Source organism: Lepus europaeus, chromosome X (genome assembly GCF_033115175.1).
Source record: "Lepus europaeus isolate LE1 chromosome X, mLepTim1.pri, whole genome shotgun sequence".
Taxonomy (NCBI): Eukaryota; Metazoa; Chordata; class Mammalia; order Lagomorpha; family Leporidae; genus Lepus; species Lepus europaeus.
This window is the reverse complement of record NC_084850.1, coordinates 20,389,356-20,461,444: the sequence shown is the minus strand read 5'-3', so window position 1 is coordinate 20,461,444 and position 72,089 is coordinate 20,389,356. Positions and strand designations below refer to the sequence as shown.

Sequence of the window (72,089 nt, the reverse complement as noted above, 5' to 3'; positions counted from 1 at the left end):
TCATTGTTCTGGTTCTTGATTGACATGGTTTACCTGCCTGTGTGCCTAGTGCATGTGCATTTCTCCTCTCTGTCTTACAGCTCCTGCCCCTGCTGCTATTAAACAAGGACATTCTTTTTCTTATTTTCAACCCAGCATAAAACTCACTTTCTCTATTCAATGCTTCTGTTTTCTCCCAATCTAAAATTTTCTGCCTCGGGATAAATTGCAAAATTCATTTTACCATGTTTATAATTTTGTCACAACATGGTAGAACTAGATGTATTCCCAATTTCCTTCTAATGTAATATTGAATTTTTAGAGCACAAGAACAGCACATTTCATCAGTGAACCTAATGCAATTAGTGCCTTAAACTTGGGTGTACAGTTAACATTGTCATATGTGTTTCGATAATACATGAAGCACAAGCATTATTTTAAATTCATCATCTATCAATTATGTTCTGCTTGTTGTGTGACATATATGGTCTAATGTGGAGAGTTATTTGTTGAAATATATTTCTTGAGCACCAATTATTTAATTACATACATTTCTTTTTTAAAGATTTATTTATTTATTTGAAAGTCAGAGTTACACAGAGAGAGGAGAGGCAGAGAGAGAGAGAGAGAGAGAGAGAGAGAGGTCTTCCATTTGCTGATTCACTCCCCAATTGGCTGCAATGGCCGAAGCTGTGCCGATCCGAAGCCACGAGCCAGAAGCTTCTTCTGGGTCTTCCCACACAGGTGCAGGGGCCCAAGGACTTGGGCCATCTTTTACTGCTTTCCCAGGCCATAGTAGAGAGCTATATCAGAAGAGGAGCAGCTGGGACTTGAATCGGCACCCATATGGGATACCGGCACTGCAGGTGGTGGCTTTACCTGCTACGCCACAGCACTGGCCCCTATATACATTTCTTTTGTCAGCTTGGTTCTATGTTTGAAGGAGATGTCAATTATACAGGTGGATTTACATCGCTGATAATATTCATGACATTGAACGATCAGTCCTAGTAAGCAGCATTTTAATTGATTGTGTTACCGCTGTAAGAAAAGATGTTGGCTACATTAATGCAAAAACTAAGTTCTCCCTAGACACTGTTTCTGAAGGTATGATTTCCAATTCTAAAAAATTTAAAGTCAATTTTCTGACAGTATTTTAGCACTAGAACAACTGATAGAATCTAGTTAGTGGCTCCTGAAGAGTTGAGAAGGACGCTTGAAATTGAAAATAATATACAATATGAGACCAGTTAGATAGTATTAAAAAGATATTCCACAAGCTTCTATTATCATTTGTTATGTGTGAATGCTGTGAGTAATGTCTGGATGTCTTTTGTTCACACAAATATTCAATTGCTAATCAAAAAATCCCAAATATATAGAAAGATAATATTTTCAACCAATACAAATGATTCAAAAGGTAAGTTTAGAGATAGCTTTGCAATTTCTTACATGTGTGCATCCTGTATCCACTGTTGATTTCTACTTGTAACTGGCAGATATGTTCCAATATTTTTACTGTACCCGAAGCTACATTTTGTTGATTCTTTGTAAGTCTAATGCAGTTGTCAGGTCCCTTGAGTATGAAAGGGAAGATTAGCTAAGCCCCAGAAACCACCCTGGTCCTTTATTTTTCATGAATGTCAAAGCAGGATTTTCACCTGAACTTTCTCTCAAGATATTCACTCTGTCTGCTTTGTTGAGAAGAGACTATGTGGGATAGGGCAGGGGACTGGAAATTTATATCCCTCCTAGCAGTCAACATTGCAGTAGTGCTTACCTGTAGCAGGCATCATTTGGTCTGAATATAGATAGCTGTGCTCTCACCTCTGTGACTGACTGCATTTCCTGAAGAAGTTGTGAATGTGGAAAGTTGTGAAATTAATCCCGTGCAGCTCCAGAGTGTCTGTCTGTGTTGATCAGTTCTTTGTACTTTTCCATTTGGCATTGCTAAAGTAGTTCAGGAGAATCATTGTCTAAGGCATAATGATGTCCTTTCTGAATGAAGGGTTTATGAGGTGTTTGTTCAAATGCATGTTAAACCATATTTACACAGAACACAAACTTCTTAGCAATGTTATAATACTGACCAAAGTTATGAATTTTAAATGACCTCAGAAAAGAAATAATGGAATTTTTAAATTTTTTATTTGATTTTTATTTAATTTTTAACAGATTCTAAAAACATAATGATATTCCCTTCCTTCCTCCCTACCTCTCTCCCTCACCCTCTATCCCTATCACAAATATTCTTAAAACGATAGTCCAGATGACTGGCGCCAAGGCTCGCTTGGCTAATCCTCCGCCTGCGGCGCCGGCACACCGGGTTCTAATCCTGGTCCGGGCGCCAGATTCTGTCCCCGTCGCTCCTCTTCCAGGCCAGCTCTCTGCTCTGGCCTGGGAGTGCAGTGGAGGATGGCCCAAGTGCTTGGGCCCTGCACCCGCATGGGAGACCAGGAGAAGCACCTGGCTCCTGGCTTCGGATCAGCGCTATGTGCCGGCCACAGCGCGCTGGCCGCAGGGGCCATTGGAGGGTGAACCAACGGCAAAAAGGAAGACCTTTCTCTCTGTCTCTGTCTCTCTCACTGTCCACTCTATCTGTCAAAAAAAAAGAAAGATAGTCCAGAACAAAGGCCAGTGTTTTTGCTCACAAAGCATGCAGAAATTCAAGAGAAGCATGGAGAATTGCCTACCAACAAACTTTCACAGCACAGATCTTATTTCTTCATTTTCTTACTAAATCAACATCTGTTTAGATTTTTTCAAAAGCAATATTTTAAATTGTTACACTTGTTAGGGTCAGTGCACTATAATAAAGCCAAAAATAATAATTTCTTCATTGTCACATTTGTATCTTTAGCATTTATTGGAAAATAATATTTGCCTATATATTATTATCAAATTTTTACTTTCTCCCAGAAACCTTTTATTTAAGGTTTACAAACTTTATGTATTTCATAAGTACAAATTTAGGAACATAGTGAACTGAAGCTTCTCCATGGCTCTTGTACGTTTGGTGCCTTATTAGGGATATTTTTTAGAAGTTGAATATTCAGTCCAACTAGGCACCCCGAACATGAGGGCACCCTCAGTGAAGCCGGTGAACTGTAAGCATGTCAATGAGGTAATTTGTTTGCATGTTGACTTGATCGTGCTTTCTGTCATTCTTTGGTGATAATATGCAGCTTTCCACTGCATGTTCTTGGGTCTCTATAAACTGTGTTCTTTGCCAAATAGGAGCTTATGTTCCTTTTGAAAATGAAGGATTTCCAAAACTAAAATAAAAAGAGATGCTAATGTATACCTCATATGCAATTAATAACCTACATTATATAGCTCATACGACATTGGAATGTTGCTATAATGCTCTAATAATAACAATAAGATACAATTTGTGTGCAAGAGTATTGTTGGGATAGAGTGAATGTAGTATGCTGTAGCAGCTGACCTTATAGAGCTAAGTATGATGTGTGGTGTGGAGTTGGAAAATAAGTGGGAAATCTATGAAATGGTGGATAATGCACACAGGAAATAATAATGATAGCATAGTCTCTCCTCAGAAATTCTGAATTAGCTGTTTCGCCACAGGTATGTTTACACAGAATCCCTGGTGTTGACATGGTGCCAGCCAGGTTGGGAATTCCACTGGGGATTGAGAGAATTGGGGGATGGAGCCAGAGTGAGGAGGTGCACTCAAGATTGTACTGTGTTATGTTTTAATCATTTCCATCCTGTACAGGTCTGGATTAGCAGTGTGCATGAAAGAAACGGGGTGATAGCTAATAGTGTCTTGTTCACCTTAGATTCCCTGGGTACATCCTGATGTATGCATGCAAGAAAACCAGAATGCTGTCAGTGTGAACATAGTGGAGAGTTATCAAGGGTGTTATATTTGGAGAGCAGTTTCTATCTCCCCAGTGCAAGTGTTCTTTTTCCTGTCCATGCTTATTTCTAGGGACAGTAAAACCCTGGTTCAACTGAAAACACTCAACTTGATCATCCTGAACAGTGTTCCAACTAAAACTTTTTTGATGCAACCAATTCAGATACTGGCTGGTTCACCTGGGACCATGGATCCACTATAGGGCAGGGCATCAATTTAGCATTGATCCAAAGCTGGCAAGTTACAATAGGAAAGGAGTTATTGGAAATCCCCCACAATTGAGTTTGAATTTTTTTTTTTTTTTTTTTTTTTTTTTTTTTTTTGCTTTCTGTGGCTTGGAGTGGATTGGGTAATGGCAGAGGCCTGTTTATACCCTGAAGTCACCTTCAGGGGCAAAGCAGTTTGCCTTCAGTTTGAATCCCCTGATTGTTATGTGTTCACTTTGTTTTTCTCAGTAGCGCTTTTCTTCTCATCATCAGCATAATTTGTTATATTGGTTGTTGACCTGGGTCCATCTTTCCTATGCAAATAGGCAAACTCCATAAAATGCGAGGATGTGTTTTTCTGTTTTTTTTTCTTTTATTCTCATTAGCCTATTATGAGCCACTTAGAATTTTGCCTGCCATAACTACTATCAGATGTAGTGTTATTAAATGCACTAAGTGAGCAGTCTGACTAGCAATGATGTTTAGCTGTGATTAACTGATCACTTGTTCGATAGAAATAAAATTTTTTATCAGTCCCTGAAGGCCTCCATTGCTTCTGTACCAACATAACAATCTCCAGAAGTGAGTGTTTATTCTGGCATTTAAGTTGCTGTTTAAGTTGTCTCTGTTTCACAACTGAGAAACGTGGATATATTCCTGGCTGCAGTTCCTGACACCAGCTTCCTGACAATGAAAAACCTGAGAGGCAACAATAGGTTCATGCCACCCACATGGGAGACCTGGCTTGAGTTTCAGGCTCTTAGTTTTGGCTGTAGTCATTTGGGGAGGAAATTAGGAGTCACGAACTCTATCTCTGCCTATGTTTCCCTCTCAGATGTTAAGCAGAGAAAGGTGCCAGAGATTCTTACCTCTGCTCTTGGCCTCATGGCCTTTATTCTCTCAATGAGAGGCAAGGTTTCTTAAGAAGTTCATGTAAATGCGCATGAAGAAAAAATATGCATGGATTTCAAACTTTGTGCACCTAAGAAGCCTTCAACTCCTCTTGCATTTGACTTTTGAAGCACCCCCACAAGGCAAGGTGTGCTCATCTGTGTTTTCCCAGTTTTTAGTGATAAAGAAAATATTTGAGTAATTAAAAATTGGAGAGCTATTTTCAAATGAGTTGAATTGTGCCCCCATAATATCTGCTCATGTGCCAACCCGTGGTACTTGTGTATGGAATCTTTTTTTTTTTTTTTTTGACAGACAGAGTGGACAGTGAGAGAGAGAGACAGAGAGAAAGGTCTTCCTTTACTGTTGGTTCACCCTCCAATGGCCGCTGCGGCCGGCACATCGTGCTGATCCGAAGCCAAGAGCCAGGTGCTTCTCCTGGTCTTCCATGTGGGTGCAGGGCACAAGCACTTGGGCCATCTTCCACTGCCTTCCCGGGCCACAGCAGAGCTGGCCTGGAAGAGGGGCAACTGGGATAGAATCCGGCGCCCGGACCGGGGCTAGAACCCGGTGTGCCGGCGCCGCAGGCAGAGGATTAGCACATTGAACCGCGGCGCCAGCTTCTGTGTATGGAATCTGATTAGGAAATAGGATCTTTGTAAGTACAGTGAACCTAAGATGGAGTCATACATGAAGATGGTGAGCAGTGCTTCCTTGAGTGGAATTCTTATAAGGAGAGGGAAATCTGGACACACAAATACACAGGGAAATGCACCATGAGATGAAGGAGTCAGATATAGCAATGATGTATCTACAGATTTGGAATTCTGAGGATATGGGCAGCCCCCACACACCTGGAGAGAATAGTGCAGTGAACTCTCCCTCAGAGCTTTCCAGAAAGAACCAGCCGTGCTGACACATTGATTTTGAACCTGTCTCCTCCCAGGGAATCAGTTACTGTTGTTTTAAGGCGCTCCAGTGTGGTCACTTGTTATGACATCTCTGGGAGACTAACTGGGGAGAGATAGTCTGGGACTGTGGGAAATCATAGTCCCTAGGGTAATTCTGTGGGATTCTTGGGTATCGAACTAAATGGGGCTGGAGAGAGACACACACAAGAGCCTGGAGCTCACATCCTCAGTGAAAGTGAAACTGGGAGATTGCCGTGAGGTTGGTGCTGACTGTTGTGAAATCACTGAGAAAAATGCAATAACATCTCATTGTATGGATTGAGTTACAGGCTCCTTCTTTCAGTCTTGCACACAGTGCTGGCTATTGCAGAAATCTGAGGAGCGCACTGTTGAATGGGATCTCTTTTTTTCTCTCTCTCTCTCTCCTCAAAAAATTAAATTTTAAAATAAACATAGATAATGTATAAAAGACCATATGATTGGTTTTTTTAAAGAAAGCTTTTATTTAATAAATATAAATTTCATAGGTACAGCTTTGGAATATAGCAGGTCTTCCCCCCATACCCACCCTCCCACCCCGACTCCTGTCCCACCTCCTACTCCCTCTCTGATTCCGTTCTTCATTAAGATTAATTTTTAATTATCTTTATATACAGAAGATCAACTCTATACTAAGTAATGATTTCAACAGTTGCACCCACACAGACACACAAAGTATAAAGTACTGTTTGAAGACAAGTTTTACCGTTAGTTCTCATAGTACAACTCATTGAGGACAGAGGTCTTACATGGGGAGCAAGTGCACAGTGATTCCTGTTGTTGATTTAAAAATTGACAGTCTTATGTATGATGTCAGTGATCACCAAGGCTCTTGTCATGAGCTGCTAAGGCTATGGAAGCCTTTTGAGTCCACAAACGCTGACATTATTTAGACAGGGCCATAATCAAAGTGGAAGTTCTCTCCTACCTTCAAAGAAAGGGTACCTCCTTCTTTGAGGGTTCTTTTTTTCCACTGGGATCTCACTCACAGCAATCTTTCCTGTAGGCCATTTGCTGCCACAGCGTCTTGGCTTTTCATGCCTGAAATACTCTCATGGGCTTTTTAGCCAGATCCAAATCCCGTAAGTGCTGATTCTGAGGCCAAAGTGCTATTAGGGCATTTGTCATTCTATGAGTCTGCTGCGTGGCCTGCTACCCATGTTGGATCATTCTCTCCTTTTTAATTGTATCTAATGTTATTAGCAGACATGGGTCTTATTTATGTGATCCCTTTGCCACTTATTCCTATCTTTATGATCAATTATGCATTTAAAATGATCACTTTAACTAGTATGATGGCATTAGTACCTGCCAACTTAGTGGGATTTGGAGTCCCATGGCAAGTTTTTAGCTTTACCCTTAGGAGTAAGTCTGTGGGAATGTATATGATTGTTTTTTAGAACATATTTATTCTATCTGATATTAGCATAAGTATAAAAACCATAATTACAGACTTGTTTTATATATAAGAAGTGTATAAAGATAGAATTTGTTTTGTAATAGTAACACTAGGAGTGAACAGATCAGAGTTATACAGGAGCAAAATTTCCTCATATTATTAAGCTGAATATAAGGTAGTAGAGATATTAATTAGTTTGACTTAGGCATTCTACCACATATACATCCATCAAAACATCATATTTTAAATTAACCTATTTTGAATTTAAGATATAAAATTGAAAATTTAATTGTTAGGCCTAGACATTTAAAAATGAAAATGTAAGTAAGTTGGCTAAGTTGACATAAATTCAGATGTTACAGATGTAATTTACAGAGATAACACAAAAATATAGTGAAAGAATCAACAAAGGAATTTAAATGAGAAAAAAGACTACATGGTTTTCACATTAAAGTGGAGAGTAACAGGTATATAGAGGAGCACAAAAGGCATAGTATGTAGAGAAATTAGCAAAATTATGATGCAAATTTATCCCTATTGTAATTTATTGGTCTACATATTCCAATGAAAAGGTATACATTACCATCTTTTATAGCATATTTTGTTTATTTATTTGAGAGAGACATAAAGAAGAAGGAAGGAAGGAAAGAATTTCTCATCTACTGCTTCACTTCCTACATGACTGCAACCTCCAGGGCTGGGCCAGGCTGAAGCCAGCAGACAGGAACTAAATCTAGATATTCCCTGTGGGTGTCTGGTACCCAATTAAATAATCCATTACTGTGGATTCCCAGGATGAGCATGTTGGTAGTTGGAATGGAGATTGGAACTAAAACTTGAACCTAGAAATATGAAATTCAGGTGTCGCAAGTGATGGCTTAAGTTCTGGGACAAATGGACCCCATTTTTTTGACTCTTAAAAAATATATATGTATATATATAACATATCTATATTTATTAAAATTTCTATTAATTCCATTTCTTTGTTTGAAAGGGGTTGAGGGGAGAGATCTCCCATCTGCTGGTTAATTCCCAAATGCCTACAATAGGCAAGATAGAACCTGGCCAAAGCCAGGAAACAGGGACTCCACCTGGATCTCCCACATGAGTGAGAGATCTAAGCACTTGAGCCAGCACCTGCTGCTTCCCAGGGTGCAGAGCTGTGACTTGGACCCAGGTACTAAGATGTGGTGTGAGGACTTAACTGCTACATCCAACACTTGCTCCAGGAGTATGATTTTATTTATTTATTTATTTATTTGAAAGTCAGAGTTACAGAGAGAAAGGGAGAGACAGAGAGAGACAGTGAGAGATCTTCCATCTGCTGGATCACTCCCCAGATGGCTGCAATAGTCAAGGCTGGGCCAGGCTGAAGCCAGGAGCCAGGAGCTTCTTCCAGGTCTCCTACATGGGTAGCAGGGGAGCAAGCACTTGGGCCATCTTTCACTGCTTTCCCAGGCCATTAGCATGGAGCTAGATCAGAAGTGGAGCAGCCAGAACACAAACTGGCACCCATATTGGATGCTGGCATTGCAGGCTGCAGCTTTACCCACTACACCATAATTCTGGCCCCAGAGGTAGATTTTTTAATGATTTCAGGTCACTTACACTGAATGCTCTTAACACATTTCAGTGTATATTACATAATTATTAACTATGGTCACCATGCTGTTCTATATATTTCCACAGCTTATTCACTCCACAGAATGGAACATTTGTATTTTTCACTATCATCTTCCCACCTCCTCCACACCCTTATGCCTGACAATCACTGCTCTACTCTCTGCTTTTATGTGTTTGACATCTTTGAGATTCCACTATCAGTACAATCATGCAGTGACTCTTTCTGTGTCTGCATACTTTCAGTTGTGATAATGTCTTCTGACTGATTGGTGTTGTTGCCTGTGGCAGGGTTCCTTCTTTTTAAAACTTGAACAATATTTCCTGGCATAGTGCTATGGTTTGTGTATGATTTGAATGTGTCTCCCAAGGGTTCGTGCATTGGATGCCTGGTCCTTAGAGTGGCAGTGTTAGGAGGTGGTGTGGCCCCTGACTCTCCTGAGAGAATTTGTTGTAACTGTTAGCAAGCCTGAGCCCTGATTTGCCCTCTGGCATCCTGGTTAGTAGTTTGATTATTGACTCCTGCCACGTGCTGTGACCATTATGGCAATCACTGTTAGGGCTTCATCAGTGACTAAATCAATAGGATCATCTGATCATGGAATCTCAGCTTCCAAAATAGCACTTTCCTGCATAAGTATGCTGCTCTTCAGGTATTTTGCTCAGCAGTGAAAAATAAGCTGCTACTACATTTAGGGATTTCAGTTTAGATTTGTGTTTCCTTGATGATGAGCGGTAGCAAGCACTATTTCCTATGTCTAATGGTTATCTGTATGTCTTTGTCGGAGAAACGTCTATTCATAACCTTAACTATGGTTTTCATTTTACATTTAAGTGTTTAATCCATTTTTAATTGATATTTGAAGATTATGGGAGATGCAAGTTCAATTTTATTCTTCTCTACAATATCAAATTTCTGTTACACCTTTTATTGGAGGGGCCATTCTTGGCATCCATGTCAAAGATGAGTCAACTGGGTATGCATGGGTTTATTTCTGGGCTCAATATTCTGTTCCATTGGTCTGCATATGTATCTTGATGCCATTATCAAACTGTTTTCATTATTTATTCTGAAGCTTTGTAATATACTATCAGGAAGTATGATGCATCCATTTTTCTTCTTTTTCAAGATAACTTGGTCTTGCCATTTTTCTCTATTGGTTTCTTCCACTTCATTAATTTCTGCTCTTTATTTCTTTCATCACTAGTTTCCTATGATTTAAGCTTTATTTTAAAATCTTTTTTCTAATATATGCAGTTGAAGATATACATGTCTTCTTAAACACTGCTTTGATACATCTCACAATCTGTGTAAGTTGTGTTTTCATTTAATATTTTAAGTGAAATGAAATATTTTAATTTCTCTTGAATATGCTTCTTTAACTCATGTGTTATTTAGAAGTTTGTTGTTTATTCTGCATACGTTTGAGGATTTCCAGCTATCTTTCTATTTATGAGTTCTAGTCTAATCCTACTAAGAATACAGTTTATAATTTCACTAATTTTTTAAATTTGTAAAGATGAGATTTATGGCACATAATATGTTTTTTATTTGTGAGTATCCTACATGAGCTTGGAAAGAATATACCTTCTGCTCTTGTTGTTGAAATAGCACATAAATGTTGACAGCATCCAGTTGAATAATGATGCTCTTGAACTCAACTATGTCCTCAATGATTTTCTGTCCGCTGCACTTCTTCATTATTGATAGAAGAGTTTTCAGGATTTCAACAACAATAGAGCATTTATCTAGTTCTCCTGCATTTCTGTTATTCTTTCTTCACACAATTTCTTGGCCTATTGTTTCTTGTTCTGATATCTTCTTTTCTGAAGTTAACATAGGTATCTTTACTTTCTTTTGGCTAGTGTTTGGCACAATATATATGTTTCTCATTCCCATTTATTTTTAACATAGTTACTGAGTTTTAATTCACCTAAAACACAATTTACCTTTTTAAATATAGAATTAAGTGATGTCTAGTACATTCATAGGTATGTATCTCATGTACCATAGTCAATTTTAGAACATTTCATGACCTCAAAAATAAATGGTATATCCATTACACAGTCACTGCTCTCTTCATTTGATTGGGTATCACTTGTTCAGGAAGAATCATTTGTCTCTTGTGGCTTTTAACATTCTCTCTTAGTATTTATCTTTTGAGAATTTCAGTGTGTTGTGTTGAGTTTGTTTAACATTTATAATTTTTATATGCTTTGAGTTTTTTGAATGTGTTGAATTATGACTTTAACTATTCTTGTAGAATTTTTGGTCATTAATCTTTCAAATAATCTCCTTAGCTCCCTTTCTCTTCTCTTTCTGTGGCTCCAGTTATGCATGCATTCGTACATTTGAAGGTATCATACAAGTTTCTTAGGTTCTGTTCATTTTTCTGATTGTATTATCCCTATGCTACTCCTTAATTGGCCTAATTTCAAGTTCATTAATTCTTTATTCTTTCTGTTCAAATCTGTTGTTGAGCTCCTCTAGTACAATCTTCATTTCAGTTGTTGTACTTTGCTGCTTTGGAATTTCTGCTTGATTCTTCTTTATAATTTCTATCTCTGTTGATATTTTTGATTTGATGAGACATTTTTCTCCTAATTTTCTTTGATTTTTTTTTCAATGTATAGTTAAGACAACTTATTTAAAGTCCCAGTATAGTATGTTCAATGTATGGTATTCTTGATGGATAGTTTCTACTTAATATCTTTTTATTTGCTGTGAATGAACCATACATTCTTTGCTCAATATCTTCCAGGAACATCTTCTACCTAGCCTCTTTTCTGCCCTGAGAGAACTCTGAGTTAGTCAAAACAAAGGCAAGCATCTTTCATCAGAGATATCCTTCAGAAGGATCACAAACATATCACATCAGAAGGACACGATGTCTTGAGAACAACATCCATGTGGCCCCTTCTGCAATCGGGGCCCTGCAAAAACCCTGACACTAATTACTCAGAGTTGGTACAAGCTTCTGTAGTTCAAAGCCCAGTCCCTCCCTAACACCAGCCTCACCTCAGACACCAGCTGCAAGTTTTGGACTCACCAGACCAGACTCATTTCTGACCAGCTGGCTCCAAATTTAGGAGATCTTACTACTCTCCCAGGTTTGGTAATTTTCAAGAAAATTCACAGAACTCAGCAAAGTGATATCCTTACAATGATAGTATTCTTAAAGTGAACAGGTTCACGTTAGATATAATCAAAGAGGGAGCCAGATATAGGAAGTTATGGAAGGACCCCAAATATTCAGCTTCCCTTGTTCTCAGTGACATATTACTTGCCCAGTTCAATTACGTGTGATAACATTTAGGATATTTCCAATCAGAGAAGTTTTCCTGAGCTTCATTCTCACTACGTTACCATAACTGAATATGACTCCATCTCCATCTCCAACTCCCTAGACTTTAGGCTCATATCCTGCGTCTCAAACCTTTAATAATTTGAAATATTGTTGGTGTTTCTAGTGTGTTCAGCTCACATTCAGAATCATCTCAGTGCTATGTAATCAGGTGTGTTAGAGGATGAACATTATTAATTTCAAAAACACTCCTATCATGCAGGAAATCATAAGAGCTTAGCGTTAACTTCCCAGAAAATGTGAAGAAATACCAGCCAAATTCTTTATTACACAGTCTTACATAGGAAATTTATACTGCTCCTTTAAGACCACCATTGAATGTTTAGCGAAGAAGTTAGGCCTGCCTAGCCCTGCTTTCCCCAGCTTGGACAGCCAGCAAGCCATATGGAGTACCCAATTCAAGTCCTGGCATCTCCACTCCAGCTTCCTCCTAGTTGTGCATTTTGGGAGGCAGCAAATAATGGCTCAAGTATTTGGCCCTCTGCCACCCATGTGGGAGACCCAGATGTACTTCCCAGTTGCTGACTTTGTCTTGGCCTAGTCGTTACTGTTGAGAGCTTTTGTAGAGTGAACCAGAAGATGGAAGTTCTCATTTATTCTCTCTCTCTCTCTCTCTCTCTCTCTCTCTCTCTCTCTCTCTCTCCCCCATCTCTCTCCCTTTCTCTCACCCTTCCCTTATCCCTCTACCTCTCCCTCCCTCCCTCCCTCCTCTCTGTCTCATTCATCTTTTCTCTCTTTAAAATAAGTAAGCAAGTTTTAACCACCACCACTGAGACAGAGACGGAGGCACAAGGGTATAGTATGTTGCATAGAAATAAGTTTGCCTTAACTGGCCTCCATACTTAAGAAATAAAATTTGGCCCACCAAAGCCTCCATACATAGTACACTGTAACCTAGCTTGAGATGAAAACACACTGAAACATAACTTTAGAGTTATGTTGTAACCAAGCAACTGCTTCAGCCAATCACAGCGTTTGATCTTCAGCCAATCACTTGCTTCCAACTATTCATACCATGTTCATATAAGGCATAGGCCAACATCAGCCAATCAGGTTATTTCTGTATGTCACTTCCTTTTCTTTAGCTATAAATACATCCTGTACCTTTGGTGGCAGGGCATTCTGAGCCATCTTTTGTCTTGAATTCTGCCTGGTTCTAGAATGTTCCTTATGCTCAAGGGAAATTTGTTCAACGGAAGTCTCTGCAGTTTTAACAGTTATAGCATAGTTGACAGAATCCAAAGTAGAGTTTCCAGGTGCCCCATAAGTAGCGAGGGACCACTCAGCAAACCCACTGGACCCCTTGAAGCCCATTGATCGTTCCCAGCACCTGAAGGTTATTGGGTAAGTCTCTGATTCAAAGCTCCACTCGGTTTTTGTTCTGAACGCTCTCTGCTTATTTTAACAGCCATTGTTATTCCTTTCATTTTCTTTCTTTCTTTGAAAGGCAGAGTCATAGAGAGGCGGTTCACGCTCTAAATGGCGGCAATGGTGGGAGCTGTGCCTTGCTGAAGCCAGGACCCAGGAGCTTCTTCCGGGTCTCCTACGTGTGTGTAGGGGCCCAAGGACTTGGGCCATCTTCCACTGCTTTCCCAGGCCATAGCAGAGAGCTGGATCAGAAGTGGAGCCGCCAGGACTTGAATCAGCGCCCATACGGGATGCTGGCACCACAGGCCGTGGCTTTACCCGTCACGCCACAGTGCCAGCCCCAGTATTCCTTTCATTTTCATTTCCCTACCTTACTTACATTTAGTTAAAAGAACTCAGTCTCATTGGTTCAGACAGAATTTGAACTGGATTCAGAGTTAGATTGGATTTGACAATTAACTGAATTGGATCAAGAGCTTAGGGTGGGTAATGCTGATTTTTCCCTCTTTTGGCTTTTGAAACCAGGGATTTGTGTTGTGAGTGGGTTTACAAGGCTGACAAATCACTGACTGAACTGAATCCAGGGTCAGATCCAACAATCAATGAGTCGGGGGGCCGCAGCCGTGGCTCACTTGGTTAATCCTTTGCCTGCGGCGCTGGCATCCCATATGGGCGCCGGGTTCTAGTCCAGGCTGCTCCTCTTCCAGTCCAGCTCTCTGCTGTGGCCCGAGAGGGCAGTGGAAGATGGCCCAGGTCCCGGGGCCCCTGCACCTGCATGGGAGACCATGAAGAAGCACCTGGCTCCTGGCTTCGGATCAGCGTAGCTAGCGGCCATTTTGGGGGGTGAACCAACAGAAGGAAGACCTTTCTCTCTCTCTCTCTCTCTCTCTCTCTCTCTCTCTCTCTCTCTCTCTCTCTGTCTAACATCAATGAGTGGGATTTAATTAAAGCTGGCCTCAGTCTGATTGGGTTGGGTCATCTGGGTCAGACAGAACTGGACTGGGTTCGGTAGATCGCTAAGGTTAATTGATTGGTCTGTTAGATAATCTTGCAAGTAAAAGAAGAACCAGTTTTAGACAGCTGAGCTTATTTGGAAACACTGTAGAACTTCCTGAGCTAAAAATTCAAGGAGGAGCACATCCTGCAGGAACTGACAACGTATCAATTTATAGCCTGCAACTAAGCTCAGGAGTTTAAAACTAAGCCCAGCTGGTTTAAAAGGACTAGCAGCAGCAGCCAAACTGGTGGAGGTTGTATCTGAGTTAGTTTTCAGGAGTGATCTTTTCTTGTAGGTTCCATATGCTATGGAAAGTCTTTTGATTTCCAATAAAATTCAGCGTCTTTTAGTAAGTAGACGAATATGAAATTCTTTCATCTTATTCTAATCTCCATTTAAAATGTGGCAGCTAGTTCTCAAAACCACCCCTTTACCTCCAGACTTCTGCAGTGCTAGCAGCCTCCCAACTAGTGGCCCTGGGCCCCCAGCTCAGCCAATGACCATGGGCTCCATGTCCAACCAGACGTTTTTGGTGGCTGTGCCAAGGCACCAGAGAAGGAACCAGAGGACATGGCCCCAGGTAGATTAGCTGCAGATGCTGCCTGGGGCTAGCAGTGGTTCAATGCACACATGGGAATCAGCTTCCTGCCCACAACCGAGTTGAGCTGGGGTGGATCTCTGTGCCCCAGAGTAAGCTGCACAAAGGAGGGCTTCTGGAGTTTGAAGGAGGGTGAACTGTTGTGCCTAGATCATCGGATCCCCAAACACCACCAGAGACTTGAACACACCGAAATGCAAGAGCAAGGTTTATTTCAGAAGTACAAGCTGCAGCAGGGACCCCACCTACTCAACCGCGCAGCGGAGGGCAGAGGAAGGCCCCAGCCATGCTTGGGAGCCTCTTTTAAAGCCCGGTTACATCATCGAGGGGGGCGGGGTAACGGTGGATTGGCTGGGGTCACCTCTGCTACTTCCTGATCGATCGCGGTTGTTCCTGATTGGGTCAGACCCAGGGGATTTCCTTATATGGTGAACGCTAGCGAGCTGTTCCCTTGTAACTTTCGGTTTCCCCAGAGTGACGCTGCTTTTACGGGAAGTCGGGCCTGCCTCTCTGAATGGAGGCACTTTTTCGAAACATAGTTACTCTGGCCCTTCAGAAGCATGGTTGAAGCAGTGGAGTTTGCCTTCAAGAAGTCCACCAAGGGCCTGGAATCCATCCCTGTCACCAGGCCTAATGTGGTTTTCTGTATTGGGAGTCAGAAGTGGCCAAAGGAATAAAATGCAGAAGCACAGATCTAAGAGACAGGTGCTGTGGAGGTCTAGACCATCGTGTCCAGGAATGCAAGCAAGCTTCTGCCCCAGGCCCAGAATGCCACTTCTGCCAGAGCATGAGCACATGGTCACCTCGGGCCCCCTGAAGGCCCAGCAGGTCCCCAGCTCCCAGGGAAAGCTAGCCTGCTTCCAGGAGAGTGAAGAAGAGATCCACAGCATTTCCCTGCTCCCTGAGGCCCAGAATTGAGCCACAGAGTCGGGGCTGTTCTTTTGCTAGTTTCAAGGAGCAGGCATCACCTGCAGAGTGTAGAAAATGTGAAGAGGGTAGTTTGGGGACAGCTGGCACTACCATGTATCTCAGTCTGGGGTTCACAGTATCACCTCCTTTATCCCTTTTGCTGGCAGGAAAGGGGTGAAGCAAAGGAATTCAAACCATTCTCTATCCAAATGCAAATGAGGGATTAGGGAGGGCCATCGCCCTATAATCTGCATTCTTTTCCTGAGGCACCATATTCAAAAGATCCGGCTTTGGAAAGTAGCTTGGATGGGAAAGTTATTTTCCTTCAAGGAATGGTATGGAGTAATACTTCCCTTGCCAGGGTGAAAAGACTGGTTGTAGCACCAGATTACTGGACCCAACTCACAAGCCACTGCATTCTATGGGAGGGAATCTGTCTGGAGTAAGGCAGGGTTTTCTACATTATGTTTCCTCATAACCTATCCTGGGATAGGGTTCTGGGAACTATGTAAAGCAATGGAACAGCTGTAGACCTGCTGCTCTTAAGCTCATTTCCACCCCATTCTGGACCAATGTGATTTTATTATTTGCTCCCGTGGATAATTGCACCTTGAGTCTCACTTTTTCTAGGATGCTAGCTGCATTAACTGTGTGCAAATGATGTCTCTTGTGTATTTTAACATTTTTTGTAATATAAATATTCTGGTTTTGCATTTTTGTTTCTTTTAATTTAAGGCCCTCATTCCTGCACTGTCTTCTCTGGTACATAAGCAGTCTTGTGGATGAGTCAGCAGCAGCTCCAGGGCTGCACAGCAGTTATGCTTTTTGTTTTTATCACCAGGAGAGCAATGATTTGGTATTGTGCAACCTATTGAATTACCTCATTTTGCCAGTTAGAGGTGGCTTTTTTGAAATCCCATCCACCTTGAAAAGGCTTCATGGGATACAAGGTTTTAATTGGATTGCCCCATGAATTGATCTGCTCCTGGAAGATTGAAAATTAGTCTAAACAGGAAACAGTGTTGCAGAGAAGTTAAGATAGGCTAAGCCATGTGAAAGGTCCCGAAACGAAGCCATCATTAGGGTTGCCTAATCCTAGGACACAGTCTTTTGCTTCACACAACAGATCCATCCTTCATCAGATTGCATTACACACAACAGGTTGTGTATGTGTGCACACATACATGTGTGTGAAAAATGTGGGTTGATAAGGACGAGTTTGAAGTCCAATACACCTGTACCCATCATGTGCCATCCAGGGATAAAATCATGAAGCAAGGACTAAAATTCCTAACTTTTCCAATTCTTGGCTTCCAGAGAGATCCATAAGTGAGGGCCTTGGTGGTGTCCAGAGTCAGTGTCCTGCCCTGTGACAGTAGCGATTACTATAGTTGTGCTAACCAAAGGGAAAAAAAAGGGGGTTTTGTTCACATGCTGAGAGAGCACCATAAACTTACCTCACTGTGTTGAAACAGGACGAATGCAATAGAACACATCGGGTGACGTGTATCTAATCCTGGGCTCATGTCTACCCTGAATGCTCTCCCCCTTAGTTATTGTATTTGTCTGGGCTTTGTAGGACGTCACTGCGTCTCTGAGTTGGTGATTGCTAGGTATCCTAGTTTGTGTAAATATAATGTGTTGGTCTTTCTCCACTTTAAAAAAAGAACACTGGCTCTAGAGCCAGAATGCATGGCTTTGAAACATGGCTGTCAAACCAATGATTAAGAATATTATACTCTTATAGTTTTTTTTAAAAAAAATATTTATTTTATTTATTTGAAAGACATAGTGACAAAGAGGTAGAGCCAGAGAGGGAGAGAGAGGTCTTTTATCCAATGGTTCACTCCCCAGATGACTGCAACGGCCAGAGCTTAGCTGATCTGAAGCCAGGAGTGTCTTCCAGGTCTCCCACACAGGTACAGGGGCCCAAGGACTTGGGCCATCTTCCACTGCTTTCTCAGGCCATAGCAGAGAGCTGGATTGGAAATGGAGCAGCTGGGACTTGAACCAGAGCACATGTGGGATGCTGGCACTGCAGGCTGGGGCTTTAACCCACTGTGCCACAGCTCCAGCCCCACCGTTATAGTTTTAATGACCTGTGATTACTTGAAAATTTAATGTATATAGGTGAAATACTTATTTTTCTGTTCAATTATTTCTTATAGCCATTGGCTATATTTCCACTAAATTAGGGTCTTTTTGCTTTTACTTGTTAAACTTCTTTTTAAAAAAAGATTTATTTATTTATTTGAAAATCAGATGTACACAGAGAGAAAGAGACGGAGAGAGGTCTTCCATCTGGTGGCTCACTCCCCAATGGGCCGCAATGGCCAGAGTTTTTGCAGATCCAAAGCCAGGAGCCAGGAGCTTCCTCTGGGTCTTCCCACACGGGTGCAGGGGAGCAGGCCATGGCAGAGAGCTGGAGCATCTAGGACTTGAACCAGCACCCATATTGGATGCCAGCACTGCAGGTGGCAGCTTTACTCACTATGCCACAGCGCTGGCCCCAACTTGTTAAACTTCTTATTCGGGGAAGGTATTAAGCCTTTTTACTGTAATGTAAATTTAAAATATGTGACTTCAAAAACTAAAAACAAGGAAAAGGAATCTCATGTTCTTGTACCTGGCTTGGTTGACTCACCTGAGCACATCAGGATCATTAAAAGTGGCCGTGCTTCAGGCATAGCTGACCAGATTATGAGTCTTTGGAGTTGCAGGCAGAACTCAGGATGCCCAGCAGTCCAGTGAGAACTAGAGCTAAGCTCATGCGTAGCTGCAAAGGTAGTTGGCCTGCCTCTCTGAGAATCCAGCTCATGCTGGGTTACCCCTGCTGAGGTTCGCAACAGCAGATGCAGGCAGAACTTTCAGGGACATGCATGGAATGTCCTATCTTGACTTAACACAAGCAGTTGTGTAGCCAAGCACCTGACCATCTACTGATACCATTAGGACCATGAGAGGTTGACCTTGTCCCAAGATTGGAAAGTAGTAGCATGGAAAAATCCCACTGGTGAGGTAAACTTTCAATGTAATGAACATTGGCTTATGGAGATAGTTTGAAATATGTTGGCTGAAGTGACCACGATAATAAGTGCTAAAGCCACCAGAGCCCTGCCTGCATGCCAGTCACTGCTCTGGGTGCTGTACTAGTATTCATTTTACAGAATCCTCACAAACACACAAGGAAGGACATGTGGTTTGGATGCCTGCTTTACAAAAGGGGAACCTGAGGGGACTTGTTATGAGGACTTGCCCAGAGTCACACAGATATGGCACTAGAAATCAGTCCACTTGTTTCTTGAGCCATGTTCCTAATCACTTTCTGCATAACAATGTTTTATTAATTTGAACAAATGGAATTCCCCACCTTGCCCATTATATAGCAGGGCTAGAGTTAATCAGTTCAGCTACTTTCTTGATGGCAAGTGACAATGCTGCATTTTGTTCAAGTGTGTGAGTGTTTTATTCCCAGACCACAGGGAATAACTGAGCAGATACAGTTATGTAAGGGGCAGCAATTGGTCTGGAAGAGAGGATGAAAAGAGAGGGGGAAAGTTGCCTTTCCCCTCCTCCAAGACTCTTTCCTTGAGTGCCAGAATTTGATTGGTTTAGCAGCAAGAGGATCCATGATGACTCATAATGGATCTCAGAACCTTAGCACCACACACTATGGCAGGACTTGAACATTGGCCACTGCCTCACGGTTACTCCTAGTTCAGGGGTGAATACGGTGAGCGAGGGGCAGGTATTATCAAACTTTGGGAACCATCTCCATATCTCTTCCCTGGATCCTCAGCTATCTTCTCAGAGCTCTTCCCAGGATTGTATGAAATCTCTGTACTAACTCTTTGCCTGTGAAAGAGTCACCAAAATGTACTAACAGTGTTTCTTGGCTTTGCATAGGTGTGCTGGGCAGTGGTCAGTGATTCGGGATACAAAGTCCAATCCCCAGTGACAGCTGACAGGAAACTCAGTCCCAGGTAGGATTTTCTATTCTTCCTCATTCCCTGGACTCATCCCTAACTATGGACTCTTCACTATTCCTTTGATAACGCACAGTTCAAGTAAATGAGTTGATTAGTTGCAAAAAAGTGTGATTGCTCGCAGTTATTCTTCCCAGCCCAGGTTACCTTCATAGTGTCTGATATTCAATATACACACTGTCAGCATTTGTGTGTGCCCCACGTATGTATTGTGTAGAGTCAGGACATGGAGTACCATGGGATATCAGAAGGTGGCTGGTGTGCACAGGGCTTTGTGTTTTTACAGTGCTCTTCTGAAGAACTAAAGGACTACTATAGGGAGATGTGGCCATCCCCACACTGGCTGCCTCATCCAGCCTCATGTAACACCTGAGGTTATTGAGCAGTTTCCTGTATGGGGACCTAGATTACACAGCCAGTCTGTATGGCAGGGAATGCTAAGTCCTACAGGTTTCCTCCTGTCACACAGAACCATGTACAGGTGTTGTTGCTTGATTAGGTGTCCAAGACAGCTGACAAAAAGTTAAGTTTTGTTTCCTTGCCTTCTTTGGAATCCAAATGAAGCATCCTGAAGGAGTGCAATGCTGGGCTCTGAGGCCAAAGTAATTGGGTTCATGCTCTGCTTCTGCCACAGACTAGCTATGTAACCTTGGGCCACTTTCCAAACTTTGCTGTTTAGTCCCCTCCTCCTTGATCTTTTATGAGGTGCAATGAGCTATTGTGTATAAAGCCCTTTATGAAGGACCTGGCAGGCAGGCAGCCCTTTGTGTGTGTGGTGGGGTAAGGCATTACTGGTGGTGTTCTTGTAATCACGGTAATACTGATGAATCGGGGAGGTCAAGGGAGGCTCTGGGATGGAAAATGTATGTCATTACCTCTTTTTCTCCTCCCTAGTGAGAGCCTTTTAAAGTCACAGACAGGGTCTAGACTATCTTCCCTGGCTCCATCTGCTCTCTTGCACTGAACTCCATGGACAGTTCAGTGTTTTTGTTGGGTTTGGTTTTGGATGCCTTCCCCCTGAACCAGGCTCCCTCTTTGTTCATCAATGCTAGCGATCATTAAAGTTGAAAAAAATACTATGGCTCACCCTATCTTGATTTATCTTTCCAAGTCTCAAATCTATGACTCCAAAGAACCTTCTTGCATTTAAACACCATTGACAGAATTTCTCATGCATATTGTGAACATACACACCAAAATGGTGTAAATGGATATGCAACTGAGAGGCCCTCTCCCACATCCTTTCTTGACCCTTCATCTACATGCCTACATGAGAAGAATTTTCATTTTATCACAATGCTGTAAATTCTTAGGGAGCTGGTTTTCTGCATTTTCTTGTACTTATATAATGGCCAATTTTCTTCTTAAATTGTAATTTTTGAAGATCCTTTCCAGTCTTTACATAGAGAAGAACCCCATCCTTTTCAGTAGCTGCATTTTGTGGCATATTATTAATATAATGCAATTTATTAACAGGATCAGCTTCGAAAAATTTCCAGTTTTCCTTTGCAAATCAAGTCAATCACCTACATATTTGACTAAAGGTAAGGTAGATACAATTTAAACATACCAAATAAGATATTGTATTATTCTCTAGGAATAAATAGGAGAGAAATAATGTATCCAATTCACCCTAGCTACCAAACATATGTGAACATAATTTTAAAAATAGTGTAATATACATGAAACATTTTTATGAGCTTGTTTGCCACTAAAATTCCATTTTTTTTGAAAAAGGAAAATTACTATATCAATTCTCCCCTAAATTAAGCTATTAATTCAGTGTGTTGGCATTCATGAACTTCAACAGGATTTGTCCATGAAACAAAATGAGTTGCTTGCTCATTCAAAATGAAGAGAGGGGTGGGTATTATGGCACAGCAGGATTAAAGCTACCTCTTGGGACACCCACATCTCATAAAGGAGTGCTGGCTGGTTTGAGTCCCAGCTGCTTCAGTTCCAATCCACTTCCATGTTAATGTACCTGGCAAGCAGAGGGTGACTGCTCAAATACTTATATTCCTGCCACCCCCAAGGGATATCCAGATGGAATTCCACACTCCTGGCTTCGGCCTGTCCCAAGCTTGACTGTTACAGGCATTTGGGGAATGAATCAGCAGGTAGAAGATCTCTTTCTATTTCTGTCTCTCCCTTTATCTCTGTCATTCTGCCTATCAAACCAATATTATTAAGTCTTTAAAAATAAAAGGAAGATAATGCATAATGGGTATAAACTTGATGAGGAGCTTTACCTACAAGATATGACAACCTACATGATAAATTTAGACATTAAAAGATTAACAGCAAATGCATCATTAGAAGAACAAAATAGAGTGTAGACATAGACTCGTGGTTGACATTTTAAATCAGGTGATGCCTCAAAGCGATTTCTTTCTTTTTTCTTTTTTTTTTTTTTGGACAGGCAGAGTGGACAGTGAGAGAGAGAGACAGAGAGAAAGGTCTTCCTTTGCGTTGGTTCACCCTCCAATGGCTGTCACGGCCGGCGCACCGCGCTGATCCGAAGGCAGGAGCCAGGTGCTTCTCCTGGTCACCCATGGGGTGCAGGGCCCAAGCACTTGGGCCATCCTCCACTGCACTCTTGGGCCATAGCAGAGCTGGCCTAGAAGAGGGGCAACCGGGACAGAATCTGGTGCCCTGACCGGGACTAGAACTCGGTGTGTTGGCGCCGCAAGGCAGAGGATTAGCCTATTGAGCCGCGACACTGGCCCTCAAAGCGATTTCTTATAACTATTGTAGCTCCCCCTTGCATGATGGATATATACTACAACACTGTCAGTAGATACCTGAAAACACTGCATGAGAGAACTGCAAAAAGTCCATGGAAAATGGAATTAAAAGATGTCTATTTTGGTGCAAATTTTTTTTGAATACAAGTTCAAAAAGTTCATGGAAGATGCAGATTGTGAAGAATCTATGCCTGGACATCAAAAATTTTGGGGACCAAAATCAATTTGTCTATTAATTCCATTTTCTATGAACTTTCCATTGTTGCTTTGTATATATACACTATGATTTTTCCTATGTGCTCTGCAGCGTTGCCACATGGTACCAGAGTTCATTTGTCTTTCCTTACTTTATATCTCCTTTGCATCATTACTCTTGCGCTCTGGGGTCAATATTAAGTAAAATAAAGGTTACTTGGATACAAGTACTGTGGTAGTGCCACAGGATGATACAGGACAGTTTGAGATTTCATCATTGTACTCGGTAAAGTGTCTAATTTAGAATTCGTAAATTGTGTATTTATGGAATTTTCCACTTAAAATTTGCAGACTGCAGGTGACTGCACATCATTGAAACCATTTAAAGTGAAGTCGTGGATAAGGGGGGATTACTGTACTGCAGGTAGCAAGTGTGTGGTATGGGTGTATTTGTGTGTGTGGCAAGGAGATAGCAAAAAAAGAAGAGGTCTCTGGATCTATTTGGTGATGTGCATCATCTTTCTTTACCAGGCTTCGCCAGCTGGGCTGTCTTGCTGAGGCCGTGTGTAGAGTCAAGCAACTATGGAAAACGAACATTCAAAAGCCAGTCCCAGTGTGCCCACATCAAAGAGAAAGGCAGATGAATATTTAAATCCCAACATGGCCACCAAAAATATGCTGAGCTTTTTACTTGGTAGACAGCTAGGGAGGCACCGAAATGAAGCTGATCTCTCAAAGTGGCTGTGGATGCTGACACGAGCAACACCGGGTTGGAGTTGGCCTTTGCCAAAAAATCATGTGACACACATGATTATGCCTGCCCAGAAAAATGGAAAACCCAAAAAAATAGTTTAGAATAAAACTCCCTCCTTGTTCCAGCTATTCAAATAGAAGCTGCATTTTCATGCCTTTCAGTCTGATGTGTGTTTGTTCACTGCGTCATTGGGGTCTACTGGACAGGGGAGTCTTTTCAACCTAACACTTTGTGTAGGAGCTTTCGGACCCAGGGGATAAAGTGAGATCATGCTGCTATCCAGGCTCTCTCCCCCCACTGATCTGAAGAAAAATCTGAAGTGTTTTCTTAGAGGGCTTGATTTGTGTTTCCAGAAGTCAGAATCACATATAGGGAATTTAAAGGGAAAGGAGGGGTGGGGGAGCACTCAGATTTTCCTAAGAGGACTTTTCTCAAGAGATCTTATGCAACCTTAGGAGAGGCGTTTTTCAAGAAGTTGATTGGAGAGTGTCTCATGCTGTACCATGGAAACACTTTCTTATTTCATATTTTTATTGTATTTTATTTATTTGAGAGGTAGAGACAGACAGCTCCCACTTGCCACTTCATTCCACAAGTGCCCCAACAGCCAGGGCTTGGAGCCAGGCACCCAACCTGGGTCTTCCCCATAGATAGCAGGCCCAAACCACTTGAGTCATCACCCCTGTTACCTCTCAGGATGCACATCAGTAGAAAGGGGATCAGGAGCAGAGATAGGACTTGGATCCAGACACTCTGGTAAGTGGATGTAGACATCCAAAGTGGCTGTGCCATACACCTACCCCTCCTCCTACACCTTAATTTCTGCCTGCTGTTTCTCATTGGTCAAAACTGTAGAGTAGTACAACAGCAAGGAAGACCAGGTGATTTAGCTTTTATGTCTCAACTTCCTGAGGAAGAGAAATGTGGGGAGAAGGGAGTAGGATACCTGATCACAAAAAATTTAGAGTAACCAAAATAATCCACCACATTTTCCATAGTCAGCATTCACTGTTGGCTTTGATCAGATGAAGGAACTCTTTGCCCAACACAAGGTAATACACAAAGTCCTATATCATCATGAGGTGAGACCACTTTTATCATAATTCCATTTGGACCTAAAATGTAAGGTGCAACCATTAGACTGATAATACTGATAATATTAAACAGTATTATGGAGTGAATGAAAACTATCTCTCTTCCTGCAAAACCAATTCTGCCAAGATCTCAGATTATTTCTGGAGCTTCACCTGATGGGGAAACTAAGCTTTTCATTCTTCAAGGATATCAGTTTTTGGAGGTAATACAATTGCAGAAGTGTATAGTTTTCCATTGAGCAGTACAGTTGGACAAAAGTGCTAGGAGGCACTTTAGTGAATCTCTTCAGTTCCAGAAATCATCCTCTTCCCATTCTTAGGAAGCAGAACACAGATTCTCCCTTGGTAATCTAGGTCACTCATTCATTTAGTAACCATTCTCAGCTATAAGCTTTGCAAATTAAACAGGCGAAAATGGACAGGGGATATGGAGTGAATTTCCAATTTAATGGAGCCATGGGTATGGTTTCATGAGAGAGGCATCATGCCTTGAATCCTTTAACCTGCAAAACATCTAATCCCTATTTTAGGGGGGAAGGAATAGAGAAATTTTGCATTTTTTAAAATAATAATGTGACCTCTCTCTCTTCCCTAGGTCAGGATGGGGTATAGAATGTCCCCTCCCCATGCCTGCTATACTAGCCCAGCCAGGTCCACACTTGTCTGCCTTAGAATGCCTCCTACTCTTTGGTTTTCGTTGGTTTTTCTAGGGGCTCACAGTTGTGAACTCTCCTCTGGTGGGGTCTACCTTCTTGTGAGGCTTGACCAACATTGTATTTTCCAGTAACTTAAGACCTAATGTCTATCCTGGGAGATTCCCAATCACTTCCAAGAGTGGAAGATGGGTACAATACCGACTCCTTCTTGTCTTCCTGGAGCGGGGAATGGAACAGGAACAAGAATAAGGAATGGAAATGGGAATGAGACCAGGAAAGGCTGTGCCCCCTTTCCCTACCTCCTTTCTATTGGCTGCCTTACTTGCCTTTCCTCCAGTGCAAGTGAGTGCCAACTTGAAGGAAAATGGAAGAAGAGGCTCTCTGGTATATTTGGAGAGCCTTGTACACTGAATAATAATCGAAGTCCCTGCACTGGAAGAACTGAGCTATGTATGATGTATATGTGCACACTGCCATGCATTATACGTAATTATGCATGTGTATGTGCACTAAAATCACTTCTTCTCCCAGTGTCAGGGTATCTGTTGCCTGAAATACTTTTTGTCTGATGCCATGTTTACCTCTCAAAGAATGATTATGAGAGTGACCATCATTTATAGAAGTCTGAGGGCTCAGAACAGAGCCATTTACCTAGCATGTACTCTAATATTCTTGGATTTCTTAGTAGTGGCGGCAGCTTCCAAAACCTCTTCACTCTAAACACTTTTTTTTGGCCCCACAGCAAATCAGTAAACCATCTTGCTGCAAATACTGTTAAGATCCTTGGCTTTTTATTTCCCAGTCTGAGAAAAAAAATGTACTGGGGCAGGGTCATCAATGTAGCAACAAGCAGACCACATGGGACAGGGAGGGGTCAAGCACATGGTAGGCAGAGCAAGGGGCAGCAGTTCCTCCAGCTGGGGTTCAGACCATCTGGGGAAAAGTGAATCAGAGGGACCTGTTTCTCCTGCAGAGAACATTCCTTCCATCCTTGTGCTCACAGCTGTCTTGAGGTGTCTGTGCAAGAAAGGCGGGCTCAGAATTGTCACTAAGGACATTGGGCTGCTGGAGCAGCATGAGGGCATTGTCCTCCTGTGAGCCGTGTTAGAGGATGGGGTCAGATGATGCCTATCAGTACCAAAGATTCCAAGAAGGCCTGCATGTATAAATAAGTATTTTTTTTTATTGAACTCAGCTTCTCTTAATTTATAAATAGTTTAGCATGGAGAGTTTTGTTTCACATAATAGCTGATAACATATATGTGATTTATCATTTCAACTAACAGTTCAGCTAGTCAGAACTGTGACTTTCTACCTCTATAATGGGTCTGCATCTGCTCACAAACCTCTTTTCCTAATGGAAGAAACTACCAACCTTGCTACATTAAGGTGACTCAATCCTCTCTGGTTTGAAATTTGATCTCTTTTGGACAACCTAATGACTTATTTTGTTCTTTTCAATTGTGTAGAGTCCAAGTCCAATATTCGTATTAAGGTTATTCTGGCCTCTCTCACTTTGCCTCATTACATGGCCCCCTTTTCTTCCTTTTTTCTCTCTCATCCCCCTTCTTCCTCTCACCCCTTTTCTCTTATTCTTCCTCCTCTATTTCTCCCCCCTTGTTTCTCCCTTCTTGCCTCTCCTCCTCCTCCTCTCCTTCCCCTTTCTCCTTTCTCCTACCCAATCTTCACCTCCTCCTCCCCTTGTCCTCTTCTGCCGCTCACTTCCCTTTCCCGTCATCTTCCTTCCTAAGTAATTATCTGGCTGTAGATGACTGCAGCAAAGTGAATGGGCCGGCCCTCCTTGCTCTGTCATATCTCTTGGTCTTTGGGGAAATGTAGCACGGCCGTTTCCTCCTGTACCTTCCACAGGAAAAAAAAAAAAAAGATCCTTTGGGGCTTCATGCACACACCAGCATCTGACACTGCATCTCTGCTTGCTTCTGGGGTCTTCAGTCAGGACAGCTATAGGCTAGGGGGCTTCTTTATCCCTGTCACAGGCCTTACCTTGTTGACCAGTCCTCTCAGCACCTATGCAGTCTTTTCTGGAGCCTGCAGTTGGAAATCATCCATAATGCAATTAAACTATTGTGCTCTGGGATTACCAATTTACACGTTTCATGTATCAATGCTCTCTCCTTCCTTCTCAGTCCTCTCTACTGGGTCATTGCATAAAGTTATATAAGCCATACATTCTGCAATGAAAGTATATTTACTCACAAGCAATGTAATTTGGAGTTGTACTGTACATACTGACCTAGTGCACAGTTACCTACCTGGATCCCCCTGCACAGCTCAAGAAGGGCTTTATTCCCTCTGGTGGGACAGACAAAAGTATAGCCTGTTCCTATCCAAAAGATTTTGATTCAGAAAATTAGGTTAAAAATCAAAATTTCTTAGGGCTAGAATTGTGGCATAACAGGTTAAGCTGCCATCTCTGACGCCAATATCCCATATTGTCTCTGGCTGAAGTCCAAGCTGCTCCACTATTGATCCAGCTCCTTGCTAATGTGCCTGGGAAAGCAGTGGAAGACAGCTGAAGTACTCGGGTTCCTGTACCCCATGTGGGAGACTCAGATGAGGTTCCTGGCTCCTGGCTTCAGCCTGGGCCAGCCCTAGCCAGCCCTAGTGGTTGCAGCCATTTGGGGAGTAAACCAGCAGATAGAACATTCATTAATTCATTCATTTTCTCTCTCTCTCTCTCTCTCTCTCTCTCTCTCTCTCTCTCTCTCTCTCTCTTTCTCTCTCTACTTCCCTCCCTCCCTCACTGTCTCTCTCTATCTCTTTTTATTTCTCTTTAAATAAGCAAATAAAACTTTAAAAAATTTCTATTGATGTGCTACACTAAAAAAAAGAAGCAAAAGCCTCATTCCTCCGGGAAACATAAACATAAGTACAGCTTCAATAAATTGTGATCTGATCTTGTTTCCACTTAATGAAAAAATTGTACTCAACTTCCAGCACCATAGCAATTGAACAGTAGTATGGAGAATGTGGAGATGATCCCAATGAAAGAAAACAAATTCAAAATTAGTATAAATATTTTTAGAGTTGTGATTCATTTTATATACTTGAAAACAAATTAAAGTGTTATTCATTCTTATTTATGCCTCAACATAGTAATATATCATACATAGGTCTTATATGTTGCTTTTCTCAACTTTTTATCATGAAGATTCCCTACATACAGGAAAGTTGAAAAATTTGGACAATAAATAACACCAGTATACCCTCCAACAGAATCCAATGATTCATTTATTAATTTGAAAGGCAGAGCATCAGAGAAAGAGAGAGACACACAGAAATATCTTCCATCTGCTGGTTCACTCCCCAAATGACCATAAGAGTAACAGTTGGGCCATACTGAAACCAGAAGACAGGAACTCCATCTAGGTCTCCCACATGGAAGGCAGGGATCCAAGTACTTTGGCTTTCACCTGCTGACTTCCAGGCATGTTATCAGGAAGCTGGATCAGAAGTAGAGTAGCCAGGACACAAACCTGTGTTCCAATATGGGATGCTGGCATTGCAAGCAGCAGCTTAACCTGCTGCACCACAACACTGGCCACAGGCATCATTTTTAATCTCTGCATAATAGCTCATCAGATTTATGCATCTTAATTTATTTAGACAATACCCTATTTTGGATTTATAACTTGGCTCCAAACTTCCAAAACTGTAATGAGTGCTTGGTGACAGTCCCTGAGAGTACTTTCCTTTCTCAATTTTTAAGGTACATGGCAAGTGATAAGCTAGAATGTTGATGCCAGTCACCCTGAAATTTTCATCTTTGGGGAAAGACTTAAGGATATTAATAGAGAATAGAAAGCATTCGAGACATTGTAAGGAGAACAAGCACAGTCCCCTGGGACTCTGTGAAAGTAAATATGTGGGGTAAGGGGCTCACTGAATTCTGTTTGTTCTGCCTTTTAAAGTCTAGTAGGTTCAGCCCGTCTTCCCTACGCAATGGTAGTTTTGGCTTGAGTTTCACACTACTGTGCCACTTGACAGAGGATTAACTGATTCCAGTCAAGGGGATATTAGATCAAGGGATATTCTCCTGTGGAGGCTTCCTGGAAAAACTCAGAGCTTATGTCAGGGAGATGACTATGTAAGGTATACAGAAGCACAGTCAGAAATGGTACAGCCTTCACCACTGGAAAAGAAGAAAAAACAAAGGCCTTACCACTGAGTCTCCATCCCAGTAGTCACCTGCACCATGTCCCTGGGGAGGCTCCTTTTGCTAGGTTCCTGATACCCACTCCTACTGGGAGATAGACACAGTCACATTCCCTAAGTATTCAGCAGACTGAAGGTGCACAAAAATCTTCCTCAGCCTCAGATGCATTGAGAACAATTTGTGGGGCCGGCACTATGGCACAGTGGGTTAAGCTGCCAATTGCAATACCAGCATCCTATATTGTAGTGTTGGTTTGAACCCCACCTGCTCCTCTTCTGATCTAGTTCCTTGCTAATATGCCTGAGAAGGCAGCAGAAGACGGTCCAAGTGCTTGGGTCCATGCTACCCATGTGGGAGAGCCAGATGATATTCAGCCCTTGCCATTGTGGCCAGCAAATGGTAGATCGATCTCTCTCTCTCTCTCTCTCTCTCCCTCCCCCTCCCTTCCTCCCTCCCTCTACTTATACCCCTATGTCACTCTGTCTAATAAATGAGTAAATATTTTTTTAAAAAGACCAGTTCAACAAAACATGTCATAGATACCAGGGCAAACATGGGGGTACCAAGAATACACTACAGGGGGAAAAGGATAGCAAGCTTATGAGTGAAGTATGGAGGAGACAGGTGAGGAATGCAGGAGAGACATGTGGGTTGGAGAGGAAGAATCCTCTGTAAATGGCAGAAAGGGCCCCTGGAAGAAACACTCTACTTAGGGAATAGCAAGGCACCTGCCAGGTGGGGACCAGGGTGGGGGACAGTGGCCATGACCATATCATCTGGAGTCCTTGGTATGTTCTTGTCTGTAATCCAGAGTTCGACACTCCAAAACTTGTTCTTCCTCCTTTTAAAAATTAAATACAGAGAAAAAACTTGAAAGTAACCAAAGAGAAAATATATGAGACCTATAGAACAATACAAATGATAGTGGATTTCCCACCTGAAGCCATAGGCCAGAAGAAAGCAGGAGGGCATTCTCCAAGTGCTGTAAGTAAAGAACTGTTAGCTACAAGCTCAGGAACTAAGAGAAGTATAGACATTCGCAGATAAAGGAAAGCTACAAGAATATGTGAACAGCAGAATTACATTTAAGGAGTGCAAAATGAAGATCTTCAAACTGAAGAAGGAATCTTGGAGCATCAGGAAAAGAGAACAAACAATGGAAAGAGCAGACATATGGCTACATACAATAAACTACCATCCTTGGGACTTCTCTAAATCATCTGTGATGACTTCAACAAGAATTATTACAACAGTAGGGCCGGCGCCGCGGCTCACTAGGCTAATCCTCCGCCTTGCAGCGCCGGCACACCAGTTTCTAGTCCCGGTCGGGGCACCGATCCTGTCCCGGTTGCCCCTCTTCCAGGCCAGCTCTCTGCTGTGGCCAGGGAGTGCAGTGGAGGATGGCCCAAGTTCTTGGGCCCTGCACCCCATGGGAGACCAGGATAAGCACCTGGCTCCTGCCATCGGAACAGCGCGGTGCGCCGACCGCAGCGTGCCTACCGTGGCGGCCATTGGAGGGTGAACCAACGGCAAAAAGGAAGACCTTTCTCTCTGTCTCTCTCTTTACTGTCCACTCTGCCTGTCAAAAATAAATAAATAAATAAATAGAATTATTACAACAGCAGTCACCCAAGACAATGATACTTAAAAGTGGGATTATAAAGGGATATAAATGTGGGTAAGGAAGTGGAAAATGTTGATATTAACAGAAAGTGGTAAGTCACATGCATACTGTAATACCCAGAGCAATTACTAAGAAAACTAGACAAAGGAATATAACCAAAATTACTTTAAAGCATAGATGTAATCTGAAAAACTACAAAAAAAAGTAACTACAGGAAGGCACCAATAAAGAAAAGGAGGAACGAGAACAACACAAACAAGTACAAAATAATAAAGTGGCAGACTACAGCCCTAAAATAGCAATAAAAGGGAAGATTGGAAGAGGGGTTAAAAACACAGCTCAACTATAGGTTATTGATAAGAAACTTACTTGAGATTTAAAGTGTGTATGTGACTGTGTGTGTGTGCAGTGTGTGAGGAGAGGCTGTTCCAGTACACACCTGGCACCTGAGTCTTCTGATGTCCTGGACCTAATCTCTATCCCAGTATCCAGAGCTCCTGGCCCTCACTACCAGCTAAGCTCACTTGGTACCCTGGGGTCAGTGACTTCAAATCTCAGTGCAAACTTGGTTACCAAGTGCACAAATCCCTGAGGTCCAGCTCAGCAGAGGTGACAGACAGCTGACCCTGGTGTTAACAGTGACTAAGTTTCAAGTGCAAACAATGTGCCTGCCAGCAGTGGGACTGCAGTACACACACTGCTCTCTGCTCAGTCCTGCAAAGGTCTCCAGAAGGGCATTTTTTTCCCATAGGGAAAGTGCAGCCCACACAGCCACAGAAACTTGTCTAAAGTCACATATAGCTAGTAGGCAGCAAAAGCCTTTGATCAAGCTGCAGAGCTGACACTGTTGGGGCAACACTGCCTCCCTGTGGATGTCAAAAGCAATTCTCCACTGTTCACTCAGCATTTAGAGGGGCATCTGCAAGTTGAATGTTCCAGATTAAACTACAAAATGTCACAAGCCTGAGTAAGGTCTACTATGATCAGTCAAGAAAATCCAAACAGAGGGAGAGCTGCTGTTGTGGAGCAGCGGGTTAAGCTGGCTTGCATGCCTGCATCCCATGAGTGCAGATTTGAGTTTTAACTGCTTCTTTTTGAATCCACCTCCCTGTTAATGCAACAAGGAAAGTAGCAGAAGATGGCCCAATTGCCTGGACACCGGCCACCCATGTGGGATATCTAGATAGAGTTCATCCAGGATCCTTGCATTGACCTGGCCTAGCCCTAGCCATTGTGGCCATTTGGGGAGAGAGCCAGTGAATGCAAGTGCACTCTTTCTCTTTGCCTCTCCCTCTCTGTAACTTTGCCTTTCAAATAAATAAATCTCTTTTTTTTTAAAAAAAATAAAACCTACATGCGAAACTAAGACAGAAACTAAGACCAGTGTTAGGTGCAAACAAGTCATAGATAAAATCTTCCTCTGACTCACCATTTGCCTCAGCCTACCAAGTTCTCTAAAAGAATCATACAGTTTCAGAGTCACATATTATTCAGAGCTCTCCAGACACAGCTTCTACATCTTGCTGTAGACCTTCTGCAACAGAACAGTCAGGAACTGCTACAGTGCCAGCAGGTCCAGGATTTGCTCCATTGTGTGCATTATGAACCAAAGCCACCCACAGCAAATTTCCAGGAGCTGCCTGAGAGTTTCCCAGGAACCAGCAGCCTTTTCTAAGCAGAACCCTCAGAAACACAGATGAAAGACCTTTAGGCTGGACTCTAGATCAGGTGAAGACAGGCCCTGTCTCCACATGTAGGAATCCTTTGTTGTGTTATGGGTAAAATGATGGTGAAAAGAGGGATCCTCGGTTCTTTGTCTCATGTGAAAGAATTCCCATGTAGACAAAGCAGTGAACAAAGTAAGATTTATTTAAGTCAGAAACCTCCTGCTTAGCAGCCAAAAGGAAGGATTCCAAGAGAGGCAGACCTGAGAAACTGTGATGGCTGAGTGTTTTAAACACGATTTTTTTTTGGGGGGGGGGGGTAAGAAAAGAAAAAGAGAACAGCAGCTAACAATCAGTTAAAAGGGCCAAGACAAAACCCATCAAAAGGCCAGGTTCGTAATCCTCTCTGCCCTGTGCAGCTTGCTCACGACAAGACAAAAAAGCCATCAGAAGGGTGGGATTCATGACTTTTTGTTTTCAAGGTAAACTGAAAACTCAGAAGGGTAGAATCACTAGTTCCCTGCTATTCTAATAAAACTGGGAACTCCAAAAAATGAGTCGAATCAGCAGTTTTGTCTTGCTAAAGGCAGCTTTGGGGGAGGAGCAAGCATTTTGCACCATCTAAAACAGATTTACCCCTTTCCTCATTCTGACAAGGACAAACCTAACTGCCTATAAGTCCATCTAACTGTCACATTCCCTCCTCCTGTTATGGATAGGAGGGTGATGCTCTGGCTCCTTCATGCAAAAAAGGGGCATCATTAAGTAACAGCAGCAGGGTATTCTTCTGAGGGTCAGATATAAGGGTCCCTAGTCTAGTCGAATGTGGATTTCCTCATGAGCATTGTCTGAACTACCCCCTGGAATTTGATAGCTTCTAGTGTTTAGTCCCGGATAACACAAACATAAGGTAATTACTATCTCTTCCAATTGAGAGCCTCATTTTGTGAGAGTTCCAGGGGTCCAGCTGGAAGCCTCAATGTCAAAGACTTAGTTGTAGAACTTTAGATGTAAAAGAATTGTCAGAGGTTTAAACCATTTGGCTAAAGTAAGTTAGATCTGAATATTTTAACCAAAGCTGTGGAGCAGATCTAATCAGATAAAGCTAACTCCTTTAAAATTTAAATTTTTTAAGCAATTAAACTCGATAAAGGCAACAGAAAACACATGGAGCCTCCCTGAGACACATAAAACTTTGTAACTTAGGCCAGTTATAAAACAAAGAAAAACCTTAATTGAAAAGATTAGCATGTGATATCAACATGTGCCCATCACTCAGGACAGTTTAAATGAACATGCAGAATTTTAACCCATAGTTACCTTAGAGTAGTTTTTGAATTTTCAAAATGTTAAAGCAGTTTTTGAATCTAGGTAGGAAATAAGTAAATTATTTTTACACAATTATATTTTACCAAAGTGTTGCAAACCCTAGGAGTCTTGGGAACATGTTTAGCATAGAAAACAAGACACTTAAGCATATTACTGACAATGCTTTGTTAAAAAGACATACATAAGGAGCTGGTATTGTGGCATAGCAGGTTAAGCCTCCACCTGCAAGCCAGCATCCCATATGGGCACTGGTTTGGGTTCTGGCTGCTCCACTTCCAATCCAGTTCCCTGCTAATGCAACTGAGAAAGCAGCAGAAAATGGCCCAAATGTTTGGGCCCCTGCACTCTCATGGCGGACCACAGAAGAAGCTCCTGGCTCCTAGCTTTGGATCAGCCCAGCTCTAGCAATCGTGGCCATTTAGGGAGTGAAACACCAGATAGAAGACCTCTCTCTCTCTCTCTCTCTCCCCCAACTCTGCCTTTCAAATAAATACATTTTTAAAAAAAGACATACATAAATATTTTTCAAAGATTTATTTATTTATTTGAAAGTCAGAATTACACAGAGAGAGGAGAGGAAGAGAGAGAGAGAGAGAGAGAGAGAGAGAGAGAGTGAGTCTTTCATCCATGGTTCACTCCCCAGATGGCTGCAACACCTGGAGCCTCACTGATCTGCAGCCAGGAGCCAGGAACTTCTTCTGGGTCTCCCACGTGGGTGCAGGGTCCCAAGAACTTGAGCTATCTTCTCCTGCTATCCCAGGCCATAGCAGAGAGCTGGATCAGAAGAGGAGCAGCCGGGACTTGAACTGGCACCCATTTGGGATGCCAGCGCTGCAGGCGGTGGCTTTACCCGCTATGACACAGCACTGGCCCCCGTAAATATTTTTAAGAATCACATTGTTGATGGCAAAACATGTAGACTAGTTATGATTATAATAAAATTCAATAGTTTATAGCATCTTAGGAAGTATGGCAGAGTTTCATAGACCTTTATGCATTTCAGCACGGTGGCAAATAATCAGAGAGCTCTACAGTTTAAAAAGGCATTTAAGAAAATGTGAACCCTTTGCATCATAGCAGCCAGTCTAGGGGAAAAAACCTTGAGAGAGATTGGAAGACATGGCCCTGTGGGGAGTCTGGTCAGTAATAAAAACAGCAGTTTAAAGTGAACCCCGCTGCAATCTGTTCTTGTCAAGTTTGTTTTAAAAATGGTGACTAAGGAGATAGGCAAAATGAGATACATGGCATCTTTTAGTAGAGAGGGCCAACTGAGACCAGGTGCTGGGCCTTGGCTGTTGAACAGATGTAACATTCATCCGCTATACACACACACACACAGACACACACATCCTGATATTGCAGATGAAGGAGAAGGGGTAGTGAACAGACCCTGGACAGATTAGGTGAGCCAAAGACAGGAGGGCCTATGTAGAAAGCTTGAGAGAGGAAATTGGTCTGGGCCTCTTTTAACCTGAACAGGCTGAGAAGTCATAGCCCAACCAACTTTTCCCTGGATACTCCAAACTTCTGGATTGATGTCTATCTCTATCAGAGAGAAGCATAAAGTCTCCCCTGCTACTATTAAGAACTGTAGTCTTCAAGTCTTCATCTGGGCTAGGAGATGTCTACCTAGTAAAAGTGCTGGACTCTGGTATGATCAAAAAGTAGCGAGTAATTACTAGATCATTCCAGACACAGCTCAAAAGTTGGAAGAAATATCTAGCTGGGGGGGGGGTGTGTGAGGGGCTCCTGAGACATCTTTACAATCACCATATAAGAGGAGAAGGGGCCAATGCTAGAGCAAAGAGCAGAGAAAGTTGCTGTCTTTTATTCAGAAAGAAATGTATAGGCTTCCCTTCCACTATGAGAACACTTGGGGTTCCTGGGTGCCAATCTGATGTGTCACCAGAGCCTGTAAAGAGAGTCTTGGACTCCTTCAGTCCTGCATGAGAGGTCTATTGGAAATGCCTGACCCCGGAGTTTTTGGTCTTCGGGGGCAGTCAAATCTTCAATGATATCCGCAAATAGGACATGGTTTTGGGGGTCCTTTTTGACAATCCTTGGTGAAGTGTCCACTGTCTTCGCAGAAAAAGCATGTAGCAGGTACCCAGGGGTCTCACTGGAGCTGAGATATCACCAGGGGTACCATCTCTCCTCTTATCCCCTTGCTCCTGATGTTGGATCCCCTCCTGATCTCTATTACAAAAGACGGGGTATAGGAGATAGAAAGTGGGAAGAACTCCATTAAATAGCCCTCCCCTGATGGATGAATACAAAATGGGATACACTCACACAATAGAATATTACTCAGTAATAAAAAATGAATTACTTATATGTGGAAAAAATTGATAAATCCCCAAAGCATTATGTTGCATAAAAGAAGTCAGAAACAAAAATGTACAAACTCAGTGATTGCATTCATGTAAAATTTTAGAAAGAGGCCTAACCAGACTATAACTACAGGTAGCAAACCCCTAGTGTTGTAGGGGTAGCAGTAGGGTAACTGAGGAAAAGTGATTAAGAAGGAACTTTTTCCCTATACATAAATTATTTTTAATAATGTAGATTATGAAAAATTAAGACTATAATTACCATAAATGATATGTTCACAGAAATAAGTTACAAAGAACACACACAAATCAAATGCCATGAGAAATAATCAACAGAGCAGGTTGTAAGGTAACTCATAGCCAATTGCAAATTAAATATGGAATTAGACTGGGTGAGTGTCACGCTCCTGTTCAGTAATGTATGGGGGTTCTTCAAAGAGTTTGTGGAAAGTGAAATTCAAAGACATTCAAAATTCCCACGAACTTGTTGAAATCCCCTGGCATTCAGTTATGTCTTAAATCTACAAAATCTCTTGTTAGCTAAATATGTATACTTTAGGGACTTCTGGAATCTATACTCTCCTGAAAAACAAATCTGCTTATGATACAGGCTAGAACATGGGCATCACTAATAACAGCTTTACTTGCCATTCATGCATGCTAGAAACGTACCTGTACAACCACTTGAACCAGCACTGATGTAGGGCATTATATGCAGAACATACTGTGATCAATATTTTGGAATTCTAAGCCATTATGTGGTTTTGCTTTCAAATAGTTTTCAAGTTTAGCTACCAAAAAAAAAAAAACAGACTAATAATAACACCAGATGCATTTTGTGTGCAGATTACATGGGATATACATGTGACAGAGTGGTAGAGTGGTAGAAGTTCAGAAAAAGGGAACTCCATCCAGGTTTCCACATGGGTGGCAAGGATCCAAGTACTTCAGCCATCACCTGCTATCTCCCAGTGTGTATATTAGCAGTAAGCTAGGCCTGGGAGTTGAACAGGAACTCAAACCCAAGTGCTCTAATATGGAATGTGGGCATCCCAAGTGATATCTTAACTGCTGTGCCAGAAGCCTGCCTGCGACAAATGGACTTCAGACTAAGGATGTCATTCCCTTGGTTAATTCTCTTCTAATTCCTTGACAATAAAACCAAGGAGAAAGTGTAAATCCAATGGTAGCACATCTTTAATGCCCCCCTAATATTCTTAAGCCTCCCCTGGTCCGTGCTCTCTTTTCTCTCCTTTTAGGATGAAAAAAGCAGATTTGAGATCAGGGCCAAGGCAGGATATAACCTCTAGCAAAAATTTTTAAAAAAATATTAGTTTTACAAACAAATTGTTAAAAATTATATACTACTACAGTTTGAATGATTTTGCAACTATTTTAAAATTTACTTTATTTGTGTGAAGTTGAACATTTTTTTCATTTGATTATTGTTTATAGCCTTTGCCAATTTTCCTGCTCAGCTATGGGCTTTTTACTTCTCATTTGTTGGATTCTTTGTTTACTGGAGCATTAAGCCTTTGATTATAATATAAATTTAAAATATATTGTGTCAAAAATAATAAATATCAAGTTTAAAAAAAATAGGTTTTCCAGGGTGCCCTCAGGTCCCACTCCAAGTTTCTGGAGCTTTCTCCTAATGTCTGGGGCAGACTGAGTTAGGAATCTGTCTTTTAAAATCGCCTGCCCCTCTACAGAGTTAGGATCTAATGGAATACATTTCTTTAAAGTGTCCCTCAAACGTTACAAGGAGGCAGGGGGAATTTCTTGTGGCCCTAGATATATCAAGGATAGTTCAACACAAAGAAAACCTGGACATAACTATCCCAAAGGAATCCCAAAGCCTAAGGGATAGCATCTGAGAATGTCTACTGTAAATGGTTTGCTTCCCAGTTCAAATGAGAGGATAAAAACGGGAGCATTCTTCACTTCTTATCTTTCCTGAGTTTGAGACAGCTCTCAAAACTCTCTCGCTCCATATATGCACTGAAGCCTACAGGGAAGGGAGGAAGGTGGGCATGGGATTAGCACATATTACCCACTCTCATTCAGCCTTCCATGCCTGTAACCTAGGATATATATTTGTCAGAATAGCACATGCAGGGAGTGATCCATTCCCTTTACTGGTGGCATGCTATAACTCGGCCTCTGCCTGGTCAAATATATACCATCACTTTGTTCCCTTACATAAAGAAAATAGTTGTTCTATGCTTCTTTACTTGGAGTCCTACCTAATGGACCTGGTTTTGACAATGAGTGTTCTTGGCAAGAGCCTTAGCAAAGATGTTTTGAGCTAGAGTTTAGAGAGAGGGTAGTAGTCCTGGCTACCACTTAGGCTGGTGACTAGGCAGGTGAAGGGATATAGAAGCACAGTGGAGGAATAATATTTCTCCCAAGTAAGCTTCCTCTGAGGTGTGGGCTGTATAGGAAGGATCTGAGAGAGGGGACCTGAGAAGGAAGGTAGAGGATAACAGAGAACATGCTGGACGACCTGTCTTTACAAGTTCAGGTCACGTAAGGAGCTACACTTAATGAGGAGTCCAGATGAAGAAGTTGCCTAAGAAAGGGATAATTTAATTCCAACTCAGAACTAATGAGCTATCTAGGAATTACCAGCTATTGGGATCAGAAATTCAAGTTTGTAGGAACCGAGAAGATCTGGAGAGGTTAGGAGAGCATTTAGAAGAGCATGGCAAGTAAAAAACAAAAACAAACAAACAAACAACAAAACAGAAATCTTGTCAGAGTCTGGGGTATAGAAAGGATTCACTGAGGCATGGAGCCTGGAGCCCATGGCCTTACTCCAAAGTGTGCTAAGTCTCATTGACAAATTCATCTCCAAGGAAAGAACAGTTTTCTGTCCAAAACTCTAATGGGCTGTCGGAGTCTGGTGTCCAGTCAAGGAGTCTTTGAAAAACACCAGAGAGTGGCCCTGGCCTGTATTTCAAAAGTTCCCTAAGACCTTCTCCCAGCCTCGTGTGATGGGCCAATTCCCATGAAAGGAAACTGAGTCAAACCAGACTATTTCCCAGAGCTGGGATGAGAAATATGAAGGAGTGTTATAGCTCGTGAGGACTCCAAAAGAGCAGGCCACAGGCACCACAGTCTGAGGTAAGGTAAGGACTCATTGGATCATTGGGGCATGGGTCCCATGGCTTCAGTCCAGACCTAGCCCATTCTCAATAGTGCCACTCCCTGCAGGAAATGTGCTTCCCAGCACACCACCATTCCAGCTGTCAGGGCCTGGTGTCTAGCCAACAGACCTTCAGGAAGCACCAGAGTGTGGTCCCAGCCAGGAGCCATCAGTCATCTCAAGGCCTTCTCTCAGTCCCTCAGGAAGGGCTTACCCACATGAGAAAGAGAGAGGTTAGAACAGAGCCTCAGCTCCAAGGGATTGCTCCAGCCTAATCCATGAGCCTAGCCCCTGAGTCTTAAGACTGGCAGCCACACTAACTGCTTTAACTGGCTGACAGGGAACCGGTGTTTTTGAGAAAGTGAGAGAGTTACTATGCAGCAGAATAAAGCTCTCCAAAAAACATAAGCAAGAACAATCTGAGTGCTCACTCATTCGGTGAGGTGATCTGACACCAGCCGGAGTCTCATTCGAACTATATCAGTCATGGCACCAAAATGCTACAGAAAAAACAGCAACAAAGAGAGGTAACCTTGGTTTTTTGCCTAATGTGAAAGAGGAATTTCCACGCAGACAAAGCAGTGAGCAAAGCAAGATTTATTTAGGTCGGAAACCTCCTGCTGCAGCAGCCAGGAGGGGTCTCCAAGAGAGGCAGATCCAAGAAACTGACCAGGCAAATCTTTTAAGCATAATTTTTTGGGGGGAAAAGAAAAAATATCAGCTAACAATCAGAAGGCCAAGACAAAACCACTCAAAAGGCTGGCTTTCTAATCCTGTGTGTCCTGTCTAGCTTGCTCATGATAAGATAAAAAAGCCAGCTGAAGGGTGGGATCCATGACTTTTTTGTGATTTCATGGTAAACTGAAAACTCAGAAGGGTGGAATTACTACTTTCTTGCTATTCTTACAAAAAAAAACCTGGAAACTCTGAAGAAGGAGTCAGATTAGCACTTTTGTCTTGCTAAAGGAAGCTTTTGGAGAGAAGCATGCTGTGGGATTTGGCACTTTTATCTTGCTATAAAGGTAGCTTTGGGGTAAAGTAAGCATTTTGTACCCTCTTAAAGAGATTTCTCCTTTCCTCATTCTGCCCCAGACTGACCTAACTGCCTATTAGTCCATCTAACTGTCAAAGTTGCACTATCACAGGAGTTCTTGCCCCCGGGGAGCCCGGGCCAGATGCTGCCGTCAGATTCCCAGATCACTTTGGGCCTGAAACCAGCTGCACCTGTCAGCAAAGGCACCTGGGTGCCAGTAAGAAAAATGACAGCTTCAGCAGGAATCAGAGTACCTGGGGCTCCAAGTCCCAGTTGATAAGCCCAACTTCAGCCTGGGCAGAGCTGTCTCCACTGCCTTGACCTCGTGAGTCTGAGTCACTGCAGCATCTGTCCTCATCTCACTTCCACCAGGGCCACCCAGAGGCACAAGAACAGGCAGCTTTCCCCTTTCTGTACTGGACTCACCCAGGACTAGGTCCTAGCTCCAACACTCTCATAGCACTAAAGTCTGACATCCACAGAACAACAGTGCCAGCTTGAGACCAACATGAGCATTACCTTCCCTGGATGACACACCATTGTTCAGCGGCTATCAGGAGACGACTTGCCACAACTCAGCCACAGAACCAGAAGGCAAAATTTTCACCTAGGGGAAGAACAAGCAAGAGGGCAATTGGAAGAAAAGAGATAGGGCCAATGAGATATCCTTAAGACACAAGAGATCTCTGGTAGCTGGAGAAGGTGCAGAGGAATGGGCCGGGTCATTCGCCTAAAGCTCAAGTCTTCAAGACAGCAAGGTGACTGTGTCCCATGGGCAGATGACTAAAGTCAGAAGCCTTACGAAATCTTATTAAAACACAGATTCTTGCATATGGAAAAATGTAAATACTTCACCAAAAAATGGTAGAATGAACTAGTTCAGTAAAGTAAAAAAAAAAAAATTCAGTAAAAACAAAATAAACATGCAAAAACAGCTTTTTTATACACTAATGATGAACTCAATGAAAAAGAAATCAGAAAAGAAATCGCATTCACAGTAGCCACAAAAAATCAAGTATTTAGCAATAAACTTAACTGAAGAAGTGAAAGATCTCTGAAAATTATAAAACACTGATGAATGAAATTATCAAGGACACAAATAGAAATATATTCCTTTCTCATGGACTGGAAGAATATAATTAAAAAGTCCATAATACCTAAATAATCTACAGACTCAATGCAATCTCTATCAAAATACCAATGACATTCTTTACAGAATTAGAAAAAAAAATCCTGGGGGCAGCATTGTGACACAGTAGCTTAAGTCGCTGCCTGTGATGCCAGCATCTCTATTGAAATCCTGGCCATTCCACTTCCAATTCAGCTCCCTGCTAATGCATCTGGAAAAGCAGCAGAAGATGCCACAAGTGCTTGGGCCCCTGACACCTATATTGGAGACTCAGATGGAGTTCCAGGCTCCTGGCTTCAGCCTGGCCCAGCCCAGCCCTGGATATTACAGCCATTTGGGGAGTGAACCAGCAGATGGAAGATCTCTCTTTATCTCTCTTTTCTCTTTTCTCTTCTCTCTCTCTCTCTGTAACTCTGCCTTTCAAATAAGTAAAAATAATTTTTTAAAAAAATCCCAAAATTCATATGAAATCACAAAAGACTCAGAAGAGCCAAAGCAATGCTTAGGGGAAAAAAATCATGCTGGAGGCTGACTTCAAAGCATGCTATAAAGCTAAGTAATTAGGAGCAGGTAAAGTTGCTGCCTGCAATGCCAGCATCACATATGGGAACATGTTCAGGTCCCTGCTGCTCCACTTCCAATCCAGCTCCCTGCTAATGGCCTAGGGGAAGCAGTGGAAGATGGCCCAAGTGTTTGGATCCCTGCGTCCCATGTGGGAGATCCACATTAAGCTCCTGGCTCCTGGCTTTGGCCTGGCCAGGTACTGGATGTTGCAGCCATCTGGGGAATAAACCAGTGAATGGAAAATCTATCTTTGTGGGGCTGGCGCTGTAGCATAATGGGTAAAGTCGCTGCCTTCAGTGCTGGCATCCCAAATATTGGCGTCGAGTCCCGGCTGCTCCACTTCCAATCCAGCTCTCTGCTATGGCCTGGGAAAGCAGTAGAAGATGGCCCAAGTCCTTGGGACCCTGCACCCATGTGGGAGACCCGCAAGAAGCTCCTGGCTTGGGATCGGTGCAGCTCCAGCTGTTGTGGTCATCTGGGGAGTGAACCAGCAGATAGAAGATCTCTCTCTCTCTCCCTCTCTCTCTCTTTGTAACTCTTTCAAATAAACAAATAAATCTTTAAAAAAAAAAAGAAAATCTATCTCTGTAACTCTGACTTTCAAAATAAATAAATAATAAATATTTTTCAAGAAAAAGTAAAACAGCACAGTACCAGCATAAAAAGTGACACATCAATCAATGGGAAGAATAGAGAACCCAGAAATTAGTACTCTTACGTATAGCCAACTGATTTTTGACAAAAGTAAGGATGAACTGTTCAATAAATGCTGTTGGCAAAACTGGATGTAGAAGCATGGAACTAGATCCCTACCTCTCACCATATACAAAATTAAATCAAGATGAATCAAATACCTAAATTTAAGCCTGAGACTATGAAGTTACTGGAAGAAAAATGTAGGGGAAACACTTCAAGACATTGGTATAGGTAACAACTTCTTGGGTAAGACCCCCCAAAATAAAGGCAACAAAAGCAAAACTACCCAAATGGGATTATATGAAAACCAGAAGCTTCTGCACATCAAAAGAAACAAACAGAGTGAAGATACAGCTGATAGAATGAAGGAAAATATTTTCAAGCTACTTAATCTGACAGAGGATTACTATCCAGAATACATCAGCAACTCAAAACCTCAATAACAAAAACATTCCAGTTAAGAAATGAGCAAAGCATGACAACAGCCTCGGGTGATTACTGACGTCATAAATAGGAGTGTCAATTGTTAAATCAACAACAGGAGTCACTGTGCACTTGTTCCCCATGTAGGACCTCTATCCTTAATGTGTTGTACTATGAGAATTAATGGTAAAACTTGTCTTCAAACAGTACTGTATACTTTGTGTGTCTGTGTGGGTGCAATCTGTTGAAATCTTTACTCAGTACATACTAAGTTGATCTTCTATATATAAAGGTAATTAAAAATTAATCTTAATGAAGAATGATATGGGAGGGGAGTAGGAGATGGGATGGTTGCAGGTGGGAGGGTGGTTATGGGGGAAAGAACTGCTATAATCCAGAAGTTGTAATTTCAAAATTCATATTTGTTAAATAAAAGTCTTTAAAAAAAAGAAATAAGCAAAAGACCTCAATATACAGTTCTCAAAAGAAGAAACACAAATGGCCAACGAATATATGAGAAAATGCTCAATATCACTATCCTTCAAGGAATGCAAATCAAAACCACAACAAGAGATCATGTCAGCACTGTCAGAATGGCTATTATCCAAAAGACAGTAACAAATGCTGGCAATGATGTGGAGAAAGGGGAACATTTACTTATACACTGTTGGTGGGAATGCAAATTAGTTGTCACTGTGGAAAACAGTATGGAAATTTCTTAAAAAACTAGAAATAGACCTGGCATATGATCCGGCAGTCCCACTACAGGGTATATACCAAAAGACATGAACGTGTTGTAACAAAGAGATCCCAGCACCATCATGTTTACAGCAGCACCATTCACAATAGCCAAAATATGGAATCAACTAAGGTGTCCACCATCAGATGAATGGATAAAGAAAACGGATTATATATATATATATATATATATATATATACAATGTAATATTATTCAGCTATAAAAATGAAATTTTATCATTTGCATCAAAATGATTGCAACTGAAGGACATCATGTTGAGTGTAATAAGCCAGATACAGAAAGACAAATACAACATATTCTCCCTTACATGTGGGAATAAATTTTTTTAAAAATTAAAACAGAAATGCTTACATGTATCAATACTGCTGCAAAAAGGTTTATCGAACTTTTATATCTTTGCCAAACAAATTGTTAAGAATGATGTACTACTATAGTTGTAATGATCTGTGATTATTTTAAAATTTACTTTTATAGGAATGAAACTGAGATCATTATTGTTTATAGGCCTTTCCTATATTCCTGTTGAACTATGGTCTTTTTCATTTTTTCCTTGTTGAACTCATTATTTACTAGAGCATTAAGCCTTTGAGTATACCGTAAATGAAAAATGTTCTCTCAAAAATAATAAATGATAAAGTAGAAAATTACCTATTCTATCACTTCTCCTTGCTTAATGTTTGCAACATTAGTACCATGTGGAGCAAGCATTTATTGAATAATTGCATTTTAATTAAAAATAGCAGATAAATAAAACGCGAATTCCTGTACTTGTGTGAGATCCAGTGTGTCAGAATGTCACGTAGGACCAAGAAATCTGAATGTTTAACACGCTGTCACATGAAAGTCTCCCCAGACAGGGTTGAGAATCACTGACCGGGCCATAATATAATTAACGGAGGTTTCCCAGCCGCTCCAGTTACTCTAAGGCTGATTGGGAAGAAGTCCTCACTTGGTTCATTACCCCAGGCTCTGGGACCAAGAAGTAGTTAGACCGGAAGCGGGAGCTTTTCCAAAACAGCTTGAATTCGGCCGAGGCCAGAGAGACTCTCAGCCCCTCTCGCGTCAGCATCCTTGTGCGCCCAGAACGCGGCGGGCGACGTGAGACCTGCTGGGAGTTGTAGTCCGCAACGCGGCCGCGCGCCTGCGCCTTGTGCAGTTGCGGGTGAGCTTGGGAGAACCGTGGGCGCTGAGGCGGTGAGTCCCGGAGCGGCCAGAGGGCGTGGCCGTCCCTGGGGCGCGGGCGCGGGCGCGGGTAGCGGGGCTCCCTTCGGCGGCCGGAGCTGTGCAAGCTGGTGGATTCCAGCTGTGTCCCGAGCGGTGGGCGCCGGGAGGAGCCAGGGGCTACGGGCCCCATCCGGTCAGGGTCTCCGCCGTCGCTCCTTGCGACCCGGCCAGGCCTTCCTGGGAGTCTTCTGAGACTGGGAGCGTCCCTCGGGGTGGCGGGTCGTCATAGCTCAGGGCCACTCGGGGACCGCGACATCGGCGACCAATTTTAAATCAGCTTTCAGATTTTTCAGGGACGTGTCACTCCTGCTGTTCCCCAAGTGCCCTCTTTCCACACATGGCTTTACTCAGAGGGCCTGTGAGGGCGGCGGGTTCGCTAAACGATGGTTTGGGGGAGAAACCACTAGCCTTGTAGTGAAGTGAACTTTTCGTTGGGAAGGGCTCATGGAAAGAAACGCGAGGGGTCCCTCCCTGGCAGCCGTGGGGGGAGGTTTTGGGTCAGTTGAGGGAGGGCTGGTCAGCTGTGAGGCTGCAGGAGATTAATGGGTGGGGTCCGCAGCCAAAACCAGCAGTTCCTGGCTGTCCTCTGGCGACGGTTAGGAGTCGCGCTCAGGAAAGAGAAGCTTCCTAGGAAGGAATCCTGGGCAGCAGTGTTAGTTGAGCACTTCCTGTGTGCCAGGCATGTGGCTGCTCGCTCTCCATACAGTTGCATAGGAGCAGGATATTTTAGGGAGTAGCTGCCGTGATTCTCCTCACGTTGCAGACGGAGACTCTGAGTCTGTGGGTGCACAGCTGGCAGATTATCACAGTTGAATTCATTTACCTCTGAAGTCGGGTACCCATCATGGTGACAGACCATGTGGGGAGAGTGTGCATGTTAATAGAAAGTGGGGGGTCGGGGTGGGGAAGAGAGTGAGCCTTTCTCTGTGATCACCTTAAGGGAAGAGGACAGGTACCAAATGCAGAGAGAGGAGCCACTGCACACCAGCAAGTATAGGTGTGCAGACCTGTGTAAATGTGGACTGCACTAAGAATATTTTGATGTTTTTAGACATTTCAATTGTAGGAGACTGTTGGTTCTTACCTTGTCATCGTTTCCTTCTGGCATGGACCATATGACCTTGTATAAGTTATTTAGTCTCCCTACGCCTCAAACCTCAGGTCCCCTGTCTGGATTCAAGGGATAATACTAGTACCCAGCTCATAACCTTGGGTTACTTAGAACAGTGCCTGGCTGGTAGCATAAGTGTCTTTCATTATGAGTAAAGAGCAAATTCCTCAGGGCCTGGCCTGCTGCAGTATATTTTTTTTTATCATAGGAAAGCCGTTTGGAATGCTATTGCAACATGAGGACCTTAGTGATAGTGGCAGAACTGCACATAACCTTGTATGGAGAATGAAGGTTTGGTGACTTTTTTGTTCTTGCAAAGCATGGCTATGCCTAAATTCGCCTTGATTGAAGGCTATTAAGGAATATTTAAAGGGGGAAATATTTGGCCTAATGGTTAAAATATGCACATCCATATCACAGTGCCTAGTAGATTCAATACCCACCTCTGGGTCCTAACTCCAACTTCCTTCTAATGCAGACCATTGAGTCCATGCCACCCATGTGGGAGATAAGAATTGAGTTCTTGGATCCCAGCCTTAGCCAGTTGAGGGCATCTGGGGAGTGAACCAGTGAATAGGAGCTCCCTTTGTGTGTGTGTATGTATGTATGTGTGTGCCTTTCAAATGAGAAAAGAGGAAAAGCACTTAAAACTAGATGGACGTTAAGAGTATTTGAAAAGTATTGTTAGCATTCTTGCTCCATTTCTTTGAGATATACATATATTCAGAAAAACAAGACACTTGGAAGTAGACTGGGAGTGGGTTAGATGCCAGCAGACCTGTGGTGTTTCATTTAAGAGTTGGGTTCTTAGATATGGAACCATGGAATTCTGGACCAAACTGTCCAAAAAAAAAAAAAAAACCCTCTTTCTTTTCTTAAGAGTTATTCATTTATTTGAAAGTCAGAATGACAGAGGGACAGGAAGGTAAACAGAAAGAGATTATTCTTCCATCCAATGGTTCACTTCCTAAATGCTGGCAACAGCCAGAGCTGAGCCAGACCGAAGCCAGGAATGAGAAATTCCATCCAGGTCTCCCACATAGGTGGCAGGGACCTAAGTACACTGTCTTCCCAGGCACATTAGCAAAAAGCTGGATCAGAAGCAGAGTAGCCAGGACTTGAACCAGCATTCCAATGTAGAATGTGGATATTCCAAGTGGCAGCTTAATCCACTGCAATACAGCAAGTACTTTCAATAGAACTTCCTGAAATGATGTCTCTTTAGCATTTGGAATTTAGCTAGTGTAAGTGAGAAACTAAATTTTTAATTGAACTCGAATCATGACATAGGATGTTTTGCTTCCATGTTATCATAATTCTAGAGGGCCTGTGGATGAGCTTTGAGATTTCATAAAACTTTGAAATTATATACAAAATTGGCAGTGTACATATATTTTCCCCTAGGAAGTAAGTCTGTGGCTTTTGTGAGATTCTCAGAAGTACCAGAAAGATTATAAAATGCTCATAGTTCTGTGGTAAAAATAAGTAAGTGAAGGGCATTAAGCATGCCTTTTGTAAACTCTGCTATTTCTCATTTCCTGTTTTTCCCTATCCTCAGCTGCAGGTGACTCCCACAAGGATTACAGAGAAGAAGAATTTGTAAACTGAGATCTCAGGCGATGGCTGTGGCCCTGGGTTGTGCAATCCAGGCCTCCTTGAATCAGGGCTCTGTGCTTCAAGAGTATGACACTGATTGCGAAGTCTTCCGGCAGCGCTTCAGGCAGTTCCAGTATAGAGAAGCAGCCAGTCCTCATGAAGCTTTCAACAAACTCTGGGAGCTTTGCTGTCAATGGCTGAAGCCAAAGATGCGTTCCAAGGAACAGATCCTGGAGTTGCTCGTGTTGGAGCAGTTTCTAACCATTTTGCCCACGGAGATAGAGACCTGGGTGAGGGAACACTGCCCCGAGAATAGAGAAAGAGTTGTGTCACTGATAGAAGACTTACAGAGAGAACTTGAGATACCAGAGCCACAGGTGAGAAAAGTGTGGGGGATCTTTGTTCCTGGGCCAAAGGAAGTTGTTGAGGAAGCTTGGACTAGACCTGATGTTTTGTCTCTGTGTCCGTCCCCGGCCCCTAGATTTCCCAACAGTCCTTTTCATTTTCTTCTGCTGCTGGAATCAGCATACGACCCAGTGGTTCTCACCCTTATCAGACCCAACCCCCTTCTAGAACACATGCTGAGTAATGTCCTCTTTACTATCCTTAAAGGAAATCTGTAAGTAGCACAAATTGCTACCTACACCAACCCAAACCATTACTATATTGCTCAATGGCCTGCACACCAAATCTGGACACCTTATAAGCACTGTTTATAAGCTTATAGCTGACAGTAGTTTTTACTTGTTCAAAGTTGGCTTTAAAAATGTTGAAGAAGGAGAACTGTCAGGATATGTGGCTTGCAAAGCCTAATGTGTTTACTATCTGACTATGTACAGATAGAGTTTGGGAACCCTGAATCATGGGCAATCTAGAAGGGACATAAAGCAGAGGGAACATAGTAGGATATGAACAAAGATGGACTTCTACAAATAAGTGATTGGGTTCAGCTACCCCAGGAGACATCCTGAAGTTGCATAAAGCCTGCATCTATGCTTATTATAGCCACTGAGAGTCCACAGCCAATCATTCCGACTGCTCCCCTCCAAGGCCATGAGCAGCGTGGGTGTTCCTATCTAGTTTTCCAAAGTGGCAAAATGACTCTCTTTGGGTATATGCAGGCTGTAAGCAGTGAAGTGTTCCTTTGATTTTCCCAGTACTGCATTGCTGGGAAATTCAAGTCATGCTTGAATGGGCAGAAATATTCTATATCTAACCAACAGGTTGGGGTTCTCGGCAGGTTTTTGTTACCTACATGAATTTTTGAAAGGGGCATGTCACAGTTGGTAGGGACCTAGAACCACTCTGCATCATGAAAGATACTCTCATCTCTAGTACACTATATTCTAATACTTGTGACCTGCCAGTATATCTGCAGTGTCCCCATGGAGCTGGGAGCACTGCCCTGTGTTCAGAACCCCCAGTTTCATAGGCCCAGGCTGTAGAAAGGCCTACAACTGTTGGAAAATGGAACAGGCTGTTCCATCTGGGCATCAGGAGTGCTCTGGTCTTTTGGAGAATAGGGGCTCTGTAAGAGCTGTTACCTTTAATGCAGGTAGCCAACCTGAAAGGGAGTCTTGGATAGCATGGAATTGAAGGCTTCTTTCTGTTTTCCTAGTTTTGCTTTTGGTAGAAGTTTTTTGTCTTCATATGGGCTAGACATGCAGTGCCCACTGTAGAAGCCACTAGTCATGCATGGCTCTGAAGCAGCTGAAATGTTGCCAGAACAAATTGAGATCTGCTGTGACTGTCAAACACACAGCACATGCATAAGAGTTAGTAAGGAAGAAAAAATCGTGGGTAAAATATCTCACTCATAATTGTTTATGTTGATTACGTGCTGAAATCTTGATACTTTCCATTGGATTAGGTAAAACAGACTGTTAAGATTGATTTGTCTATTCTTTAAATTGTACTCATGTGACAACTGGAGAATTTATAACAACATGTATGGCTCTCATTAAAGTTCTACTAGAACAAGTTGCTCTAAACTGTGGAGTGATGGATTCATGTATCACAGGTGGACATGCATGACATGCTTTTGGAAGAACTGACACCAGTGGGAATGGAACATATGCCACCAAATGTGCACCTGGAGTCACCTGAGCTCCAGGTAATGGCACCTGTCCAGGAGGCCTCTGTGGCAGAGCCCTGGATCCCACAGGCAGGACCTCAGGAGCTGAATTACGGTGCTGCTGGAGAATGCCAGCCCTTTCTGGACCCTGGTAAGGCAAAAGTTTCCTGTCACTTCTTTCATTTCTGTTTTGAGAACTCAAGAAATACCAAGGGTTGAGGTTTGTGTTAGAAACAGTGATGTCCCAGTGCAAATGGAATTCTGAGATACAGAGTGAGAAAAAGAAATCTCCTCTGGGAACAGCAGAAAACACAGGGCTCTGCATGGAATGGGATCAGGAAGACTTTAAACTAATGACCTTGTACAGGAGGCTTTCAATCAAGAAGTTAGGCAGCAAAACCCTGGGAGTAAGCCCAGTCTGGATAAGGATGAGTTTCTCCACTCAGTCAGTGGGATCTGTGTTATTGTGAGTCCAGTGGTCACATTTGTGTCTTCCTCAGTTGCTTTTATAACATAGGAACTCATGCAAACCTCACTCTTCAGATCTTTCAGGAGAGATCCATCCCTTCACACAGTATAAAGGAACATGCATCTCATTGAACTGAAAGGTAGAAGTGGTAGCCAGCAGACCAGGCCCTCAGGATCACGTGAGCATCCAGATGCTGGTCTCCTGGACCACTTGGACCACATAACGCTGTTGGCCCTGCATTTCACTTCCCTTCGAGGCTTTCCTACATTTTCTTTTCTTTTTTTTTTTTGACAGGCAGAGTGGACAGTAGAGGGAGACAGAGAGAAAGGTCTTCCTTTTGCCGTTGGTTCACCCTCCAATGGCCGCCGCGGTAGGAGCGCTGCGCTGTTCTGATGGCAGGAGCCAGGTGCTTCTCCTGGTCTCCCATGGGGTGCAGGGCCCAAGCACTTGGGCCATCCTCCATTGCACTCCCTGGCCACAGCAGAGTGCTGGCCTGGAAGAGGGGCAACCGGGACAGGATCGGTGCCCCGACCGGGAATAGAACCCGGTGTGCCGGCACCGCAAGGCGGAGGATTAGCCAGTTAAGCCACGGCGCCGGCTTTTCCTACATTTTCACCAGTGCCTCCCCTCCCAACCCTCCCCTTGCCCTCATTAAAACTTTTGCCCAAGTCTGGCCAGAAATCGTTCCCCTGAGTCCCGCAGGCAGAGCTTCAACTATTGGCACAATAAGAGACTGCATAATGCTGAGACCACAGAAGAGAAGTACACAGAGAACAGAATAGAAAAACACAGAGAACAGTGCATGTTACAAAGTAAGAGTGCCTGCTGTACCCATAACAAGCACAATGCCAGGGCTTTGCACCTGTTCATGCTGTTTCCACACCTTTCTTTTGTGTATCCAACGAAACTTCTGCGTACTGAAGAAGAACTAAGCTCTGTGCCTAACCTAGGGGATTCTGTTGCACTCATAGAAAAGTGGCCCTAGCCCTCCTGGAGCTTTCAGGCCAGTGAAGGAGTCCCATACATCAGTGGAAATCTCTCCTGTCTGTGATGGAAACTGGTACAGTGTAAAGGGCAAGGAAAACTGAGAACTGGGAGGGGCAACAGAAGAGTCTGGAGAGAGAAATAGGGTCCTGGGAGGTGAAATTTTTCAACTTTCTTGGGAAGCCACATTTTATTTTCAAGGTCATAGGGAACCTTTCAGATTCTCAGTAGTGCCAAGATGTGCACAGATTTGCACTTTGAGAGACCATAATAGAAGGGGTAGCAATGGAAGCAGGCACAACTTTTTGGAGGTTATTCCAGTCATGCAGGTGAGAGAAGATGTGTTTCTAAACCAGGACCACTTTGGTGATGGTGGAGTCAGAAGGACCAATTTAAGGTATATAGCAGGGATAAGGTATACAACTTGAGGTTTGCGTAGGTGTCTGGGTGATGGAGTTGAAGCGGTTAAGGATGGTATCTTGCCAGTGAACTTGGGAGATGGAGATGTTCTTCAATGACAAGGAAAAGGCAAAAGGGAATCAGATTTGGTGAATGCAGGTAAGCTTAGACTTGAACACACAAAAGTCTTGAGTGTTTATGTATCTCCAGAAAATGTTTTTAACTTGTGTTTATTTCCACTTTATTTGAAAAGCAGATAGAATACAGAGTTAGAGACATACACAGCGATTTTCCATCCACTTATTCATTCCTCAGATGTCCTCAAAAGCCAGACCTGGGCCAAAATGAAGCCAGGAGCCTGCTACTCGATCTAGATCTCCCATGTGGGTAGCCAGGACCCAAGTAGTTGAGCCATCATCTGCTGCCTCCCAGGATGCACACTAGCAGGAAGATGGAATTGAGAACAAAGTTGGGACTTGAACCCAACCAATCTAAAATGGAGTGCATGTGTCCCAAGTGTGTCTTAACCACTATAGCAAACTCCCACTTCTCCAGCCCATTTTAAAAAAATATAAACAAGTGGAAAAACCCATAAATAATTATGTATATACATTGTGGTCAAAGCAGAACTAGGGGCCGGTGCCATGGCACAGTAAGTTAATTCTCCGCCTATGGTGCCAGAATCTCATATGGGCACCGGTTCGGGTCCTGGCTACTCCTCTTCCAATCTAGCTCTCTGCTATGGCGTGGGAAAGCAGTAGAGGATGGCCCGGATCCTTGGGCCCCTGCACCCACGTGGTAGACCTGGAAGAAGTACCTGGCTCCTGGCTTCAGATTGGCGCAGATCCGGCCATTGCAGCCATTTGGGGAGTGAACCAACAGATGGAAGACCTTTCTCTCTGTCTTTCCCTCTCACTGTAACTCTACCTCTCAAATAAATAAATAAAAAAAAATTTTAAAGCAGAACTATATGAGGGGGTCTCTAAAAAGTTTTTGGAAAATATGTATTATGAAATAATATGCCTGCTTTTCAAAAATCTTTGCACCAAAATTAACTTATCATTTAATTCTAGTTTCCACAAACCTTTTGAACTGCCATGTAAATATTGCCATTTGTGTTCTAATATTTATATCATCTACATTTCATAATCTGTTAAACATTCTTAAAAATACTGTACTTATGTATGTACTTTATGCCTGAAGTAAGTCGCAAAACTTAGCTAATACTATTTAATTATAATTCTGTTTCCTCATTCTCCTTGTTAATTTGCTCCTGTTATCAATATTGTAGGTAGCTAACAAAGATGATAAATCACCAGTGTTAATCTTGGAATTAGTATTTTACTCTGAAGCAAATGAAAATTCAGTGTATTTAAGAAAGGATAGATAGAATGAATCAAGTACAAAATACAAATTTGGAGGAGAGGAAATTATCCTGTTCTCATCACTGTTTAAAGTCATATAATATGCTTAGAAAAATAATGCAAGGCTTAGTGTTCTTTGTGTTAACCTTTTAACTTTTTATTTTTCCTAATAAAAACATCTTTGATATATGAGGGTACTTCACAAAGTTCATGGAAATGTGTATCATAGAAAAACTATGCACAGAATTTGAAAACTTTTTATTTTTTATTTATTTATTTGACAGAGTGGACAGAGAGAGAGAGAGACAGAAAGAAAGGTCTTCCTTTTTTGCCGTTGGTTCACCCTCCAATGGCCGCCATGGCCGGCGCACTGCTGCCGGCGCACCGTGCTGATCCAAAGGCAGGAGCCAGGTGCTTATCCTGGTCTCCCATGCAGGTGCAGGGCCCAAGGACTTGGGCCATCCTCCATTGCACTCCCTGGCCACAGCAGAGAGCTGGCCTGGAAGAGGGGCAACCGGGACAGAATCCGGCGCCCCGACCGGGACTAGAACCCGGTGTGCTGGTGCCGCTAGGTGGAGGATTAGCCTGTTGAGCCACGGCACTGGCCGGTAGAATTTGAAAACTTTTTGCACCAAAATAAAAATCTTTTAATTCCATTTTTCTACTGACTTTTGAAATCCACTCACATGTCACATGAAACACATCATATTGTAAACTGAGTTGAAAGCACAAGATTCTGGTTGAGTGGAAAATAAAATTTTAAATAAAGAAGTCAATTGATTTTATGTTAACATTTGAAATATTTTTCCTGCCAATAAAAATGTGCAATATGAAATGTGTACATACACACATACTTGCATATATACATATATGCATACTAATAGGGATACTTAAAGTTCATGGTTCTTCATGGATTTCAAAAAAAGTTTGCCATAAAATAAACATCTTTTAATTCTATTTCAATGAAATACTCTCATATATTTTTTAAAGATTTTTTTATTTGAAAGGCAGAGTTACAGAAAGGCAGAGGCAGTGAGAGAGAGAGAGAGAGAGAGAGAGGTCTTCCATCTGCTGGTTCACTCCCCAAACAGCTTCAATGGCCGGAGCTGTGCTGATCTGAAACCAGGAGCCTGGAGCTTCTTCCAGGTCTCCCACGCAAGTACAAGGGCCTAGGAACTTGCACCATCGTTCACTGCCTTCTCAGGCCGCAGCAGAGAGCTGGATCAGAAGTGGAGCAGCTGGAGGCAGCAGCTTTACCCACTGTGCCACAGCGCCGACCCCTCATTTTTTTAATTAAATTATATTCATTTAACCTAACTGAAAACATGCACAAATTCATTGCAAACAGGAAGTGAAAACTACAAAGTGATCTGAGGAAATAATAGTATAAAAAAGTCCCTCATTTAAATTCAAGCTAGATACTCCAGATACTAGAAGTATCCAATAATATAAGAATGTCTGCTGTGAGAAAGAAACAAGGCAATGGGGCACTGATCTTAAAAATATAAAATATAGCATGCTTATCTTTGAAAATGTGGAGTTCAATATTAGAGCAGTAAAATTGGCACACAGTTTCCATTGTCAAAGCTTTGGGTCTTTCATTTCAGTTGAGATTTCACTTGGCATGTATGTGAAATATCAAAGATTGTATCTTTTTGATGATGAAAGACATGTGAAGTATAAATTAAAAGTAAAATTTAGAGGTGACAAATGCTATCTGCAAAACATCAGCATATTCTTGTAACTTAAATGTATTCAGATTATTTTATAGCATCAAAGGATTTATCATCTGGTAATATCTAATTCCTGACTAGAGTGATGATATTTCTTGGTGCAGTGGAGACTTTATGATGTAATTTTTGTTAATGAAGCTCAATACATTCATTCCTGAGCATGGGATGGGGGGGTGATCACCAATGAAATAATTTCTTTGTTAACCAGCAATTACTTTTTTCCTTTGTAGTGAATTGCATAATAAATTACCCCTAAAATTTAATTGCTTATTTTTTCAAAGATTTACTTATTTACTTAAAGTCAGAGTTACACAGAGAGAGAAGGAGAGGCAGAGAGAGAGAGAGAGAGAGAGTGTCTTCCATCCACTGGTTCACTCCCCAATTGGCTGCAAAGGCTGGAGCTGTGCCAATCTGAAGCCAGGAGCCAGGAGCTTCTCCTGGGTCTCCCACTCCAGTGCAGGGGCCCAAGGACTTGGGCCATCTTCTAGTGCTTTCCCAGGCCATAGCAGAGAGCTGGATCAGAAGTGGAGCAGCCAGGACTCGAACCAGCACTCATGTGGGATGCCGGCACTGAAGGTACTGAAGGCGGTGGCTTTACCCATTACATCACAGCTCTGGCCCCAAACCTAACAGTTTAAAGGAAAGAGCATTTATTATTTCTGAGAGTGAAGAATTTCGAAGTTCAGGGTGTTTCTGGCTCAAGGGTCTCTCTTGTAGTTGCTGTCAAGATGTCAACAGTAGCCGGCAGGAACCTTTAATTCCTTGCTAAGGGAACTTTGCCATGGTCTACTTGTGTGTCTTCACGACAGTGCAGCAGGCTTACCCTACTCCCCTCCCCCCACCAAAAAATGATCTAAGAGAAAGGCAGAAAGGAGCATGCTGCAGTGCTTTCAATAACCAAGTCACACACCATCCCTTCTGCCATGTTCTGTAATTAAAAGAGAGTTATTAAGTCCAACCCACACTCCGGGGGAAGAAAATAAAGTTCCCCCTCTAAAAGGAAAGAATATCAAAGAATTCCGGAGCATACTTTAAAACAACTGTGCACCCTATGCTGCACTGGACCTGCTAATCTTCTTTTTAAAAGATTTTTAAAATTTATTTGAGAGGCAGAGTCACACACACACACACACACACAGACAGAGAGAGAGAGAGAGAGAGAGAGAGAGAGAGAGATTCTATCTGCTTGTTCATCCTCCAAGTGACCACAACAACCAGGGCTGAGCCAGACTGAAGCTGGGACCCTGGAATTCCATTCAGGTGTCCCACATGGGTTTCAGGGACCCACACACTTGGGCCATCTTCCACTGCTCTTACCTGGCTATTAACAGGGAGCTGGACTGGAAGTGAGCAACTGGGACTCGAAACCATGCTCATATGGGATGCTGGCATTGCAGGCAGCAGCTTAACCTGCTGTGTCGCAACTCTAGCCCCGCTTCTAATCTTTTACTTTTTACTGCAGTCTTTCAGATAAAAGCTAAATTCTTTTTTTTTTCTTTTCCTTCAATTAATTTTTTGAGTGAATTTATTAAGTTATATTAGAACAAATAGAATATAGTCATGATGAATCTCAGCAAAAGCAAGGAAATGAGTTTAACATCCTAGGCAATACATTGTTTTTGTCACTGGGAAACTAATATTCAAACTATGTCTCAAACACAGAAGACATGATAAGGTTTTGGTTTCTGCCTGCAGGACTCTTTTCTATCAGCTGATCAACTGTTGATGTTTTCTCTATTACTTAAAACTACTAATCAGGTGATAATACTAGCTTCACAGACTAGTGTACATAGAAGATAAATAGGAGAGTCCACTGACAGAAGTAGGCTCTGGGGTCTGCTTTCTTATTTCCATTTACCATGGACCCAAAAGCCATGGAGCCAAGCTTGAAAGCATGCAATGAGCATACATATGATGGTACTTCAAGAAATTCATGGGCAATGCACCATTATCTTTTCATTCCATTCTCTATGAACTTTTTGAAGTTTCCCCATAGCTAGGAGTGAGAAGCTTCATCCAGGTCTTCCACATGGGTGGCAGGGGCCCAAGGACTCGAACCATCTTCTGCTACTTTTTGCAGGCCATTAGCAGGAAGCTGGGTGGGAAGTGGAGCAGTTGGGACTGGAACCAATGCCCATCCAGGATGCCAGTGTCGCAGGCAGTGGTTTACCCACTGCGCCAAAACTCTAGCCCTGTATGCAGGTGTTGATGGCATAAATTTCTAGAAGTGTGATCAATTCGTTAATGAGTGCTTAAAAGTGTATAGATACTATGAAATTGTCCCCTGAAATTATTGTACCAGTCTGTCTTCCCACCATAGCATATGAAAGTGCCAAATTCTACTGACTTTCACTTATCTTGGATATGTAAGAGATACAGATTTTTCTCGCCATCTTGGCATACAGGAGTAAGCTATAACTGTGGAAATCTTTTAAATAAGTGTCAGTTTTATTCAGGATTAGCAATGGTATTTTATTCAACCTATAATGGGGCCAAAGGTAAATGGGAAGTAGCATTAGCTGACATAGGCTGTGAGACTACACAGAGTACAAACTGGTGATAGCATCCAGGAGTATCTAAATGTTACTGATGGCGAGAGGGTTGGAGTGGGGTGTGTACACACATAAGAAGTTCATTAGGTTAACATCCATGAAGAAATTGAAATACAAGCACATGTTCTCTGCATCCAGGGTCTGGGGAATGACTGATGGCAAGTAATTGGGGACCAAGGTTTTTTTTTTTTTTTTTTAAGATTCATTTTATTTATTTTGAAGCACAGTTATAGAGAGAGGAAGAGGGAGGGAAAGAAAGAGAAAGAGAGAAAGAGATCTTCTGTCCACTAGTTCACCCCCCAGATGGATATAATGGCTAAGGCTGGGCCATGCCAAAGCCAAGAACCTGGAACTCCATCCTGGTCTCCTACATAGATGGATTCACTGCTTTCCCAGGCACATTAACAGTGACCTGGATCAGAAATGGAGCAGCTGTGACTTGAACAAGCATTTATATAGCATGCTGGTATTGTAAGCAGCTGCTTAACCCACTGCACCACAACACTGCTGGGGCAAGCTTTTTGAAAGCTGGCACTAGGAGTATAATGCTGGGGATAAAGAACAAAAGTGAAAGTGCCCAAGCCTCCTTATTTGGTGCTGTACAGAAAATAGTAGCAGGACTTGAGAGCCAAAACAGGAAGCCCGCGAGACACACCTGCTTGGTGTTAGGTTATAGTTTCCCTTTCTCCCAAGGAAAGGGTCTAGGCCTGTCTTCAAAGCAACATTTACTGAAAATTTCAACCTTAAGCATTTCAAGTTCATGCTGTATAGGATATGAATAGCCAGATGGATAGTATCTGTCATTCTCAAAACTCTTTTTCCTGACTTTGATATTGAGATCTTCTGGACCTCCAGGTTTGTACTACCCTAAAATTTTGCTTCTTTGGGCTGGCATTGTGTTGTGGTAGGTAAAGCTGCTGCCCGCAACACCAGCAACCCATATGGGCACTGGTTCGAGTTCTGGCTACTCCACTTCTGATCCAACTCCCTGCTAGTGTGCCTGGGAAAGCAACAGCAGAGGACCAACCCAGCTCCGGCCATTGTGGCCATTTCTGTACCTTTCATTTTCAAAATAAATAAATGCATCTCTTAAAAAAACTTATTGAACTTGTTTTTTAGTTCTTATTGTTTTATATACAATATCATGACTTCTGTGAAAAGAGTTAGTATCACTTGCTATGTCCCAAGCTGGTATGTTTTATTTCTTTTGACAAGGCTTTCTAGTGTAATATTGAATAGAAGGTGTTTTGTTCCTTGTCTTGTTGTTGATATCAGATAAAATATATTTAGTCTTTCACCAATAGTTATGTTATTAGCTGTGGATCTTTCGTAATTTCCTTTTATCAAGATGAGGAAGTTTCCTTTTATTACTAGCTCTAGTGTTTTTATCAGGAAACAGGGATGAACATTTTGAGATGATAATGTAGTTTCTGCTTGCCATTCTATTGTATTGGTGTATTACCTTAGTTTCTAAATGGTAAACCCATCTTGCATATCTGAGATAATTACCCCGTTGGTCCTGGTGCATACTTTTGTTATATTTTACTGTATTTGATTTGCTAGTATTTTGTTTCAAATTTTTACCTATATATTAATAAGACATACTGGTCTTAGTTTCCTTTTCTTTTTTACTCTCTTTGTATGGTTTTGTTACCAGGGTGATAATTACTTCATAGAATGAGTAGGGAAGTCTTTTCTCCTCTAATTTTTAGAAGTATTTGTGAAGAGTTAATGCATTTGTGAAGAGTTGTTACATTTTCCTTGTGTTGCTTATGCTTCAGGCATCATTTTTACGAAATTGTTGCCTACTCCAAGATCACAAAGATTAATGCATATGCTTCCTTCTAAGAGTTTTATGGATTTATTTCTTATGTTGGAATCATTGATCTATTTTGAATTGATTTGTTTATGTGATATGACATAGGAAATAAATATCATTAATTTGCAAGCAAATATGCAGTTGTCTTAAGACCATTTGTTGTGGAGATTATTTTTCCCCAATAAATATTCTTGCCACCTTTATCAAAAATCTATTAACTATAAATCTAAATACTTGTGGACCCTCAACTCTATACCATTTATATATCTTTCTTTCCTTACGCCAGTAAAGTAAGTTATAAAGTGTTCAGTTATTCTTAAAGAAGAGATGATGTAGAATCAGTATAAATTCTTTAAGTGTCTAACAGAATTTACCAAACTTGGGCTTTTCTTTCTGGGAATTGTTCTGATTACCTATTAAATCTTTTTACTTGTTTTAGGTCTATTCAGATTTTCTATTTCTTTGCTTTTTAAAAAATATTGTTTTTTGTTTATTTGAAAGAGTTAGAGAGAGATTGATCTTCCATCTGCTGGTTCACTCCCCAAATGGCCGCAGCGGCTGGGGCTGGCCCAGGCTGAAGCCAGGTGCTTCTTCCAGGTCTCCCACTTGGGTGCAGGGACCCAAGCACTTGGACCATCTTCCAATGCTTTCCAGGCACATTAGCAGGGAGCTGAATCATATGTGGAGAACTGGGACTCAAAACTGATACTGGCATTGCAGATGGTGGTTTAACCCATTACACCACAACAAAGACCCCCTTTGTTTCTTCTTGAGTCAATGAGGATGGTGTGTATGTTTCTAGGAATTTGTATATTTCATCCTAAAATTATTTCTACTTTATTTCCATCCATTTGTTTATAGTATTTCTTTATATTTTTTTATTTCTAAAAGGTTTGTAGTAGCACATCATCTTTCATTTATGACTATATTAATTTGAATTTTCTCTCTTTTTGGCTAAGCTAGCTAAAGGTTTGTTAATTTTGTTGATGTTTTCAAAGAAACAATCTTGGTATCAGCAGCTTTCTCTGTTGCCTTGCAGTCTTGTATTTCATTAAATTCTACTCTAATCTTTATTATTTCCTTCTTCCCTATTGTTTTGGATTTAGTTTACTCTTCTTTTCTAGTATTCTTAGGTTGAAACTGAGGTTATTGAGGTTTTTTTTTTCCCCCTTTCAATATAGACATTTGCAGCTGTAATTTTCCCCCTATGCACTGCTTTATGTGTGTCCCTTATGTTTTTGTATGCAGTATTTTCATTTTCTTTTATCTCAAAATATTTGTTTTTATGTTGTATCTAGTTTTTTTTTATTTTGATGATATTAACTGGCTTTATTTTTTATTCTAGAATTGGGCAGTACTTCATACCATGTTCTAATTACATTTTTTTAATTTTTAAATTTTGGATGTAAACATGAAATCCCTGTGAATTTTATTGGGTATAATACTATTTCCTTTTTTTAACTTTTATTTAATAAATATAAATTTTGAAAGTACAACTTTTGGATTATAGCAGTTTTCCCCCTATAACCACCCTCCCACCCGCAAACCATCCCATCTCCTACTCCCTCTCCCATCCCATTCTTCATTAAGATTCATTTTCAATTATCTTTATATACAGAAGATCAACTTAGTATATACTAAGTAAAGATTTCAACAGATTGCACCCACACAGACACACAAAGTGTATTCACCCAACTGAATTTTGGTGCCCATTATCAAATCTTCCTCGATCCCAGCCACTATTTCCAGCCTTTGCTAATCACTATTTTAGATTCATATCAACTACAGACACGTACATGTGCACACACATGTGTATGCACATTTTGCCTTCTACATATGAGAGAAAAATTATGCTGTTTGTTTTTCTGTGTTTTGCTTATTTCACTTAGCAAAATGATGTCCAATTCTGTCCATTTTGTTACAGTTGTCAGGATTTCATTCTTCTTTATGGTTGAGTGACATTCCATTATGTGTACATATACCACATTTTTATGCATTCATCCATTGATGTATGTCTAAGTTGATTCCATATCTTGGCTATTGTGAATAGTCTGCAATGAACGTGGGAGTGCCGATTATCTCATTCATATGCTGAATTCATTTCCTTTGATTATATACCTAGAAGTTAGAATGCTGGATAATTTTAATTTTAGTATTTTGAAGAACCTTTATACTGTTCACCATAATGGCTTACTAATTTGCATTCCTACCAACAGTGTATTAGGGTTCCTTTTTCTATACAAGCTTACCAGCTTTTTTTTTTTTTTAACTTTTGGTTTATAGCCATTCATCTCTTTTTTTAAAGGCAGAGTTAGAGTTACAGAGAGAAAGAGACATAGACAGAGAGATCTTTGAGCCACTGATTCACTCTCCAAATGGCTTCAGTGCCTGGAGCTGGGCCGATCAGAAGCCAGGAACCAGGAGCTATTTCTGGATCTCCCATATGGGTACAAGGGCCCAAGTACTCGGTCCATCTTCCGCTGCTTTCCCAGGCACATTAGCAGGGTGTTGGATTGGAAGTAGAGCAGCTGGGACTCAAACTAGTACCCATATGGGATATGGGCACCACAGGTGGCAGCTTTGCCCAATACGCCACTGTGCTGGCCCCAGTGTGTAGCCATTCTAACTGGAGTGAAATAATACCTCATTGTGGTTTTTCTTTGCATATCCCTGATGGCTGGTATATAACTGAGCATTTAGAATATTTATTTGTTTATTTGAACAGCAGAGAGACAAAAAGAGAACTCCCATCTACTGATTGATAGGAGTGAAATGCCTGCAATGACCAGGGCAGGGCCAAGTGGTGGCCAGGAGCCAGGAACTCAAGCTGGGTCTCCCATGTGAGTGGAAGGGACTCAACTACTTGAGCTGTCACCTACTGCCTCCTAGAGTACACATTAGCAGGAAGCTGGAACCAGGAATGCAGCCGAGACTTGAACCCAGGCACTCCACTATGGGATGTAGGGGTCCCTAGCAGAGTAATTGCCAGGCCAAACACCTGCCCCTAGGCGGTTTTTCATGTATTTCTTCTTTTCAAGGATGTCTGTATAGATCCTTTGCCCATTTCTTAAAGGGATTGTTGAGGCCAGCGCCGCGGCTCACCAGGCTAATACTCTGCCTGCGGCGCCGGTACCTCGGGTTCTAGTCCTGGTTGGGGCACCGGATTCTGTCCTGGTTGCTCCTCTTCCAGTCCAGCTCTCTGCTGTGGCCCTGGAAGGCAGTGGAGGCAGTGCTTGGGCCCTGCACCTGCATGGGTGACCAGGAAGAAGCATCTGGCTCCTTGCTTCAGATTGGCACAGCGTGCCGGCCGTGGTGGCCATTTGGGGGGTGAACCAACAGAAAAAGGAAGACCTTTCTCTCTGTCTCTCTCTCTCTCACTGTCTAACTCTGTCCAAAAAAATAAATAAAGGGATTGTTGAAATTTTTAATTCCTTGTATATTCTGGATATTAATCCTTTATCAGATGCACAGTTTACTAATATTTTCTCCCATTTTGTTGGTCTCCTCTTCACTATGAACAGAGCTTCATGGTTTGATAAAATCTCCTTTGTCTGTATGTGTTCTTATTGCCTGTGCTTTTGGCATCTTATCCAAAAAAAAAAAAAAATTGCCGATGCTGTGGTATAATGTGTTAAGCCTCTGCTTGCAGCACCTGCATCCCATATGGGCACCAGTTCATGTCCTGGCTGCTCTACTTCCAATCCAGCTCTCTGCTTATGGCCTGGGAAAGCAGTGGAAGATGGCCCAAGTTCTTGGGCTCCTGTGCCTGTGTGGGAGACCCAGAAGACGCCCCTAGCTCCTGGCTTCAGTCTAGCTCCAGCCATTGTGGCCATTTGGGGAGTGAACCAGCAGGTGGAAGACCTCTCTCTGTCTCTCCATCTCTCTGTAACTCTGCCTCTCAAATAAACAAATAAATCTTTGAATAAAATCATTGCTTATAGCAATGTCTTGAAGAGTTTTACCTGTGTTTTCTTTTTAAAGATGTATTTATTTATTTTGAAAGTCAGGGTTACAGAGAGAAGGAGCAATAGAGAGATCTGTCTGGTTCACTCCCCAGATGGCTACAACAGCCAGCAGTGGACCAGTGGTGAAGCCAGGAGCCAGGAGCTTCATCTGGGTCTCCCACATAGATAGCAGGGACCCAAACAGTTGGACCATCTTCTGCTGCCTTTTCCAGGCCATTAGCAGGGAAATGGAGGGGAAGTGGAGTAGCTGGGACATGAACCAGCTTCCATATGGGATGCCGGCATCACAGGCAGTAGCTTTACCTGCTATGCCACAATGCCGGCCCCTTTACCTATGTTTTCTTCTAGTAGTTTCATAATTTCAGGTCATATATCTAGACTTTTGATCCATTTTGTGTTGATTTCTGTGTAAGTTGAAAGGCAGAAGTCTTATTTCAAACTTTTGCATGTGGAAATCCAGTTTTCCCAGAACCATTTATTAACGAGATTGTCCTTTCTCCAGGGAGTGTTTTTAGCACGTTTGTCAAAGATAAGTTGGCTACAGATGCATGGATTTATTTCTGGTGTCTCTGTTCTGTTCTGTTGGTGTATGTGTCTATTTTTATGGCTACACCACTGAATTCTACCAAACTTTTAAGGGAGAACTAACACCAATTCTTTATTACAAACAATCAAAAGAAAGAGAGCCCTTCTGAACTCATTTTACAAAACCAGCATTACCTTGTTTCCAAAGCCACACAACAATAAAAGAAAACTGTAGGCCAAGACTCCTGATTAACATCAGTGCAAAAATTCTCAACAAAATACTAGCAAATAGAGTCAACAGCTCATCAAAAAGATCATTTGCCCTGACCAAGTGGGATTTTTCCTGGGTTGCAAGAATGATTCAATATATGCAAATCAATAAAATAATACATCATATCAACATATTGAAGGATAAAATTGTATGATCACTCAACAAATGCAGAAAAAGCATTTGATAAAATGCAGAATCCATTCATGATAAAAAAAAAACTTGAAAAGTTAGATATGTAAGAAATATACCTCATCACAATAAAGGCTGCAAATGACAAAATCACAGGCAACATTATATTAAATGGAGAAAAGCTGAAATCATTTCCACTGAAATTTAGAACCAGACAAGGATGTGCACTCTTGTTACTCTTACTCAATATAGTTCGGGAAGTGTTATCCAGAGCTATTAGGCAAGAGGAAGAAAAACTAGCATACAAATTGGAGGAGATTAAATTATTCCTGATTGCAGATGAGATGATTCTATATAGAGAGGAACCATTAAGAAACTATTAGAAATAATAGGTAAATTCTGTAAAGTTACAGCATGCAAAATCAACACACGAAAATCGGTAGTATTTTTATACACCAACAGTAAGCTCACTTAAGAAGAATTTACAAGACCAATCCCATTTCATGATAACTACAAAAAATTTCAGTACCTTGGAGTAAACTTAACCAAGGATGTGAAAGACCTCGACAATGTAAATTACAAAGCACCAGTGAAACAGATTGAAGAAAACATACACACACGTGCACACACAAACACACAAAATGGAAAGACCTTCCATATTCATGGATTGGAAGAATTACTATTATTAAATGTCCATACTATCCAAGCAATTTACAGGTTCAATGAAATCCCCATCAAAATACCAATGGGAAAAAATATCATTCTTTACAGAATTAGGGGAAAAAAAACCTAAAATTCATATGGAAACACAAAAGACTCCCAAATAGCCAAATCAGTCTTGAACAGGAATAAAGTTGGAAGCATCACAATACCAGATTTCAAGACATACTACAGGGCTACTGTAATCAAAACAGCATCATTTTGCTATCTAAAAATATCTCTAATTTCAATTTTTATTTCTTCATTGGTTATTTAGGAGTGTGTTGTTTAATTTCCATATTATTTGTAAGATCCTCAAATTTATTTCTGTTATTATTTCTACACTTGATCTTAGCCAAAAGGCTGAGAAGCGATGTAATTATTTCTAATATTCCATTTTGGTGAGAGACTTGACTTTGCAATTATAATCTTTTTAAATTTCAGAACATTTGTTTTATGATGTAGCACTATATCTTTCCTAGAGTATTTTTTATAGGAAAATTGTTGGAAAAATACATACTCTGCTACTGTTAATGGAGTGTTCTATGAATATCTGTTATATTTAGTTGGTTTACAGTATTTTCTGTATCTTCTGTTGTTGATCTTCTGTCTAGATTTTCTATCCATTAGTGCAAGGGGTTATTCAAATATCCACCTACTATTGTTGAATTGTTTAGTTCTATTTCTGTTGATCTTTGCAGCAAGTATTTTCGTATTCTGTAATTAAGTGTATATATGGGCCGGCACTGCGGCTCACTAGGCTAATTCTCCGCCTGCGGCGCCGGCACCCCGGGTTCTAGTCCCGGTTGGGGCGCTGGATTCTGTACTGGTTGCCCCTCTTCCAGGCCAGCTCTCTGCTGTGGCCCAGGAAGGCAGTGGAGGATGGCCCAAGTGCTTGGGCCCTGCACCCGCATGGGAAACCAGGAGGAAGCACCTGGATCCTGGCTTCGGATCAGCACAGCATGCCGGCCGTAGCGGCCATTTCGGGGGTGAACCAACGAAAGGAAGACCTTTCTCTCCGTCTCTCTCTCTCTCACTGTCTAACTCTGCCTGTCAAAAAAAAGTATATATATATAATTATTTTATCTTCCTACTGTATTGATCTTTTTATCATTATAAAATGATTCCCTTTATCTATAATAACTTTTTTGTTTTAATGTCTGTTTTATCTGGCTATCTTATGGTTTCTAGTCCATCCTTTTACTTTCAGTTTATTTGTATCTGAATCTAAAGTATATCTCTTGTAGACAGTATATAGTTGAATCATTTTTTGTCCAGCCTAATGTTCTATGCCTTTTGATTAAGTTGCTTAATCCACTTGCTTTTAACCTTATTTTTGAAATTATTTTATTTGAGAGAGAGAGAGAGAGAGAGAGAATCTCTCATCTGCTGGTTCATTCTGCAAATGCCTGTAAGTAGGTGTAGAGACAGAGTGTGAAACAGGGAGCTGGGAATTTAATCTATGTTTCCCATGTAGGTGACAGAAAGCCAATCATTTGAACCATAATTCCTGCTTTCCAGGATCCACATTAGCAGGAAGCTGGAATCAGGAGCTGGAGCCAGCTACTGAACCCAGCTACTGAATCCAGTGTAGGAATGCAGATATCCTAACCAGTGGCTTAACCACTAAGCCAAAAGCCTGTCCCTAATTTTATTTTTCCCTCCCTCCCTCCTTCCCTCCTTCCCTCTTTCCCTACTTCCTTCCTTCTTTCCTTCTTTCCTTCCAAGATTTATTCATTTATTTCAAAGGCAAGATTTATACAGAGAGAGAGAGAGAGAGAGAGAGAGAGAGAGAGAGAGAGAGAGGCCTTCCATCTACTGGTTCACTCCCCAGATGGCCAGAGCTGGGCTGGTCTGGAGCCAGGATCTAGGTCCCCCAGTGGATGCAGGGGCCCAAGCACTTGAACCATATTCTGCTACTTTCTCAGGTGCATTAGCAAGGAGGTGAATCAGAAGTGGAACAGCCAGGACTCCAACCGGCACCCATATTGCAGGCTGGCATCAGAGAGGGAGGCTTAACCTTCTTCATTACAACTCCAACCCCCTAATATTATTTTCTGTATTATTGGATTTACATCTGCCATTTTGCTTTCTGTTTTCTATATGCCTCATGATTTCTTGTTCCTCTGGTCTTCTCTTACCACCTTCTTTTGCATTAAGTAAATATTTCTAATATAATATTTTGTTTACCTTAATTTTCACTATTTTAAAAGTTATTTCCTTAGAGGTTGTTCTATGATTTACCTTGTGCATCTTAATCCACAATTGGCTTCAGTTATACTGACTTACTGCTACTGAAATATAAAAACATTTTTCATATGTAGTTCTATTTGCTTTTCCCTGTTTTTGTGGCATTACTATTATACATGTTACATTAACAGTGTCATAAACCCAGAAATACATTATTACTATTACTTTATATAATTCTAAGAGTTTTAAGGAAAGTCTTCAAATATTCTTTCTTTTGAAAGAAGAGAGCATCTTTAAAAGTTAATTCTCTTTAGAGAAGAAAGGAAAATAATTATATATGAAAGGTTATGTTACATTAACACTATTTATCATTTCTGACTTTCTTCATTTGTTCCAATGGATTTGGGTTAGCAACTGGGGTCATTTCTCTAACCCAATGCACTTTATCCTTACCCACCTCATTTATGTCTTTATTGGCAAATATATTACATTTTCATATGTAATATGCCCAGGAAAACACTATATACATATTGTTTTATTCAATTGCTTTATAATCTTTTAAAAGAAAAGAAGATGTAGAATTTGTTATTTAAATTATCTTTTTAACTTATGTAATTACCTTTACTTGTGCTGTTTTTTCCATGTGGGTTCAAATTACCATCTGGGGTTACCTGCATTCAGACTGAGGAAGTGCTTACTAGTATTTCTTGTCAGGCAAGGCTGCTGGCAACAAATTCTTTCAGTTTATTTTCTCAAGAATAACTTTATTTCAAAGTGAGTTTGGAACAACAGCTTTTCTAGATAAAAGATTCTTGATGGACAATTTTCATTTTTCTTTGAGCACTTTGACTATGTTATATTACTGCCTTCTATCCTCCCTTGATTCTGAGGAGAATTTAGCTTTTAATCTCATTGGTATTCCCTTATGAGTGATGAGTCTATCCTTTTGTGTGGTTTTTAGAATCTTGTGTCTGTGGATTTCCTTGTTATTCTCCTACTTGGAACTGAGCTTCCTAGATGTGCATATTAATATTTTTCAGTATATTTGGGAAAGTTTGAGGTCAATATTTCTTTTTTTTTAAATTTTTTTTGACAGGCAGAGTGGACAGTGAGAGAGAGACAGAGAGAAAGGTCTTCCTTTGCCATTGGTTCACCCTCCAATGGCCGCCGCAGCCAGCGCGCTGCGGCTGGCGCACCGCGCTGATCCGAAGGCAGGAGCCAGGTGCTTATCCTGGTCTCCCATGGGGTGCAGGGCCCAAGCAATTGGGCCATCCTCCACTGCACTCCCGGGCCATAGCAGAGAGCTGGCCTGGAAGGGGGGCAACCAGGACAGAATCCGGCACCCGGACTGGGACTAGAACCTGGTGTGCCGGCGCCGCTAGGCGGAGGATTAGCCTGTTGAGCCATGGCTCCCGCCCGAGGTCAATATTTCTTCAAATATTTTTTTCTGAACCTGTAAAACCAACTGGCTCTCCAGGATGACTGTGTATACCTAAGGATGCATGCCAGAAGGAACAATCTCATATTAACATTACTCATGCCTGATAATAAGTAGTATTGAAGGGTGGAATAGACTTCACAGAAATTATCCAATATTTACAAGCTACAGATAAACAAATATTCAAGCAAATAACAATAAAAAAAAGCCCTGGGGTGACATAGGATTAGTATAATGTCCAGTTTAAATATACAATTTCCAACAAAAATTATGAGGAGTACATATTACCAGGAAAGTGTGATCCATAAATTGGAAGAAAAATAAAGCAGATGACAGAATCTGCTTATGAGAGTAGATAAATTATGGATTTAAAATGATTCTTGTGACTCCAGATGAAATAAAAGTAATTGAAGAAACAGTTAATATGAATAGGCCATGTGTCCAAAACTCAGCCTGAATTTTGGAAAGATCTTTGATGAGTCAAACCATCATGCTCCCCTTTCTTTGTTGTGGCCAGGATATCCATTACCAAAGCTTGATGTGAACTTCCCATTGGAGCAGAGAGAAGAACCATGGATTAAGGAACTACAGGATTCCAAAGAAATGAAGCAATTACTTGATTCCAAGATAGGTAAGTAATTGTTCATTGATTTACTATGGAAGGAAGAAAAGTAGAATTCAACCTTAATCAGGGTAAAGTTTGGAATTTTGTTTAGAAACTTCTATATTCCTTTTTAGTGGTTTAATAAAACTCTTCATTTTCCTTTTCTCCATGGAGTAAATGACATCTGCAATTTCTGTTTCTTCTCCCAGGTTTTGAGATTGGGTTAGAAAATGAAGAAGATACTTCAAAACAGAAAAAACTGGAGAACATGTATCCATTTATTGTAACTTTAGAGGGGAATGCCCTCCATGGTCCCATTGTGCAAAAAGAATATGCACAGTTAGAAAATCAATGGGAACCCCCTCCAGAGGACTTACAGCCAGATTTAACAAAACTTGTAGATCACCAGACCCCCACTCTAGGAGAGACAACTGAGAGCTCCAACTTGGAAGAACCTCTCAACTCTAAACCCCATAAGAAAAAGAATCCAGGAGAGAAACCTCATCGATGCCCACAGTGTGGAAAATGCTTTGCTCGGAAGTCTCAACTTACTGGGCATCAGAGAATTCATTCGGGAGAGGAACCTCATAAATGCCCTGAATGTGGGAAAAGATTCCTCCGTAGTTCAGACCTTTATCGACACCAACGACTTCATACGGGGGAGAGGCCCTATGAGTGCACCGTGTGTAAAAAGCGATTCACTCGGAGGTCACACCTTATTGGGCACCAGAGAACCCATTCTGAAGAAGAAACATATAAATGCCTTGAGTGTGGGAAAAGTTTCTGTCATGGATCAAGTCTTAAAAGACATCTGAAAACCCATACAGGTGAAAAACCTCATAGATGTCCTAATTGTGGGAAAAGTTTTAGTCGATTGACAGCACTTACTTTGCATCAGAGAACACACACTGAAGAGAGACCTTTCAAATGCAATTATTGTGGGAAAAGCTTTAGACAGAGACCAAGCCTGGTTATTCATTTAAGAATCCATACTGGGGAGAAGCCTTACAAGTGTAGCCATTGTTCAAAAAGCTTCAGACAGAGAGCAGGCCTTATTATGCACCAAGTCACTCACTTTAGAGGACTTCTTTAAGAATTGTTAAGGGAAACAGATCCTACAGAAGTTGACACTAACTCAAAAGCATCTTAACCTGTAGCAGCCTATTTGTCTTGGAAGAACCTCTTTGGGCTTATAACAATTTTTTGTTTGCTATTTTTAAAAACCCATCTTCCAAGGCATATGAGTTCTTATATTTGATTTATGCTGTCTCCAAAACTCTTTTTTTAAATTACAATGAAAAACCTTGTGTTCAAAACAACCATAAATGATGACAATCCTTAGATACCATTGTTATCTGACACCTTTATTACAGCAGTACCATAATTATCTTACTGCATCTTATTAAAGATAATTATATTAGATCAGATCTTTAAATGTCCCCCAGGTGACAATAAAGGAGACAGTGAATTTTGTCAAATAGTAAAGGTGTGTCAGGAACACAAGGATGAAGAATGTATGTAATTTGGTAGGATCTGAATTACTTCCATTGAAACTTTTTTTATGTTTAAGAAAATTAATATTTTTAACCTTTATTTTTCAGTTTTATAAAGTTTTCTAGTCTGTTTGGAACAGTATTGATTTGGTAATTGATTTTGTTCACAGAATAAGTAAGATCTCTTTGTGGAAGAATATATTTGACAATTTAAATTGTACAAGTACAATCTAATTTCATTTAGGTTCCCTGAAGAATCAGCATGCACTGCTTTTCACTCTTCTTTTGTTATTCAATGCTTTTTCATTTTTACTCATTCTTTAAGTCTGTGTCTCCCTAAGTACGCATCGTAGAACATATAGTTCTTTAAGATAATTTTATAAATAATGTTAGGAATCGCTGCCTGCTGTTTCCCCTACCTAGATCCATAGTGTATATCACCATTTGAGAATATCTGTGAGGTCCTCTAGTAAAGGAGGGAAATGCATCTCTTTTGACTCATTGTTTCCAAAATCCACTTGGCCCCAGAACTTTTTTCATATGCATCCAATAATAGTCCACAGAACTAGTATTCTTCAGATATCCCTTGGAACACACTGCCTTAAGCAAATATTTCTATAACTCTCAATATATTCCTATTAATTCCCAAGCCTAGTTATCTCCAGGTGTTTCAAGGGTATTATGAAACATTTTTTAACCATGTATGTCTTTTGCGTAATACACCCACATGCAAACACACACACACATATACACATACATACATACACATCGTTTTAAGGAGGCAAGGGTCACTAATTTAGATAATTTATAAGTTTCTCAGTGATCCCACCCTCTTTGAATTTTCTTATAATTATACATACACTGCTACTTATATAAATGTTCTCATATAATCACGCTAACAACTAAAGTTCCAATAGTGAAGGAAGAACTCTCATTGTCAGTTAAGACTGTTAATACCTGAAAATATTCATTGAGC

General features: G+C 41.6%; 1 protein-coding gene across 2 annotated transcripts; it reads left to right on the top strand.

Annotated features, from left to right (window-relative positions):
- Nucleotides 1-45,594: 45,594 nt before the first annotated feature.
- Nucleotides 45,595-71,865, top strand: ZNF449 (zinc finger protein 449). 2 transcript variants are annotated; one of them, XM_062184100.1, is made up of 5 exons: nt 45,595-45,668; nt 48,368-48,782; nt 50,426-50,630; nt 69,534-69,647; nt 69,830-71,865. In XM_062184100.1, exons 2-5 carry the CDS (start codon nt 48,429-48,431, stop codon nt 70,711-70,713), a joined length of 1,557 nt encoding a protein of 518 aa, XP_062040084.1. In that variant the 5' UTR covers nt 45,595-45,668; nt 48,368-48,428; the 3' UTR covers nt 70,714-71,865. The 2 variants fall into 2 exon arrangements, with proteins under 2 accessions (XP_062040084.1, XP_062040085.1); XM_062184101.1 differs by lacking the exon at nt 45,595-45,668 and adding an exon at nt 46,321-47,100.
- Nucleotides 71,866-72,089: the final 224 nt, after the last annotated feature.

What these genes read in the sequence shown, in the direction of transcription:
- ZNF449 (XM_062184100.1), top strand. Translation starts at nt 48,429, where the DNA reads ATGGCTGTGGCCCTGGGTTGTGCAATCCAGGCCTCCTTGAATCAGGGC. An exon ending in TTGAGATACCAGAGCCACAG is followed by an intron (nt 48,783 to 50,425) that starts GTGAGAAAAGTG and finishes CATGTATCACAG; the next exon opens with GTGGACATGCATGACATGCT. An exon ending in ATTACTTGATTCCAAGATAG is followed by an intron (nt 69,648 to 69,829) that starts GTAAGTAATTGT and finishes TTCTTCTCCCAG; the next exon opens with GTTTTGAGATTGGGTTAGAA.